This window comes from Nipponia nippon, unplaced genomic scaffold (assembly GCF_047370975.1).
Source record: "Nipponia nippon isolate SJK-2023a ecotype South Korea unplaced genomic scaffold, ASM4737097v1 scaffold_1, whole genome shotgun sequence".
NCBI classification, from domain to species: Eukaryota; Metazoa; Chordata; class Aves; order Pelecaniformes; family Threskiornithidae; genus Nipponia; species Nipponia nippon.
The window spans coordinates 160,926,092-160,998,180 of record NW_028262290.1 but is presented as its reverse complement, the minus strand read 5'-3'; the positions used below and the strand labels follow the sequence as shown (position 1 = coordinate 160,998,180).

Below are 72,089 nucleotides of genomic sequence, written 5' to 3'. Positions count from 1 at the left end.
AGTTCAGTACTTCAGAGCTTGCAGGCTGTGGGTCATGTGTGGGTCAACACAGACTGCCCCGAGCCTCAGCCATGCATCCTCCAACAGAGGTAAAATTGGGGGAAGACGGGCACCAACTGGAATTGTCATTATCGTAACTGAATGAGCAGACACAGCCCTCTGAAGAGGCTGGAAAGCATTGATTTTTACCTGATTTATTGTTATTTATGCACATGCCTAGCCTGTCTCCCGGAAATGGATGCACGGGCTTCAGCTGATCTACTCGTGAGTAGAGTTAAGTACTTCAGAGCTTGCAGGCTTTGGGCCTAAATCCATAAGAGAATGCATCTTGCCACATTCCCTGAATTTATCTAGACCAGAAACCCTTATTTCAGCTTGAAGCTTCCCAGACCCTCTGCCTGTGCTTTCATAAGAGGATGACCTTAAGCCCTCGACATATTCTGTTGAAATGTGATTTAAAGTTCTGGCAGAAAGGCAAAACTATTTTTTTTTTAAAGAAAAACACAATAAACAAACATAAGCTGCTGCCTTTCTCCAGGTCTTTACTTCTTCTAGTAGATGGATTCCTCGAGCAGACAGGTAAGACACAATTGAATTTGTGAGCCTAATGCATATCAGTTCATGCACCCTAGACTAGCTCCCAAAACTGCACATCGCACCATCTGTCATGCATAGGTGGAGGGTAAATGGTAAAAAAAAATCTGCCTTGGTACACAGAAGAAAATCATTAGCACTGGAAAGGGTGCTGTTACCTGAAAAAAAGGCAACATGTGCCTCAGGGAACAAAAGCTCATTAGAGTGCTAGTCTCATTTCCTTTATTGTTAACCATCCTGAGTAAACATAAGCCAAAATGTCTATTTAAAGGATTGCAATGCTCAGTCACACATAATTTTCAAGCACTTTCTAGATGTCTGTTCTTGCCAAGAGCTGTTCTTTCTTTCCTTCACAGCATTTGGGCTTTCCCTCCATATTTCTTCACATCTCAGCCTGTGGAACACTGTAACAACATCTCTGTCTTTCATACTTCAGTTTCTCAATCCGCCTCCTCAGAAACCATCACCAAAAGCCATCATCTTGCTCCCAGCACCAGTCTTCACGGTGGTGCAGCCAGACCCTGTGCTGCCAATGCAATGCAAGGAACAGCCCAGGCTTTACTGAGCAGGTTTTGGGGAAGTCAGTGTTACCAAAGGTCCAAATTATGTCGGTCATGCATTTGTTAGAGATCACCTTATTCCACAAATATTTCCACCAATTCCAACTTGACTCAAACAGTTGAGTAATGGGTTGTGCATCCAGATATTCAGTGAGGTTAGGACTATGCTCCTTCTATACAGGACAGGGGTGCTGCAGTACCAAAATCTCCAGCTGCCTTCCAAACGAGACAGCTCCAATGGGGATTACATTTTTTTGCATTTTGTTGTCAGTCATCAGACTAGAGGATGACAGCATCCCCTTTTCGTTTAAATGATTTATTTACGAACTTCTCCAGCACTCTCTCTGTAATGAATGCAGTGATCAGAAATACTTTAGACCTTGCTCGTCCTAGATATAATTGAATCTTTGTTCTATAACTTGAAACTGCTATCAATACTTATTGAAGCACAGAACATACACTTGTCCGGTGAGTGCTTAAAAGTGACTTAGGTTATTATGTTGTGGTTGATTTACAACAAAACCATCTGAATTATGAACTGCGTGAAGAAGAGGTAATTAAATTTGAGATGTTAAGGCTGCTGGTGCTTCGGATTGTGATAAAAACAAAGTCAAAAAATTCTTCCCCAGGGATGCTGGCATCAAGAGATGCTCAACTGCTCCATAGGCATATGCTTTATAGTAGGACAAGTCTTTTATTGGCAAAATGGGATTTATCTTTTTAGGGATGGTTATTTCACAAGTTAAACCAGGATGAGCTGCTACACGTTACAATGGGAAGGTTGCTGAATGGCGAGAGAATTAAAAAAACAATCAAAGCCTGCATCAGATTGATTTTCTTTCCTTACATTTTAGCTCTTAGATTTATGGAGGCATTTTTAAAGTGCCTAGCAGCAACTTAACTCAAAACCTTAGATGCCAAGTGCTCTTTCATAGTAAGTAAGTTTGCTGCCATTGTTACTGCTCAGCAAAGGCTAAACTTTCAAACTACATTATTAATTGAACCTAATAAATAGTCAGTGGAAAGGGATAAATTCCTCTAGAGTCTGATTCATCCCATCTATCTGAGATATCTAATTTAAGAGGGGATGAATTGTCCTTTGCAAGGCACCTATGTCTCACCACAGGCTGCAAATGGACCTTTCAGCACCTCACTTTGCGAGAAATAATATTAAAAGAAATCCCACCTGGAAAGACTAACTGTGAGAAGCGATAACCTCTTGTTCAGTTTGCGTGATTGGTCATTGCTCCTGTCTTCCATGCTGCACACGTGTATCTTTCTCCTAGTGATAAGACCTGGGCATATATTGCCTGGTCCATCAATACAGGTAGTGGAAAAAATACAGAGGCACACGATGTGCAAGATTAATATCCTTCCAACTTCAGACATCTGCCATGCAGGCTCCTGCAACTCAGCTGGCATAGCTTTCACAGTCAGGGCAGAGAAATAGGCACTCTGAGGACACCATTCATCTGACCTGCTCTAGAGGACAAGGTGAATCGTGCCTCCAACACCATGGAATTCTTCCAACTCCCAAACACCATGATCTATAAAAAAAGCAAGTGAATAGTTCAGAAATTGACGTTGTCAGTGATGTAAGATGTTTAATCAGGTGTAACCCACTTTTATAGTCATTGCAACTGGTGACGAGGATCGATCCAAATCACAGACCCGAGCAGGAAAGCGTTGGGCTGCTGCTCTTTGAGCAAGAGAGCTATTGAAATATCCAGAATGAGGAAGCATAACTGTTTGATTAATGCACTTGATGTCACATATTTACTTTAAAGGTCCACATTACAGAACATACCTTCTGAAAATATCCTCATGAGGTTGCTTCAGAGTCAATACACTTCAGTCCCCTCTCGAACAGGTGATGGATGAGATACTTTCTTTCACTCATTTATTCTGTGTCTCTTTCTTACACCAAAAACAAGACAGCTTTTAGGGGAAGGGAGGCTTTTGCTCTGATTCTGACTCCCAGAAGCCCTACGCTTGGGAAAGATGAATTTTCAAGGTTTCTTTCAGCTCCATTTTTTTATGAATAGCTGATTTCTAATTTCTGTGAAAAGTCACATTTGTCATAGACTTATCCTGCACAGTTGTCAAGATTACAAGATCTGTTCCTACTGCTTTTGGTGTTAGCAAAAAAATTCGTAACTCCAGAAGAGTCACTGTTATTTGTGGACAGCTTTAAAGGATGCTTTTGTATTTCTTCCTGAATTAAAAGCTGCAGACATGGAAGCACAGAAAAATTTGAGTCCTTAAAAAAACTTGCTTCTGCAAATACATAAACCAGATGTTCTTGTGATTTCTAAGCTGACATATATTCACTTCAGTGGAGTTAAAGGGATTTCCTGGATGGATAAGGACTTAAGCCATTAACCCTGGTCATTCCCTCCTTCCAGCTTCCCAAAGTATCAGTTGTCCTCAGCGGCTGTCTCCTCAAACCCGTCTGTGTTGCACCCTCTTTACCTCTGATCTTGTGACCAGTTTTTCCAGCTAGATATTTTGATGACTCTTACTGTAATACTTGTGCAGACAACAAAATATATCATAAATAATTTATTCCCCAAGAACCCCATCATAAGTATTTTCGTGTGCCTGGGGATGGGTTTGTCATGCAGTGTTTCTGCCTTGCCTGGCAATAAAAAAACCTGCTGAGCTTGCTGCACATGGGATGACAGATGTCTTTTTCTTTTGAAACACCCATACTACACTTCTGATGTGGGGCCCCCTTCGACTGTGAACCAACGCAGGGGCGCGTGCCCATGTCTGCAGCCTGCACCAGCATCAAAAGTGGGATTTCACTCACTCTTGTTAATCACATTGGGATACTGGCATTAAAATCTGGTGATGGGACAACATTAACCATTTCATGCGCGATCCCACCAGTGAATAGAAAAGGTTCAGACTGAGAAAGAAGTCCAGGATGTAGAAATCTGGTCTCTGCTGCAGGAAAGCAAATACAGACAAAAGAGCAGGATCAGATGGGGGAAAAAAAGCGAGAAGAAAGAGAAGGGAGAATAAAAAAGGTAAGAAATTGCAGTATCCTAAAACAAAGCAGCATTAAAGCATTGAACACATATCTCATCACACAACTTCTGCTGAAGAAAATATCGTCCCACTGCTACAAACCACCTGCTGCTACTGGTGATCATTCTCTCCACACTGTGGGACGAAGAGACCTGCTTTTATACTTGGCCTACAAACTGTTAAATATAAAATCTGATCTTCCTCCACAGGTGAATGGGATGCTCCTTGACCAGACAATGTTAGAAATAGTTTACCTTAATTTTCTAGCCTAAAATGCATCTATACTCTTTGGATATTCTTGCAAATTCAACCTCCTCCCATCCTCCCCCCAAGTTTCTAGTTCCTGTCTAAATCAACTGCACAAATGGAGGTTTTTCTCTGCTGTGTGCCCATGTGCAGTTCGGAGCCAAGTTTTGCAATAAGGCTGACAGGAGAGTAGACCTCTATTAAGAGAGGTGGCAGCAAAGAACAACACAGTGATTAAATGCAAAATTGAAATCATAATGAAAATTGGGGCACTGAAAAGAGATTTTAATTAAGTAAGCAACTGCAAATCAAACAAATGTATTCATTATTTAATCAACTAGTGAGTGCAAAAATCTCAACTAATCAGGAAAGTCTCAGGGAGCAGATAAAGAAACAAATCAAGGAACCAATTTAAAAGCCATAAGAAAATAGCACACATCCACACTATAAAAGAGCATTTTTCTGAGAAACAGAAGGTGAGCTTCTTTTTTTTTCCCCAAACATCATCTTTCTTATCTTTGTAAGGCTGTATGGTTTTTTTGTAAAAAACAAAAAATCTTACGCTGGGATTTGGGGTGCTGTGTCTTCTTGCAGATTTGCTTTTAATCTGTTCAGTCACAGAAAGAGTAACTGCAAAGCCATGTTTCTCTTTGCGTACTTCCACCTGTTTTTCACCTGCTGCATGGACGCCCTTGAGGTATCACGATAACTGATTTGTTTCATAGGGAGGTAAAACTTTGGGTGCCCCCAGCTACTGCTCAGCTCCGTGCACGACACAGCACATCTGGAGTGGAGAGAATTTGGGACAGGTGGCTGAATCCACCTGGGCTGTTTCACACACGTGAGTAGGGCCAGCAGAGGAATATGATTCATTATTAACTAGAGCTATGCCACAAATCTGCCAGTTTGCTCCTGCTTAAGGGAAAGATGGGGACTGAGCACCTCATCTGTCTGATGAAGACCTGCATAAGACTGTGCTCTTAGGCATGTTTCACCCCAAATTTTTTCTGCCCATGTGAGTATGGGAGTGAGTATGCACCGTTCACTTCAATGAACTCCTTGCAAAGTCAGCAAACATCTCAGCATGAGCACAGAGAGCCCTTTCAAGCCTTGGAGCTACTTCAGGGTAACAAAATGAGTCACAAGCAGCCAAGTAATTACTTTTCCAGGCTTCCTTACTTATGAATTTGGATCTGTGTACAAAAGCATGAATCCAGAGAGAACTGGCCATCATACCTTCCGAGCATAGACTTGTTTGCACTCGAAGCAGTTGGATAAGGGCAGGAGATAAGTTAAAGCATAGTACAAACAAGTCATTTACTGCACAGTCTTGTAAGTATAGCCTGTCTAGAGCCTGATAAAAATCACATATTTAATTAGTGGCTTCATTCAGCATTGTGTGAACAGTGATTCACTACGCCAAGCAAGAGGAGATGGATAGCAAATAGACCTTGTACAAGGTATCTGAGAAAAAAAGATATTTTATGCAAAGAGTAAAGATCAGCTGCATAACAAAGACCTGTGTGAAAACATGGTGGTGTTTTTAAAACACAAGTGTAGCAAACTCTTCTGTAGAATAAATGGCAATTGAGTACATCTTTGCACCAACGGGAAAGGAGTCTGATTTTATATCCAGAGTAGGGAACCGGGACACCAGATATCTGGTTTCGTATTCTTTCTCTGTCACTGGAACACAGCACAAACACTTTTCCTTTTCTATTTCTGCTTGTCTACTTTATTTAGTTGCTCCTACTGCCACAACGGCCAAGCACTTCACGCACGTAGCATTTTTCACCTGATCACACCTGTTTTGCAGATGGAAGTGCACAGCCCTCCCTCCACACAGGGGTCCCAATTGCCTAAACACTGCTTGGGGCTCCAAGGTGAAAAACTCTTGTTCTGCAGAGGCAGAGCTCAGGAGGCCCTTGAAGTTCAGAGCTGCTAATGTCTTTTCACATTAACATTTTCAGGTTGTTAAAGGTCTTCCGATAGCACTCCCCCACATGCCCCAGTCTTCAGAAGACCAAATATCCCAGCTGTTCCTCAGGCTTATTGTATTGCACAATTAGGAGCTACCTGGTGGAGTTCGGGCTGCAAACATACTCCAAGCATGCTTGCAAGACCAGGCTTCGCCGCCTCTAAAATTAAATGGTTCTCTGCTCTTCTCCTGTAGATCCACAGCTGAGGAAGCTGGTTCATTTGTGGAAGATCAAAATATAGTTCTGTCTCCACCTATGGGGATTTGAACCCCTTTTCTGGGCACCGTGGCCACAAAAGCATAGGGGATGCTGGAGCGGTGATGTGTGCTTCATTCCCTGATGTAGGTGCTATTCCAGTCTCTTGAAATAATTAAATGGTAATTGGGCTGGGCTGGAAAGAAGGGAGAAGTGTGACTCTATAGTTTCATGACTGGGGTGCTCCCCTAGGAGGGGGGTAACTAGCTTCCAGTCCATTTAATGTTTTACTGCTTAATATTAAAGAAAAGGCTTTGCTCTGTGCTATTCCCTGAGTGCTTCCAGAGATACACAGATCTTCCACCTCAACCCTTTTGTCCAGCTTTGCTGTCAGTTCATGTTCCAGCATGGAAGAGCAGAAGCATTGCAAGCCCAGCTGGGTGCTGACTTGCACAGTGCCGACCACTCCTGTCTCTGGGGGGTGCATGGAAGCATCTGCCCATCACGAGTCCATGGGCAGCCCCAGGTAAACCCAGTTCAAGTTTCATATGTATTTTGCTGACTCAGGGTTGACTTGTCTTAAATTGCGGAAACTGCAACACAAGGCTAAGTTTAGATGGGTGTCCTGCTGCGTCCTGCTCAAAGCAGTCTCAACGTAGGACATTTTATGCTTCAGTGATCCAATTCATTCCAATTTTATGATCGGGATATAGCATCCCTCTGCCTTGCAAGTAGCAATCATCCCCAAAGCCCACGGTTCGCACACGTGCTCTGGTGCTGGCTTCACTACTACCAGCCAACATCCCAGAGCATCTCCTGCTCCCTCCTAACCACATTAGCAGGAGGTAATGACGTTGTTCAGATCGAAAGGAAACAGTAAATTCGATTGTGACTTACTAGCAGGATTGGCGTGCTGTCAGCAAGTACACGCACACGTGTACATGCACATGCCCACAGAGCGACCTATCCTTACATACACACTAGGGTTTGTCTCTGGAAACACACTTTCTATTAATTAGCAGAGATCAGAAACAAGCCTCTTTTAGTCTACTATGGGAGATAATGTCATTCTGGGCTAAGAATAAATCTATCAGCTGGAAACTGGATGAATAAGACTGATTTTAAGGAGGATGAGGTCATTTTTAGGTTACATCATGCAGCCATGTTGCATCCCAATTTATATACTACGTGAGCATACAACAATTTCAGCTTTGCTATGGGAGCATATTTGAGTAAGCAACCTCAGGAAAGAGGCGAGAAATCTTTCTATGCACAGAAAGCGGCTTTATGAACTTCTCCATCCTATAGCAAAGGAAGCATTATTATCTCCAGAAAATCCATCTCCTCAAAATCCCTGGTTATATCTGGAGCAGGAGGTTAGAACTGTGCTTGCTAAAGGGAAATCCCACTCAGCACACATCTAATTATGTTTCTGTCTTCCAGATCCCACAGAGCAGTCCCTGATAAAAGAATAGACAGGAAAGAGGAATCAGTTGCAGTCCGGTTTATGATTTTACATTATTAAGCCATTGGGGACTGCCAGACAATCTGAGAGCTTAGTGAACTGAACTCTCTAAGACCTGTTAAGCACTCAGGAGGCACTATGCAAACCCACAAAATAGGAGCATTAATCGTCAGGCAGACTTGTCAAGATACTCAATACATGAGTGACAGATGAGAACAGAGTGGAAAAGAGAATAGAGAAGGGCAGAAAATAAGAATTAGGAGGTTTGCATGAATGTCTCCTCAAAGTCTCATAATCATTCTTCAAAACTTTTTTCTTTTTTTTGAGTGAGACTTTGCTTTTCATTTCATAGGGGTAAATCCATGCTTTAGCACTGATTTCACTGGAATTACTCCAGATTTACTGCAGTGTAGCTGTACAGCATTGGCTCTTTATAATAATATGCCTCATTAGTGGCTACTTACGGTGTAACTGAATTATAGGACGTCTAGTTCTGGGCAGTTGCTGCAAAATGGAGCACTGACGTGACACCTAATAAAGTACTTGTAAATGCCTTCTGGGAGCTATAATGCTATATTATTTATGAAGTGCCATTGTGTTGTAAAGACAGAAGACCAGATGTTAAAATCTGTTTTATTTACACAATGTCACCGAGGATTAAATATATTGTCTTTACTGAGCATACCCCATTATGCAACAATGCACATGTTGGTATGGAGCATCCCTGAAGGCACGGAGGTCAGACACCCCAGGGCACACCAACACCATCTATGGAGACAGAATGGTTCAAAATGGATGTGTCCTGGTTTGAGCACTGAGCCAGATGTCAAAAACGTGTGCAAAAATAAGTAGGGAATGATATTCTTCCCAGATATGACTTCTCATGAAGCTAGAAGCATTAGGCTTTTCTGTGATAACTTATGCAGCACTGCTGCTAGGTGAAGTGTCCTCGGGGAGAGTGGGACACCTCCTAAATAAAAAATAGCCCCCTATCATGACTTTTGGGAACAAGTGGGTTCCTACCAGGAATTTCTTCCTAGGAAGCAAATCTTCTTTTTATACAAGCTCTGAATGTGTATTAAAGAGACTTCTGATGTGAGAAACGAAATGCAGCATAAACTCGAACCCCTACAGCAGTAACATGCCATAACCCCACTTGCTGGGTTTGCTGTTCGGTGCCTGAGGGCAGCACGTTGCCCAGGTCCTGGAGCACGTAGGCAGAGGTGTCTCCTGCCACGTAGGAAGTTTAGTCTGGTCCTACCCTGAGGCGCTGCCACCAGGCGACTGCAGCTCCAAACCAGCTGTCACATCAGCAGTGTTCACTGGGGTTTGTGTGCTGCTTTGCAGTGCTGCAAAGATCTCTCTCTGTCCAGTGTCCCATGAAGGAGAGCCATGCAGAGCTTACATCGGAGCCCTGACAGTGGAGTAGAAGCCTCTTTTAGGGGGAAAAAAAAAAAAAAAATAAAAATAGTAGATTTGGGAGCTTTGAGGACATTATGCTCCTTGAACCAAAGAGGAACCAGACCTTCGCTGAAACCCACGCATTGCCTAACCAACTCTCTTGCTAGGCTGATGCCCTAAGTGCTGCTGAGGCACTGCTGGGCAGGCAGCTCTTGCAAGCTCCCACGCACTCCGCAGCAAAGGGGCCCATTACTCCCTTGGGCTCCTCTCCAGTTCTGAATATCAGATTCGGTGAAGTCATTCTAGTGAAGATCTTTTCCCTTTTTTTCACCTACAGATAGGAGCATTTCTCAAAGTACTTCCCTTAGGTGAGCTGAGCATTCATGGTCCCCTCCCAGCAGGTATGTCCAATTGTTGCAAACATGGTGAGATGCTGTAAGCAACCACAGCAGCCCAGCACCACCAACACTATGCAAGGATGTCGCGTTACAAAGCTTAGGTCCTTAGTCCCCCAGAATTACCCTGTCTGAAGCTTTGCTGAAGTTTTGAAGGACACCTAAAATAGAGAGCATGACTGACCACAAATGTTGACCTACTTTAAGTAAGCACTTCCCTAGGGAGGTAAACTGCTTGGTTTGGGCATATGAGAGGAGTCTGGGATGAGTGGTCTTGTTCTTTGCTTGCCTCCTGCCTGGACGGTCCTCTACTGGCATCAAGGGACAGGAAAGGGGTATAAGGCAGCATAGGCAGCTCTGTTCACCACCATCATCTTCTGTCCTCTTCTCTCCTACTTCTATTCAGGAGGGACCTATAATACCAGTGGAGAGGGACCAATCAGTCCCTGTCTGCTCTCAAGTCCCCCAAAGCCTCTAAGATCTCCAGTCTCCATTCCCATCTCCCTTCTTCCAATGCCAATCTCAAGCCTCCCACTGGTGTGGTGCTTACCCAAATGCTGCTTTTGCCCCATGAAAGTGACACTGATCCTTTCCTCAACCTGCAGCAAAGCCTCCCAAGGCTCTCTCAGCCATCACCACTCTCCAAATTCTCTCTGAGGTCTCCAGGGATTTTAAAAGCTAGAAGATTGCTAAAATAATTCTATAGGTAGGGGATTCTAGTTCATTTTCTATAGGGAACTAGTTAAAATTGTGAAATGTTTAAAACCCAAGACTGCTTTTGCTTCCACAACACTGGAAGAAGGAAAACTAGAAATCCTAAGATGGATAAACTGTGGGGAGAGAGACTGTCCAGTGCTGCCTGAAAAAGTTAATTGCTGTACAGGAGGTCATGGGGCTCAGGTCAGCCTTCCAAGTTATCCCTACGGATCACCCAAAGAGGTGTGAAGGGGACAGGGTTTGGACAGGATTTCACAGTGGAAACCTCCAAAACTGAGAATACAATTATGACAGCAAAGGCTGGGGCAGGTGTGAGGGCAATGAGCTTCCTCTCCAACAAAAAGGCCAGAGGTCCAGGCAGCCATCACCCTGCAGCAGTGGCCTTGTGCAGAGAGGTCTCCTGGCCAGCTGGGATGGACATAGAGTGGCATAGGAGCTCTGAGGAGCTTTGGATAGGACTAAAATCAGCCTGTGTTGTCAAAATGTCCCCCTAGAAACACACTACAAAAATTGTTTTTCTATAATTTTTCAAAGCTTTTTAACAAAACTAATCCCATTTGGGGTGAATCTAAGAGTGCATTGCCCTCTCACCAGGGAGACCCCCGGGTGTTTAATAGGTTTGAGACGTGGTCCCAATATATGCCATGTAGGTGGCATGGTCATTCTTTATCCAGGATAGATGGAGGTGGTAAATAAGCTTTTTGCAATGAAAATAGCTGAAGTTGCAAGACTGATCGGAAGAACATGTGAGGCTGATCAGAATTAAACCGTGTAAGAAGAGCCTGGCCTTGGGACTGGATGCCAGAGCAGAAACCTGTGCACTGCTGCTGGCAGAGTACTCTCTGTGTGTTGTGTTTGCCTAGATGTGGCCAGCAGAAAAGGAGCAAGCAGGGTCTGAAGACATTTACAGGATGTCCCCTAGAAAAAATAACAGAGAAAAGTTGAGGTGCCAAGTGGAGGAGAGAGCCTGGAAGAGGAGATATGTGCTCTTGTTTGGTTCCTGCAGCACTGAGGGACCAAAAGTGCATCAGAGACTGCATCAAAGAAATACCTGGTTATAACCCGTTCCCATCCCTACTGGAAACAACCTGAGGATCCCTCAGCATTCAATAGCTGCTAGGCTCAAAATAGGAAACAGTAAATCCCACGCTTCAATGAGAGCAGTGCCACATCTCTGATGAGTATAAAATGCTATCTCAGAGCTAACTTTGCATTTCTTAGGCATATGGTTTAACAACTAGTTACACATGGCTGTGTTATACATCTCTTTAAATACCACCTGCTGCAGCAGTCTCCTTCTAGAGCCTGCTCAGGTCAGAGCCAGGACTTTCTAATAGCTGTTTGGGTGTACCGCTGGCACGCAGAGTATTTCTTTTCTTCCATAAACTCATGAGGACCTCATAAACTATGTGGGATAAACTAATCCTTGACTCAGCTCCAGTGGCACAATGAAGCTGAAGTAAGGATGAATTTAATCATGAGACAGTTAGTATCGAGTAGCCGAAGAATCTCCCTTTGCCACCTTTACCATGATGTGAAATGCAGCTGCTGCTGGAGAGGGGAAGCTGCCTCTTGCAATGCAGGTTGCAGGTGACATCAAAAAGATGCTAGGGAAAATGTTATGTACTCCCTGTTCAAATAAATACAAACTGCAATGGGCTCCATAGGCACACACTAACTGTTTCTGTAGGAACAGGGCTTCAGAGCCGCAATATTTTTCCCCTGAGGGTACCGCAGGAAAGTGTGAAATTTATTAGTTTTCTAAAGCAACCCCGTTTGTAAACACAAACTGAGTTTGGCTTGGAAAAAGTTTTCATTCCATTTTTCAACATGTTTACCTTTAGAGACTCTTTTGCCATAGGGGGCATCCAGATGAGGCAGATCTTTTCCGAGCTGGGCTATGACCCTGGGAAAGCTCATCCCTGGAGGAGATGAGCAGGGGGGCACGGGAAGCGGAGCGGGTATTGATTTCAGATCTACAGACGCCTGCCAAAGGGTTGGCTCCAAGGCTGCAAAGCGCCCTGTGTTGCGCTATTAGCTGGTGTCATTTCCCAGAAGCAAGACTCTCCCGTAGTCTCCCCTTGCTAATCCGCGAGGCACATTGCAGCGCTGTAGGTTTGTTTTGAGGTGCTGTGGGGGTGGGGGGGAGGCAGGGAGGAGACTGAATTAGCCTCCTAGGCATTTACACAGCGAGGAGGTGCACATGGGCACATTGCCCCTCTCCTGCCTTATCAGGCAGGGCTGTAAAACCAGCTGCCCCCATACAGCTAATATTAAGAGAGCCGTATTATGTGCAACAAGCAAGATAGGGCAGTGGGCACCTTCTCCCTCTCTCTAGACCCATGGGTGCCCGAGGGATAGGACCAAAAAGTCCAACCTGTGAACAGCTGCCTCCTGTGAAGCCTATAACATTTGTGACCTGGCTTCTGACCTTGCTTGGTGCAGGGCAATTTCCCCAGTTGGGGAAAAAAAACATTGGGGCTCCCTGCTGCAGGTCTCCTCCCTGTCTCAAGGGGCTCACATGGGGACTTGTGGCAGTTTTTGAGAAGAGGTGAGCACCACAACCACTCCCACAAGGTTCTCCAAACACATCTGAGCCTAAACATGTCCAGGAATAAATCTGTCTCTCCTCTCACCGAAACCCAGTGGGCCACTACCGTCACCCTAAAGAGGAGAACATCAGGGACCAACTTGACTTGCTCATGCTTGTAATTACTATGTGTGTGTAAACACTGCCCTCTGCCTCCTGCAGAAAGGCTTTGTTGTTGTGTTGGGGATCTGTTGGGGTTTTTATTTTCCTCTCCTGCGAAGCAGGATGATAAAATAGCATTCTCCAGGCTGGCCACACGCCAGCACACAAGGTGCTGCGAGTGAAACGCCTGCATGCCTGGCTCAGCACTGGTAGTGCCAGCCCAAATATTCAGAGCCATGGGGTGAGTGGGCTGTAAAAGTCTTCAGCCCTACAATAAGAAAAATTGGGGATTTTCTTATATGTCTTATGAAAGGATGGAGTTTGGGCTTGTTTTGCCCCGTAGGCTCACATTTTCAAGCATTTTTATCCCAGGTTAAAGGTTAGGAACATTTTTTTTGGTTTTGACTATGTTGAACCTCTTAAGGGAAGGGGAAGATAAAATGGCATCAGACTTTATACCCAACCTGAGACACCTGGCCAGGCTGCTTCAGCAGGGCTGATTCCTAGCGTGTCCCTGGAGGGCTGGCAGTGCAGATATGCAGAGCAAAGCCAAAGGTGAGCGAGGAGACTTAGGAGCAGAACAATGAAATGACCTTTCCCAAAGTGACAGCCAGCCTGGGGCATGGCCAGAAGTAAAATGTGTGCTTCTGTCCAGCCAGGACAGCAGAATGAAGTCCCAAAGCCTGCTGGCCTTGCAGGTGGGGTCTCCCCAGCCCGGCCCCAGGAGGGTAAACCCGAGCTGTGCCCAATTGCCGATGCCCCTGGACAACTCTTTTGAGGGGTGTCCATCACCCAAACACCAGCGCTTCCCTTTGCCCCATGACTCCCAAAGGGCAGCACGGACGCTGGCTCCCAAGGACTTTCAACAGGAGGGAGGTGCTGAGCTGCTGTTCACACCTTGGAAAATCCCCTTGGCCTTTTATCTGCATTGGGCCATATATAGTCTGTGATGGCTGCAGTGTCAGGGTCGAAGAGGCACGGACGGCAGGGAGGCAGCGAGCCAAATTGTGGGAAGAGAAGAAAAGGCATGAAGGTTGCAGACAAGCTATGGATGAGCCCCTAGGAGCAAGCTGGGTCTCCCAGGCATGACCTGCCCTTCTCCAGACTTTGGTTTCCCCACTGAGGTGGCAGCTCTGCTCCTGTTTCATGCTGTTTTGGCAAAAAGGATATCACGGGGAACACTATTCTAAAGAAATGCATCCTTTTTTTTTCTTTCTGGTCAATAAAGCTGCAGTTTGACTTTAGGGTGAAGATTTGGATCAATTCTCATTTTCTACAAAATGATTCGCTCTTATACACCAAGGAATAGAATTGAAAATGTAATCTATCTTGTTGAGAGGTATAGTCAGGGTCATGAAAATTAACCCCCATGTGCCATTTAGTGTGTCTTTTCACATGCCAGCAAATAGCAGGGAACGTCTTTGGATTTCTAAACAGTAATTTAGAAAAAAAGAAAATCAGTTTTGTCCAGACATCTGAAGGCATCCTGCCACCAAGTCACTTTTTCTCCGCAACGCAAAATAACTCAGAACAACCGTTTTCAGCAATGATTCACTATCAGATACTATTGCCAGATGAAAATTGGGATCTGTGTGACTTTGTCTCACGGCATTATCTTTTAATATTTGGCTATATAAATTGAAGCAGAACTGGGCTCCTTTGTATTAAACAATTTCACCTCTGAATCCACAGGATAAAAAGAAAAATAAGGAATAAAAATGTAATGAGCTCTCTCATGTAAGGTCAGGAAAATGTGACACTTTAAAATGACCCGAACTGATGAAGAAAATGATCAAGTGTAGCTGGCCCAGTGCAGAAAGCTTTGTGGAGGTACTACCCAGATGTTGCCTTTATACTTATACTTTAGACTTCATACTGCAAGCAGGGGTATTGGAAGCAGACCTTTAATCCAGCGTGCCATTTGTACAGTTGTTACTGGTGATCACCAGAGAAGATGCTTGTAAAGGAGGCCCAGGCTGGATAAACATGCATGGTGATCCACCAAGGTCTGCGAGGACCACTGTCTTTTGTGGGTCTTTCCTCTAAAAGCCATGGGAGCTAAAGGAGATGCTGGGAGGAAAGTGCAGTGGGTGACATGGAAAGAGTACCAAAAAATGCAGTGGGTGGAAGGATGATGTTGAAATGGGTCAGAGACCTGGGAAGACCGCCTCCTGGTGCAAAGGATTTGTGTCAGTACTAAGAATCGCCATTGGAACAGTTCTGCAAAGAGCAGCTTGAATATTGCCCGTGTGTCAGGCTGGTCAGGTATCTTCTGTGAAATTCTTTCAGCAACTGAGTGTTGGGGTTTTGATCAAACACTTCTTTTTTTTAAGCCAAAGAGTATCTGCTTTCCATTGCTATATCCTTTCCATTTGGACTGATTATTTAAAGCAAGGAAAAAAAAGTCTTTCAGAAGTTTTCTGGGGGTGCATGGCTGGAGTCGATACACTGTGAATTGGGCTCAGTCGCATCTCAACATACTGCTTCCAGGATCTGCTTTTTTGCATGATAACACAGCAAGAGGGAAAACTGTGATGCACCACAGAGGTGTTTCAGGGTGTGGGCAGGGAAATGTTTCAGGTTAAAAATTCAAGGCTTCAATTCTTTGCCAAAAGAAAAAAAAAAGAAAAAAAAAAAAAAGGAGAATTTCACAGTGGCATTGCAAACAGACCAGCTGAGCTGATGAAGAACAAGAGTCTTCAGGTTTCATTCATCTGACGCATAAACCAGAGAGCTTTAAAAGAAACTCAACCAATTTTTATCCTCAGCATTGAACTAGAAAGAAGTGGCCAACTCTATATTACTATTCTTTTATTCATCACCTGAGTTCCTACAGCACTCAAGAGAGTCCAAGCTGTGGACCAGGATATATTTGTTCTGAGTACTGTAAAAATGCCGAATAAAAAGCCCTCCTAGGAGTTTCAGCCTAAAGAAAAGATAACATTTAATAACAGTTGCAATAGATATTACTGGGAAATGATGAAGTGGTATCTGTCAGCATGGTGGCTGTGATACTCGTCCATCAGTGACTCAATCGCTACCGAGAGTTCTCCTGCAGCAAAGGCAAGTTCAAAGGAGGGCAATGAGGACAATTTGCAGGTAGTTTCTAGGTGTCCACAGGAAAACACAAAGGTGCTTGTTTGAAAATCATGTGAGTGAGAAGCAGAGGCTGATGTGGGGCAGGTTAGACCTGGGAGTTAGAGGCAACAGGCGACAGGCCACAGAGGTCTTGAAAATACAATCAGATTGCTGTGCCTGATGTAAAAGGCAAGGCAAACCAGTGGAAAGATAAAAGCAGAAGTGTGTGCCAGCCAGAGCAAAGGGATGGGGAATTGTTGTGAAAAGGTATGTGCCCAGTAGGACTGTGCTTGCCAAGGCTAGGGAAAAGGTTGCCACAAATTTGGGTAATGGAAACTTGGAGGAAACTTTTGGCTTTTAGCTCTGTGGGAGCATAGGAAAGATTGTATCTTGTGGATGGTAGGAAGAACAAATCAGACAGAACAAGAAATAACCTGTGTGGGGAGAGGCTGGAGAAGAAGATGACTCTCATTAAGGGCAGCGATAGGAACCCAGTTCATGTTGTCCACAGAGGCTCGCCAGGGATGGAGTCAGCAGCTTAGTTTGGATACCCAAAATGCCAGTGAGATATCTAAGCCCCACAAAACAAAGGAACGTGTTTGAAGCCTTCCCTGGCTTTTGCTGCTGTCTTCATGCTCAGCAAGTGCATCTCTGCTAGAGCAAAAGCTGTCAGAGCCATAAACATGCCCAGGGCAGAGGCACAAGTGGATGGGAGATGTATGCACAAAGCCACCCACCGACAGTCACAGCTGTGACACCCATGGGTGACAAGGAAAGATGCCATTCAGCACAAACCTGTCATCCTCCCCACGTCCCTGGTGGCCATTTCCCAAAGCAGCGTTGGTGTCAGCTTTTCCGCTCTCACAACAGCCACTAAAGTGCTGCTCTAGTACTTCAAAAGGGTCTGTTCAAGTATTGCTATGGCTGTCACCAAACAAGCCATTGCTATCTATCTTCAGGGATAAGATAAAACATCAAAGTGATTGATTCCCGGCTCTCCACGTCAGAGCCGAACATGGGGGCCAGCAGCAGCCCACGCATCCCCCCATCCCGCAGGACTGTGGCTGCACGTGGGAAGGACTGTCAGATTCCCAGTGGCTTTTTTTTTTCCTTCAGTCAACTTTATCTCCTTCCTGTTGGCAAGCAAGCTTAATTTGTGCTTTTGAAATTATTTTCTTACCTTTAAATAACAATAAGAAACACCCACAGAAAAATGTCTTGGTGCCCTGACAAGAGGATTTACAATGGGAAATGGTGACCACCCAGCAGCAAAAAATGATAATTATAGGCACATAATCCATTCTATCAGTTCACCAATAACCACAGCATGAAATGACCCCATTAACACCCCCAAGACCTAATCATTCACAATCCTCCAATGCCTTGTCAAATAAACAGCTCATGGAAATGCTTGTTATTTTGTTGGATGCAAAAGCCGGCCTGCTAGCCAGTGGAAAAATGAGGGAAAGTTGTAAATATGAGAATTCTTCCCTGATTTATTTTAAAATTTCTAGCAGATAGTTCTCAATGGTCTACTTGAGAAGCAGCTGTCAAGCTCTTTTGCCCTCCCTCTCTACTCTCCTCGTTGCCTAACACACATATCATCCCTCCTCAGCAGGACTGGGAGGAATATGTATGTCACACTGCAAACCCGAAGAAAATAAGAACATCTCCTATCTGAGCTGAGCTACCCTGAGAAGGTGCTGGCTGATGGGAGATAGGAAGAGGCTTGCTTGAGGGACCTCTGAAAGCTCCTTATGGCCTGTTGTGAGCTATCCAGATACAGGCTGCAACAGGGTGATCCATCCTTAATATATGAATTGCAAAGTTTTTAACAGCAGAAGGAAAGGTAAATGCGTTGGCTCTACTTCCCCCCAGAGTGTGCCCTGGGCTGCCACAAGGGCCCAGGTTGATGGTTCTCCTGGTTGATGGTTATTCCCACCAGGGAGGACCCGAGATGTTGTGTTGATATGGCATTTTGAGGGACTCTTGCAATTTGTGCTGCGTGAGCGAAGGTGCCCGGCCAACATTTCTTTCATATCTTTTCATTCTGAAGCCCCAGTTTCTGGATCCCACTGGTAGACACATAGGAAACCACACAATCAGGAAACAACTTTGGAAAATGCAAGTCTTTGTGCAAAACAGCGGACAGACGTGAATGGAGCTGGCCTGGAAAGCCAGAGCTGCATAAAAGCCACTTGTTATTCATTGAAGAAAGACATTGTGCTGGGACAATATCAAACTCCCTAATGCATGGTCTGGAGGAACAAGTATGTGCTGCCTACTATCCTAAAATCAGCTCCTGCTGCACAACAGCAAATAACTAAAAGTGAGAAATCAAGTCCTGAGGCTGATGGACTGGCAGAGGAAAAAAAAAAGAAGAAAGAAATGTTACAATCAATTAAGCAACAGAATTATTTTCCAAGGAGGCAGTCAATAAGGCAGAAACACCGGCGATACAAATAGCCTGGAGGAACACGCTGGCGGCTTTAGTGCAGCCGGCTCTTTTCCATTAGCAGAGAGGGATTGCTTAGCCGGACACACGGGGTCACTTTCCGCTTCGGTTCCTCCCAATCAACAGCTAAACTAACAGGTGCAACCTGGTGTTTAAATTTGAATACGGATAATGGAGAGCTGCCGGCACAGCGACAAGAAAAACGGCGTGTCGGATGCCGATTGAGATGAAAGTGGGGATACCGGCACAGGGGTCCGGGGCTGAGCGGCGAGGAGGAGAGGTTCAGCCTGTCCCCAGCGCCACGGCTGCTGGATATCCTGTGTAACCTGAGCAGGGAATCTGAACACAATTACAAGAGGTCAAGTGTCCACATCAGAAAGCTATGAAAATCACGGGAAGTGATTATTAATAGCCATAGCAGAGAGGCTGAGGACTTAGCAGGTGGTCCTTTCATAAGAGGGATGTACCTGTTTTGTAGGGGAAGGCATGCTCTCACCCCTTGGTGCTGTCAATCAGACCCTCTCTCTCCGACAGCAAAAGTCTCAGTCACAGGAAAAATACGATGGGAGTGGGTAAGAGGGGGAGGTTGGATGGGTTTCCTGCTCTGCCCCAGCCTTCCTGTGTAATCGTGGGCAAAGCCACCCCACGCCCTACAGTTTCCCATCCCTGATAAGCAAATAATAATTGTCTTTCCTTATCTAGTGGCCAAATGTTGGCCTGGGCAGGCATGTGGGAATCATGAGCTGAGATGGTTATTGAGGTCCCCAGAAGCACTGGGTCATGCTTAATCCACTGTCTCATGACTTGTCAGCTGTGTGGGCAAAATCCAATTTTCTTATCCCCAAAAATGCAGGGCTGGGACAGCAGGGACCTGCTGGGTAGAATTCTAGAATTCTAGAATTGGTCTGCCCTGAAGAACTGGACTTCCACTGTCCCCAGCAGACAGGAGGTCCAGCAGCAACTGCTACTTTGGACGGGGTCTCCCACATCACAGGAGCTACCATGCTGTCAGCCAGCATTTTCGTCACTAGTATCAGCAGGTTTCAGAGCTTTTGCCCAGACAAAGCAGTCAGGAGCACGGTGATTTTCTCTCTCCTAGTGGGTGGCTGTCCTGTGCAACCGCCTTGTTTCTGCAAATCCTGTCTTTGGTTTGCTCCCTTAACTTGGGCTCCTGTATTTAACCTAGAATCCAGATACCTAAGATACTCAATTTTACAATAACTAACTCTCCTGAAAGCCAACAGAATGTAAGGAAGACTTGAGCATAGTCCTTCTCAGTAATACCCAATTAATTTTCAAAATGGTTTAGCTTTTTGGGGAAAGAGGACATGGGGCCAGACTCCACTCAGGAGCAACCCCAAGGATGATGCCAGATTTGGGGCAGGTTGATTCTCTGGTTAGAAAAATTCTCTCTCTTTGGGTGGAAGGGGGAGAAGATGTGGTACATGCTTTTTTGAGGAGTTTGGATGGCAGATGCAATCCCTGATGCTTTGCTTGAAATAACTCTTACTTCTTTGTGGAAGAAGAGCTCATGATATTTGCATTTCCAGTGTACCTTATTTCTTTTGTAAGCTGCAGCCCATAACTGCTAACTTCGTGCACAATAAAATATGTAGACATAAAATGGTCAGAAAATTCCCCATTTCCTAAGCAACAAATATGATCAGTGCTTCTTTGTTCACTCTGAGAGTCTGCAAAAAAAGGCCTAAAAATTTGAAAATGTAGAGTACTAGCAAACCTTAAAGGTCATCTTGACACACAAGGCATTTAATGAATTCCTGGATTGATCTTTGTCTTAGTTCTTCTGGAATTGGATTATAATGATCGTATTTGCAGTCTTATATTTTTGGAAATAAAGTGTTTGGTTTCATTAAATAAACTAGGGGTTTTGCTTCAGAAAGAGTGACTTGCTTTATGAAACTGGCTTAACTGCAACTAAAATACGGGCGTATGTGCTGCACTAATCATCCAGCTCCATGATTGTTTCAGTAATTCAAACAGTCTGACATACAAGAAAGGAAAGTAAATTTAGCTTCAAATTGAAGGCTATGTATGGTTGGCATATTTGACTTCAGGGGATATTTATAAGCAGATTATTCTTGGGGAACTTCAGCAGGTATGACTAGGACTGCATTTTTTACAGAGATTCTCTACAGGCACCAAAATAAATGGTCAGTGCTTATAACAGTCCAGCCTGGAGATCCTCTGATAACGTAGGTCCAAGCACTTGAAAACAGTCTGATCCAGGGCTTCCTTATGCAGAGGGCATGACGTTTTTATAAATGGCTAAATCCACACAAGAATTACTGCTAATTCCAACTTCAGAGAGATATATTGAAACCGTGGTTATTTAAAATTGCTATTCAGCAGTTCCTTAATTATAGTTTACAAAGCCTGAGTGCATGGGAGCACCCGCTGGAAGGCCCGTAATTCTTGCAAAGGGCAGAATTGAGGACGTGGTGCTTTTTCCCCGCTCCCTCTGAGCCAGCCTAGGGAGCTCTCTGCCCATCAGCTTTCTTGGTTCCACACTAAGGCATCAAACCTCTCCGGTTTCTGCGTGCAGCTCCCTAGTGCCCGGCTCAAGGCTGCAGGGTCCATGAGATGTCAGGGAAATAAAGAGTCAGGCTGAATATTGTAGTGTTTAATCCAAGTAAGCCAGATTTCCAGGAGGATTTATGTCCTAGCGCAAACTTCAGCAGTTAGTCTGGTAACACATGTGAAGCTTCTGAAGCCTTATCTTCTCTTTATCAGTTGAATAATACAGACTCCTGCTTAGCCAGACTAAATGGGATTTTAATTGAATGTTTCCTTTAAAAAATCAATGGCAGGAAAATGACGGGGTCAATATTGCACGAGCATGTACTCAATCCCCCCAAATGATGACACATACACCCCCAAGCGCATCCATGTAGGCAATACAGCTCTAGTGTGATAATTGTAATTATAGCATTATTCTTCTGAAATCTGCTTTCAGCTCGTGTTTCCTTGGGCTCTGGGTAGACATGCACTTGGGGAGGGGGCACGTAATTATAAATATTATTGCTGGTGCCCATCACCTCACCCCAAGAGCCTGGGATGGCTGCAGGAATCACTCCGCACATTCTCATGACTTTCCTACAGTGTGCAGAAAGGCAAATCAGATGATCACCGTGGTCTCTTCTTGTCCCTGTTCTTGCTAAAGTAAAAGTCACCCTGCTCCTCACCCTGCAGTTGGTTCCCGAAGGCAAGCGCCTGCTCTCACATGGCATCTTAAAAAGCCCATGCATTGCAATTTGGATGTGGGCTTTTGCCTGTCCTGATCTGATTGCAGAAGACAGCCATCTGTGGAGCTGCATGGGATAGGGTTGTTTTTAAGGGCTGGCCTGGTCTTTGGTCTAAACAGAGAAAAAAACATCACTCAAAATGAGTCTGAGGGGATGGGACTCATTGTAAGCCCTTGGCTGATTTGGTGCAAGCTTCACCCATGCACATACACAACTGTGCCTCGGTCTTGGTTTCAGGCACCCTTTCTCTGCCAGCGACAGCCCTCCCCTAAAGGGAGAGCATTAGTTATGGCGACCTGAACAGTAGCTTCATGATGGTGTACTCCTGGGGCAACTCAGATGACCCACCAGAATTACTTCTGCTCCATCTTAGCTCCATGGATGGGACGGGTATCTCCAGCTCAGCTTCTGCAGGTGTTTCACAGCAGGCATCTGCAGCCACGGGTCTCTGCTGCCGCATCGCTGGGCCCCCTCTCGTGACCACATCCTCACCCACCCCTCTCAGTAATTCCCTGTGCGCTGCCTTGGGCCACGGGGCTGATTCTGAGCCCACTGATGCTCACCAAAAGCTGAGCTCAGAAAAACATGTCGTGTGCTGTAATTCCTGCTGGTTTTCCTTCCTGTGCCCCAAAAGGCATACATCATGCGTTGTTCCCCCAGCCACAGTGAATTTGCTTCGCCACACATGCTTTCAGCTTTTCACTGGGTTTTCTTGTCCCTCCGCTGTGCACTCTGTCTCTGCAAATCTGTCCCCTCTGCATTTCCCACATCATTCCCTTCACTGTGTCCAGTTTACCAGATTTTGAAGCTCTGGCTCCAACAGGGAAATTTTTTAGCTGTATGATCCCTCTAGGGTTAAATCCCTCTGCAGACTTTTCTTTCCTTTTTTTTTTTTTTAACCCAAAATAAGGATGCCTTTTTCTGGCTTAGCTTATACTGCTTGCAGCCTGCTTTGCTCCCGGCTACATCTGAGCCACTTCTCAGCAGTAACAGAGAGAAAAGTATGCTGAGTGGCACGAGCAGAAGACACAAAAGCTGTTGTGCAGCAGCATCTGCTTCTGGGACCACTCCATGTCTCTCTTACCCCTTCTCACCTGAGTGGAGATGTGCATGGATGACTGAGAGCAAAAAAAAGAAGCGTGCCCAGTACAATCTGCACAGCAGGAATCTAACCCTGTGGTTGCAGAGCTGGAAACCTAAGGAATTTGTACTAAAATCAAGATGCAGTTATCCCTTTCAGATTTACTGCCAATTCAGTGAGGATAAATATCAGTCGTCTTCCAGGTCATTAGCAGCCTTCTCCAAGCTTTGCTTTCCAAACCTGAGGTGTTTTCAAAATATTGCAGCAACACATTTGCAACTTCTGGGACACAGAGCCCAGTCTTAACCTACATAAAGAAGAAAACCTTTAAAAAGTCAGTGTTTTGGCTGAAAACTCTGCTTTTCTCTTTAAAAGAGCAGTAACTATTAAAACCAGATATTCCGTAGCCCTCATCGCTCTAGGATGTTCTATTATTGCCCTATCCATGTTACAACGCATCGATGTCAGCGGCATCAAGGCATATTCTCTCCTTTTCACCCTCAGGCTTATTTTACTCCTGAGCTGATGGAAGGAAACGCAAAAGCTGGTGTTTAACTTTGGGGTGAGCTTTTTGGGGGACCATGTGCTATCTGCTTTGCCACTGAGCAAGGCAAAGCTGCCGCCCTACATCCCCTCCAGTGTATTTGGCTGACTTGGTACCCGCGATAACCTCACCTCACCAGCTGCCCAGGCTCCTTCCAGCTGCAGCATCCATCCCCTCAGCTCTCCAGGGGAAAGGGCTGTTAGAGAGAACACGCTTCCCTTCAACTTCACCCCGCTCGCTCAGGCTTGGAAAGCCTCCATTCACAGCTGGCTGTAGCAAAGGTCGGGGATTTCTATAAGGCTTTTTTCTTTGGCCTGGAAGAAAGCAGCAGAACCACAGGTGATGCAATTCGATTAGAAGCTCCCGAGGCTTAAATTAAACAGAATTATTTATCAAATCTTTGGGCCATTAGCCCCGTCTCTAACAACAGCCGTGCCATAACCTCCCCCTCGCTCCTCCCACATACATTTCCCTTCTTTAACAAAGGCTCAGCAAGATCCAATAAAATAAAATAAATAAATAAAAAACCCCTTCCATTAAAAAGAAGAAAGTGGAAATGACAATAACAAACAAACAAGTGACCATGGCGCTGGGTGCCGGATGCTTTGCGTGCTGCTACATGACTCATGCTGTGCTGCAGCCCTGGGGGGGCAGTGGTGGCCCCCCGTGTTGCGAGGATGATGGTGCTGCACGCTGCCATTGACCTTTCCCTCATCCTCATCCTCAGCCTGCACAAGCCAGCTAAGCCTTCATCTGTGTAGATAAATCAGAGTCCCGGGGGGAGGTACGTCTGCTGCCAGATACATTTGGGATGATGCATGCTGCACCTAGCACTCGTGCATCCCCCTGATGCTCTTCCCAGGGCCGATGCCCCAACCCCACTGCCAACACCAGCCTCCCCATCCCACCCCTCCAAACCTCACCGAGGAGGACCCTGAAGAACAAAGATCTCATTGCTGAGCCTGTGTGCATGTCATTTTTTTCTTTTCTAATTAATTTTCAGTTCTTTGTTCCCTAGTTGATGAGAATTTAGGTTTCAGGAGAGCTGGACTTTCTCATACTTTCACCTCAGCCGCAGCAGCTGGGCTTTGTCTGGGCTGAGACCTTGTAATGAAAGCCAAACTCCGCTCTGTCTTGTCGTTGGTACTGGGAACACCAAGTCAAGCATCAAGTTATTTTGCAACGTACAGTAAATCCGTAGTAGCTGGCAATGTGGCAAATGAGCTACATGTTGCTGAAAGGAAATCAATAGACTGGTTGAGCCTGGAAAATTTTACTTCTCTGGTTTTGATATTTTACCCCATAGGTTCTGTCTGTCTGATTGTTTGGTTTTTTTTTTTTTCTCTGGGACAAAATCAGCCTGACAGACATGAAATCTCTGTTTATGCTGAGAAACTTTGTTCCTTTCTGTTTTCCTGCTTAAAGAAATAAAACATTTTAAATTTTAGTTGTCTCCAGCATGCCTGCCCTGCAGGAATGTTACTGGTGCTATTTGCAGAGAGATGATGCTGAATAAAAGAGCAGAACTTGTCCCTCAGTATTTTACACTTCCCTTGGCTGATTATCAAAGATTTCAGTTCTATCTTAGTACTTCCTTCCAGCTTTGTCCAAATTATTTGTCTTGAACATTTCTTGGCTTGAAAGTAGGTTGAGTTCAGTTTCCCCCATGGGAATCCCAGGACTTCTACTCCAGCCAGAAAATACTGCGAGCACAGCCTGCTCCGGAGCAAATAAATCAGTTTCCACAAGGAAAACAGGCAGGAGAGACTCCAGAAATATTGTTCACCTCCTGCGCCAAAGTTTAGAACTGCTGCTGTTTTTAATCTGCTCCAGTTTATCAGTTCCCAAATGAAATCATAACAGAGTTAGATATAGTCCAGATCAGTCAGAAAAGGTAGAAAATGAGGCAGTAAGAAATGTATATAGCTTTGATGAAACCCTCTATTGTTATTTATATATATAAAGACAAACTTTACATATATAAAGAAGATATGATTTTATCATCTTTAAGGAAGCTGGGGGTGTGTTTCATTCAATATTTAATCACAAATGTTACCCATTAAAGTTCTTCTAAACCCTTGTTTACTAATTGGAGGCCTATCATGATGCCCAGAAATAGTATTCAAAGTGAACCAGTGTTCAAATAAATAAAGTAATATACATAATTAAGAAAAGTATAGCAATTGCCTAATTAGGTATACAAGTAATATAATAAATCTTATTTGAAAGTATTTTCTGACTGCTTCCTGAGTTGTGAGACAATTAAAAAAATAAAAAAGAATGAAGAATCCACCCAAAACGTAGCAGGCCAGAACTTTCTTTTTGACAAAGGGCAAACAAAGCTCCCAAGGTTTAGCGGTCCGTTCTAAAGATAGAAAGAACTCAGGCTTTCCGAGTGGACTCTGCTTTTGACAAAGCAAGTCATCCAATTTCTGCATTAAATCATAATCTGAAAATAAAGGGCATTTCAAATGTCACTTGATGGAGCGCTCTGACATGGCTAATCTTCAGCTAGATTTCTCTTAAAAGTTTGTACAGGACTCAGCATCCATTTGACGTTCTGCCGCAAGCACCACAGAGACAACCTGAATTCTGGCATATCCACACTTGTGTGAGCTCGGCTGCGTAACCTTAAGATCTTTGTCTGTATGTGGCAAATCCAGATCCTATTTCTCTTTTTCCTTACATTTGCTCGAGTCATTCACGTCCATGCAAAGCAGGTGCAAAACATCATGACTGTGCTCACACAAAGGATGCAAAGGTCAGTCAATGCCAGTAATGATACCCCAAAGTTAATTACCCCCTACTTTGAGTGGAGGGGAGGGTAAAATTATGAATATAATCCTGAATTTAACAAACATAAAAGAGCATTTAATTATTCTAGTTATACTGTTATCCCCAGACACTTTCTCATTTTTGACAGGATCTGCTCCTCTAGGGCAGGAGGTAATTGCTTATTTCCTCGTACACTTCAGTGATTGTTCTGGTTTTCAGTGATCGTTAATGATTTATTAGGAAAGCTGGAAGTGTTCAGCCTCACTGCAAGTCAGGCAGCAGTGCTGTGTCCAGCACCTTTGATGTTGACAACAAAAAATTCAACAGCCTGGAATCAGGGCCACTAATCAGGAGTGCTGCCAGATGGTGACACGGTGATGATACAGGCTCTTTGCAGAGATTCCCTTCCTGAGAGATACCTGCGATGAGTCAGACTCTGGGAAGAAAAGATAATTCTGGCGTAGCGATGTCTCTCCCACCCCGTGTTTACCTGCTGCGAAACCTCCTCCAAGCCAGCGGAAGCACAGCTGCATTAGCACAAAGCCTGTGGTCTGGCTGGAACTCTCTCCAGACTTTCAGGTTGTCAAATTAACATTTGCATCAATTTAATTTTCACATGACTCATCATTAAGTGATTCAGTCTCTCTCCGAACAGCCTTCAAATAGAACTGACCTTTCTTTCAAAGCTTGACCTCAGGTAGGGATTTAGAGGAGGAACGGGAGTGATTCAAACGCAGATGCCAGGGTCAGGCAGCTTCAGCTTTTCAGGGTGTAGCTCACCAAGGAAGGGAGCTGTCACGGCACAGGAGACGTTCGCAATACATGCTTTCCTGACGCCTGGTATCGATTTGCAAAAAGGACAGCATGCATAGACGTATGGCGGGAAACCAATTGCAAGACAACAAAAAGCATGTATATAGGACCCTCATACTGAGATTGAAATGTATCTTTGAAGTAAGACCTATGAGTTGTATGAGACTTACCCCAGTCCTGTATAGTCTCTTTGGACTGGGGTGTCTTTTTTGCCTGGAGCAAGTTGGGACCCACCAGTGTTAAATATCAGTAGATGAGACCTCGGAGAAGTATCTGGGGGGGGGACACTTACTTTTCTGAAAGCATAAAGGCCTATCCCTTTTCAGCCTGTCTGTTAGCCTCTGCAGCTACATGTTTTGCCTCCAGACACCTCTCTAGCGCACATAAATAGTGATTTAGCAATCACCCAAGCAGTCAGGCAGGTGAGTTTGAAGATTGGTCCCTGTGAAGGTTGCTTGTAAAAGCACTGTGCGCCCACCATTCCTAGGGAAGCACGAGGGGCTGCAGTGCATGGTTTGACGAGGAGCGCAGAAGCCAAACGTGCTGCTAATATTTGTGCTTTGATAGAGGGGGAAGGCAAAGCTCCGAAGGGAGACAAACTCCAGAGCAGGAATCTGCCTATGCCTGGGTAAGAAGAGCCACCCTTCTGGAGGCATCCACTGCTCTTCCAAAACTTGGAAAGGAGCAAACATCTAAAGTAGGTTAGTAGTGGTCTGAACTCTTTGCATTGTCAATACCTGTCCCAAAGTGCCTAAATTTGGCTGGACAAACTTGGGCTCAGTCTGGCTGTCACCTCCTGAGTGCAGCATGCCAGACTTACCCCCCCAGCATCAGCTAATGGGCCACCAAACGGCAGCTGCTTAAGGATCACCTGGCAAAAGACCTGTGTACAGGTCTACATTCAAAGGTGGCCCACAGTGATCAGCCTCCCCATCTCCCTTCCTTGTCCTTGTCATATATTCTGTATCCACAAAGGTGCAGTATTAACGGTTGCTCCTAAGCACCTACTTCTTCATACCATCCCTATAGGTTCAGAGGAAAACTCAGGTGGGAAGGGACCTCAGGAGGTCATCTGCTCAGGTCCTCCTGTGCTCTCCCTCTCTGCTTCTTGGAGGGGACTAACAGGCTTACAAGGAGTAAGGAATACCTGCTGGTTTTAGGAAGCTCCCAGAAAAAATGACTACCTTGGGCCCACCTCACCAAGCAAAGTGAGGCCTCCTTTTCTCCAAAGGTGGGGTGTCAGTCCCCATTCTCAACACAGCACCTTTCTCCCCTTCATTTTGTGCATCACCACTCTTCAACGTCTTCCCCCACCGAGAAATACTGCTTGTCTGTATCCTTGCCTGTATCCTTGATCCCTGATCCTTGCTCATCTCAGGTCTTTGGCTTATGCCAGTTTTGGGAGCCACCAGCAGCCGCCCAAGCTCCCTGCCCTGCTACAGTCAAGAGGGGCACAAGCCTGATGTGGAACGCCCTGGCTTCTCCTGAAGGCTTGTTTTTTTAGTAACTCTCCATTTTCAGAGGTTATTGGCTTGCTCTTATCATGAAAGCTGCCCCTGGCAATACTCGTCCTTCCTTTGTAAGAAAAACATCCCGGGCCTGAAGTTATAGAAGTGTCACATGGGTTTAAGGCATTTTTTCCCCACTCACTCATAAGTGTCAGTTAGAGTTTCTTATCCACAGGCTGGGAGTCCAGGAGCAGTTTGTGTGTCTTTGGCTCCAGTATCTCATCACAGGGCACTTTTCACTTCAGAAATCTCTCTTCCCTTCTCAGGCTACTCCTCAAGTCAGGAGGAAGACTGTCAACTGATGTCTGAAGGGGGGTCGGCCCAGCAAGTAGCTTGTTTTGTCTCTCTCCACAAAGCTGGGAGTCGGAGGGCATTTATAAGACGGAAAGACACAGGGTGCTGACCCTTTCATCTCACATTTCATTGTGAGGGATTTGAACTGCTAATTTTCCAGTGCACCATCAAAAGGGCTGCCAAGAAAAGTCCCAATTGCTAAAAACCTCATAGCAAGCTGTGAGAGTCCCCTTGCTTGTGAAACAACAGAACCATATTCAAAAGCATATAGATAAGCATGAAAAATGTTGGGAAACAGATAGGAAAAGCAGGAGAAAGAAAAAGACTACCAGGCTGCCTCCATGCTAGAGCACTGAGCCAGCCATCAGCAGCACATGCAGACCCAAGCTGGAAAAGCCCAGCGAGTCTTTGTCCTTCTCTCTGTTGTGGGCACATTGCTCCAAACACGTTGCCAGAATTTCCTAGAGGCCATGGCCAAAGCCACGGGTAACAGCAGGTAAAGATGTTCCCTTTCTCCTCCAGACATAAGGATATCTGCTTTGGTTTGGACCGGAGCCATGTGAGACTCTCACAGAGCTGGAGGAAACCTCTCCATCCCAACTGCTTCCCCTGGACAGCTTTGTGGGAAGAGACCGCAGTGAAGTGTCCATGTCTGGAGCCCTGAGTCTTTCAAGTTTTGTGAATCTCTGCTAATGTATTAGCTTCCTCCATTAATGGCTCTTGATTTATAACATGAATGTTGAAACTACTCTGCTGCACTGTTTGCCTGAACACATCAGACCCAGAAACCTTAAGATCTCTTAAGCAGACACCATATGAGAGACTTCATCATTTAGCTTGCTGCTAAGATCTCTTTTTTAATACTCCATCAATATTAAAAATCCTTAAATTGGTCATAAATGAAACTTAGGCCTAGGAACAAGAAAAGGGGTGTAAAGTCGTGTTGGTTCCCCACAACAAGCACAGGACAACTATAAACAAGAGTTAGGCTCAAATTTCTCACAAACTGTACAAAACAAATAAGATGGGAAGATGTCCTCCCATTTTTTCCTGATCAGAAATAACTAAATTTATAATGGCTGCAAGCAAGACGCTTTTAGAGGGAAGCATGGTATTTAGATGAATGTCTCTCGTACCTCTGAAATTTGTCTTGCTGATCTATAAACTGTTCCCATGACTCAGCCACAAATTCCAGCTACGATTTCATGTAGCTTTCTTTTTCCTCATGTTACATGTGCCTGATTCATCTCTTTTCCACCCATAAAATTCAGCTAAATACATGCAGTATCACAGAAACACAGTTGTTGCCATACAAGAAAATACTTCCCAGAGCTGAGGTTTGTGCTCTTGTTCTCCCTTTCTCTGACGTACTTATGGTGTATGGTTGGCAGGAGAGTTTAGTATCTAAAATAAGAGTCCCACTGTGGACACTGTGATGTTAATGATTCAGCCAATGCACTTATTCCTTACAGCAGGGTGTAATGCATTACCTGGCTTTAGTTGAAAGAAATTTGGGGTTTTTTCCTGCTTCTTGGATCTTTTACAACAGCTTTACAGCCCACCACCAGGCTCTTTTGATGTGAACTGTCGCTGATCAGCGCTGATAATACAGCAAAAGAGGGACTTGATGGGCTTCTTCACATCTCAGTCATCCATACGCTGATGAGGACAGTTCCAGATCAATTGTGTTGCTGTGCATGAAACCATCTAAAATACAATATTTTGCTATATAGATTTTTTTTAATAGGCTAGATCAATATATCTTGTTCAATACAAACTCAAAAAGAGGGGATAAATGTAGACCAAAAGAACCTTAGACCCTTGGGGCACCTACAGATTAGACAGCAGCTGAGTTATGGCTTTGAGAACTTTGGTTATGTTGAAATCTATGTCTTTAAGGTTTTGAATCATAGAATCATAGAATACCAGGTTGGAAGGGACCTCAAGGATCATCTGGTCCAACCTTTCTAGGCAAGAGCACAGTCTAGACGAGATGGCCCAGCACCCTCTCCAGCTAAGTCTTAAAAGTGTCCAGTGTAGCGGCGTCAACCACTTCCCTGGGGAGATTATTCCGATGGTTGACTGTTCTCATTGTGAAAAATTTTCCTCTTGTGTCCAATCGGAATCTCCTTAAGAGTAACCTGTACCTATATTATTTTGCTTTTAGGTTTTTGGTTAAAGTTTCAAGAGATTGAAATTCCCAATTAATTTTATTTCTTTAGATGTTCACGGATCATTAATATTTGCAGTTTATTAAGCAGGCAATAATAGCATTACAACAGGAAAAGAAGGAAAAAAAATCAGTGCAATAATTTAATCAAGTGGCTAAGCCTGCACAATGGGGCCAGGACTTCTGAGTTTCATTGGCTCCGTGTTTGACCTTGAGACGGTTGTGTCTATCTGTTCATTTGTCTTCAAAATTATAACCTGCATTACAAGTGTGCTGCAAACTTGCAGTCCTGCCTACGAAGTCCACGAAGAGCACCTGGTGAGCGGTACCTCCCTGCACATCACAAATAGAGTTTGTAGCATTGCTTATAGAGAAATCTTGTCACCAGAGACAGAGGAGCATAAAATGCTACTCATCCCACCCTAAAATGGGTGCGTAAAGGATTAGACGCACACACATCTCTCCATTGATTATAAATTGAGTTCAGTGCAGCTCGCTTAGCAGATGTCAGGGTTTCTTCCCTCCCTGGAAGAGCTTGCAGAGGACCCAGGCTAGATAGCCCCCCAGGACACCCTCACGCTGTGATACGCAGCCCGCTCTCTCCCAGGTGGTCCATGCACCAAGCAGCTTTGGGCGAGGCAGCTCTGCAGCAGAGGCAGGGTAAGCGGGTAACCGGAGAGCTAAGCCTGAGCTTTGATTTTCTCTCTCTCAGGGCTTCATTAGCATGCAGCAATGCCTGTTAAACCCAACGAGCACCTGGTTCAGACCCCGCTGTTCCTTCATTTCCATTTTTTAGGAAACTTGTATCATCACCATCAATTGTTCTGTTAATATGGGGCAGTAGCTGACGAGCACTTGATCAATTACCTGGCCAGGTACCATGCTCCATCACCTACCTAACTGCATCCCTGAAAGAACTGGTACTCAGCCCTGTAATGCTCTACTTAAAAGTAATACAGTTGTTCTGGAAAGCTGTTAATCGTGCTGTGCCGCATTTTGAAACAACACAGCTGTTAAAAACTCATTTGGGAGGAAGGTACTGATGGTAGGCATTGAAAGAAGAAGTGATGTCAATCCTCTGTGTTTGTTGTTCTAATTGTTTAATGCACAAAAGCTCTCCAAAGCTTGTCGGTTATGTCTTTGTTTTAAAGACAGGGCCAGTAATGAGAGGGAAGACATGGGAAGACGGGGCCGACTGCCGCTGGCATGGGCTGGCACGGGCTGGCACGGGCCCGACAGGGTCACCAGAGTTTGGGCAGCTTTTACATCAGCAGCAAATCTGGCTCTGCTATTATACGTCTTCCAAGGAGATAATTGCATGTTTCATAGCAGGCCTTGACTCGTCTTTGGTGCTGATTCCTAAACAAAAGTGCATCTCGAAGAAGTCTGACTCAGGAGGCTGCAAGCACAATTTGGATGACCTGCTTAGGTCATTAACGTGCACAGTGACAGCAAAAATACTACATGTCTTGCTCTGTCAGGATGATCCAGACTGCCTAAATCAGGGACCTCCTTGTGTCTTCAACGCGAGGAGATGTACCTCTGAAGGATGAAGCCAGAGAGCTGGGGGGGAGCCGGCAGGAGTCATGAGCTGGTACGAGGCACCAAGCAGAGATCTGTACCTGAATTCCTACCTCTCCTGGAGCTTGGATCTCCCATCGGAAATCTTCAGCCACTTTGCACTCTCTTGTCATCAAAGTAGAGCTCCTGCTCTCCAAAACACCACCAGTGAGTGAGCCACAAGCCAGCCCATGTAGGATGGGTATATTTGGGCACTGGGTACCCTGCGGGGTTGACAGATGGGAGACTGAGTTTCTAAGCAGCAAGAAAAGGCTCCAACCAACAGCTCCCTTATTCCAGCCCTCCTATAGGTTGTGGGTATGCCAAGAGTCAGACTTTCTCAGTATCCAGCTCTGGAGTTGGAGCTGGGGTGCCCAAGATGCACCACACCTAGGCCAGAGAGATGGAAAATAAGACCATCACCCTGTAGTGCTGGCCACACAGAGGAGGACACACCTGCACTCTGGTCTCTTCTCTCAGGACCATTCCTGAGTTTTTCAAAGACTGTCTCCTGTAACAGGAACAAGCCATGCTTGAAGCAGGGACCAGCACCCGGGAAGGCCATGAGAGAAGACTCAGCAGCACCCTAGGGTCACCTGGGCCAGAGGATCACCCATCACTTCATAGTTAGGATGGCATTCCCTGAAGGCTAGCTTTGATTTTCTTTGATGGCAAAATACGACAATTTCTTCCTGCTCTTCCCCCACAGACATTCCTCACTCTCCCAGATTAGAAATTCATAGCGCACACAATAGGACGATGATTGCTATTTTCCACATTCTGCTCATCATTTTCTTTAGTCACACCTCTGTGATGTTTAATAAGTCCTCACCGAATTTGACAGCAGTCATATGCCAGAACCACAGACATAGCATTAGTCATATTTCCTCTACTCTGGAGTAATCCAATAATGGCTAGGTAATTAAAGCATGCCCCTTACTAACATGTTGGGCTTCATGCTTTTTCTTTTGTATATTCAAAATCTAGTCGTTTTTCCCTGCAGATCAGCCCTGTCTGAATTGGACAAAAACTTGTGAGCTGCACAGCAAAGGCAGTGCCAGAACACCAAGGAACGAGGGAAAAACAAGTAAAATGAGACCTAAAGAGGAAAAAATAAATGAAAAACGATAAGGTAGAGGGAAAAGTGGGAGGGGGACTAACTGCAAGCCACAAGCATCCTGGGCCATTGCCCGGTGCCTTGTTTGAGACCTGTGCAAAGTCAGCCCAAAAGTGAAATGGCAACACACCCCCCCACGGTGCGAGGAAACCTAGTAGGACACACAGAACATATGTGGTAGGACACATGGACACACGTCAGGTAATGTGGAATAACAGTGATTTAGAAAAGATGCTAATCTGTACAGAAGGTATTATGTGGAATAACAGTGATTTAGAAAAGATGCTAATCTGTACAGAAGGTATTTTCTTTTAAGTTTTGAGCTTCCTTCCTGTACTCTGAAGTGAAGTGGCTATAAGGCAAGAGAGTTACAATTGCTGGTAGACCCAGGATATCTGCAGCCTTTATCATGAGTCCTCCTCACAAACTTCCTTTCTCATGTTCTTCTTCTTCCTCTTTTTCTTTGACTGTCTTTTGAAAACCAAGGGCAAGCTTATATGTCAGTGCTTAAAATTAGGTTGCAAGCACATTTTAAAATAAATAAAGGTCAATAGCAGAACCACTTCAGTCTCCATTATCACTAAGACCAATGACAAACTAATGCAGTCCTCATAAGGTGGCTTCTAATTACTTTGTGTCTGAGGTAGGAGAGTGAGGACCTGATCTCCCAGAGTGCCTCCTGAAAGTTAGATAAAATGGGATATTTATCTCAGTGTACCTTAAGACTTCTGGGAAGGCTTTAAATTTTGGCTTTTACTGAGCTGGGGATCACTGATGCAGCACCGTCCTCAGGCCATGTGCAGCGGCAGCACGGACACTCCTACAGCAACTGCACCTCTTCTGGTCTGGCCCAGCATCTAACCTGAGCACAGAATAGGTTTTCGCTGTACATGGTTCCTGACCTTTATGATGCAGCTGATGGTATGGAAAGGCCACAGACGAACAGAGTAATTGCCAAATTATTCCCAAGAACAGGCTGGTTAGGCAACCCTGCAATGTATGACACAACAGAAGAAGACGAAGATGTTTTATCAGCAAGGCATCATTTTGACATTAGGTGTTTGATGATGAGAGCTCTGGGGACTCAAACATCAGGATGACATCCCAAGCTGGGGCTCCGTGTGTTGATCCTGCTCTGTTCCTACATTCCTGTTTTGTAGTGCCTGCTAAAGCCAGCACTACCAGGGGCCAAAACCAGGACGGTGCTAGCAGCTGAAAACCAGCTTGGGAGAGATGTAGACCATTGGCCGGAGACAGAGACAAAAACCATGAAGAAGGTAAGGTGTGCCAAGGAACCAGCACAATTGATCGTGAGCGCAGATCTACTTTACCCTGTAAAAAGTGCTTAAATGTGCAAACGCCCAAAGAACAACAGCAGCCTGCAGTACAGAAACTGTAAAAACAAGAGCACTTTCTTAGACCTCCTTTTCACAGAATACTGAACTTTCAGCCCAAATAATGTCCTGAAGGTCAACAATCCCTTTAAATATCTAAAGTTAGGCATCTCCTTCTGTATCCTGATGCCTCAGGGCTTTTTGCATCCCAAATATAGCTGAAGACATCTAATATTAGGGCTCTAATTTTGAAAGTCTTGGCCGCCAAGCCCAATATATTACTGCTTATATTGTTAAATGTATACTCTAAATTACATAGGTGGTGCACCGTGACTGACTCAATGTTTGCATTTTCTACCTTCCCAACTCTAAAGAGGCAAATTACCCTTTTATGAAGAGCGCCCTTTCAAGTAACTGAGACTACTTGTGTGAGTAAGTGTTTGTAGGATCATACCTGACAACTCTTAAGTCATTTGGGTAGGAACCTCATCTCATGCGTACACAAGATGCAGGATGCAAACACGTAATCCTGTGAAATTACACATCATAGTCAAGGCCTCTGTTCTGCCATGTTGGCTCATTTGCAGCTATACTCTGCTCCATTATAAAGAGTGGGTCTACTTGATAGCTAATAGAACTGAAAAATTCATCCTACATTTGCAGATACATTCAAATCAGAATCAGAGGGACTTCATCTTTTATGACCTTCAAGGCATGTTTAGATATGTCTGTAGTAATAAATTAAATAGTGTGAGGCCTGGTTATTACAAACAATACAAAGTGGCTTGCAGTAATGTTTCTCTTTCCCCCCAAAACTGGCTGCTTTTATCCAGGTTTCTCAAGGAGAAATGTCCTGGGCCCATGCCATCACCCTACCCATGTCCAGACACCGTACAGAAGAGTGCTAGATGGCATGGACCAAGTCTGTGATAGAAACTGTGCCAAACCTTGCATAGCCCAGATGCTGCCAGCCCCATATCCAAGTCCTATCCTTGGACCGTGCATTTTCCTAGCATGCTTTCTGCTGCCTTGGCGTCCCCAGAAGCAGGTTCTCCAGCCCCCTGCCCATCTCAGGCAGCCACACGGTCTGGGCTCAACCCCCTCCAGCAAAGGGATGCTCATCACCCTCAGAGCAGGGCACAGAGCTGGTGTATTACCATGGAGTATTTCACCTGTGGCATGTGCCCTTTGGCATCTCTTGCCCTATCTCCACCAAAAAGTGGTGGGCCTTTGCTGCCAGCTGCCTGGAGGTGGTCTCAGGAGGCTGGGTCCCAGCAGGCTGGCGTTGGCAAACCCTGCAAGGGCAAGAGCAGCTCCTTCTGGGAACTGAGCATGCTGAAACCACCTCTCTCCTGTGCCCCAGCTTAAAAACAAGATCACGCTTTCTTTTATAAGCCCACTCCTTCTTTCAAGTTCCCAGGGATCCCTGAAAGGTCGTGAAAGCTGCAATAACAGTCTTCAGTAATAGTAAAATGTTTCTTTTCAAGTATTTGTGTTATGTGTTGGATGTTGCTTACTAAAACATTCACCTGGAGGGAATGAAAACACCCCCTCAGACACACACACACACACACACACACACACCCCGCGGATAAAAGCTCCTTCTAATTGCAGCAGGAAATGTGACATTTCAAACTGGACGGACGAAGGCACCAATCATCCCCGGTGAGGAACGATCCCGCGGGGACTGGGAGTGGGCAACCGAGCTGCTCCCTTCCAGCTCAGTGCCAATATGCCGTGAAACACATTTTCTTAATTTAATAAAGAGCCCTTCCCTCCCCCACACTACCCACTTCTCATGGAGCAAAGACGAAGTGGAGAGAGCCTGTGTCGCAGCAAAGGTGGGAAGTTGGTATCGGCTGTGACAAAGATTTTCCACTTGTTTGCACCATGTGCAAATTTTCTTCTACTTCCCAGGGCTGTTGAAAAGTCAGGTGGTTCATTGCCATTGACAGACCTCTAGTTAGCTTTTAATTTTTTTTTCTCAAAAGGGAGGAAATAAATTTTACATATATTTGAATGCAAACGTACATCTTAAATATAGTGTACATAAAGCCGCTTTACTGCCTGTTGTTGTCCACTCCCCCAGGCTGTCACAGTCCCTCCAGGAAACCAAAAAAAATGGTGATAAATTCAGACCTTCAACTCAGTGTATGACCACCTATAAAGCAATGCCGTACCACTTGTTGAAAGACGCTTCAAATGACACGTAGACGCATTGACATGCCAGCACACAGTCAATACATTATCCGTCTCTAATTAAAAAAAATCCCATCTCCCTTTTCCCCACCACCAGCCACTCCTTCTCAGGCACACATCTGCTGCAGCATTTACATGGATTATTTTTTATATTATTATTCCTTTTCCTACCTCCTTACACAGACACAGCCCCCTACCATGGGGTGGGAGCTGCTTAGAGTGAGGCTCAGTCCAGATGTGCCCACTGCTGGGTGCCCAATGCCTGGAGACCCAGCCCAGCACCCAATGCGCACGATGGGCACCGATGAGGTGGGCACAAGGTCCATGAAAGGCCACCAGGAAGGGCTGATTGCTGTGTGCTTAAATCTCACTCCTCCCTGAGGCTTGAACACGCTGAAATTGGGACAGTATTGCCATCACTGGAGTCACAACCAGACACCTGCAGGTAGATGCTTAAGATGTTATTTTAGAAACTGTGGCAGGGTGGTGCACCTCCTGACCCTCCTTTGGGCAACCCAAGAAATGGGAGATTCATCTTGGACTCATCCTGGAAGATGCACCCTTCCCTGCCAAGCCCTCGCCGTGGGATGGAAGGGAGCGGGCAGCTCTCCCCGTGCAGAAGAGCATCAGCAGTGTTTTGGATGAGCAAGCTAGTGCAGGATCAGGCACTGGGGACAGACGGGTCTCCAAGTGTCATTGGGATGCTCATGTGGAAAACAGGACACCCCATTCCATGGACTGAATAAAAACTGTGCATTTCCTTCAGGGACCATTCAGCGTGAAGTGGTTTTAACAGCCGGGACTAGAAAACACTGCATGGCTGGCACTGGCAGGCACGTAGCTCCGGGGCTTTCCTTGCCCCAGAGGCATCAGTGGCCATCGGGGCGGAGGGGAGGGTGGCAGGAGGGACACAGGCTCTCCTCTCACCCCAAGCAGGGGCACAGTGGTGGGTACCGGGATATTTGCCCACAGGAGTTGCTCCTTGCCTACCCACGGCACCGGCAAACCTTGCCGGAGGCCTGACTTGGTGGAAAAAAGGGATCTGGGTGTTAAGTGGGCAGTATCACCGTGGGAGTGGGTGCCAGGCTTTGGGCTCATGGGAGATGCACGTCTGTGCACCAGAGGTGCACAGGGGATGGCTCATGGCAGGGTGTCACCACTGCCGGGTGCTTCCCTGAGCCCTCTCCATCTTCCCCTCGCTGGCGTCTTGCTTTTCTTGAGCTTCTCGTCTCAGTGTCCAGCTGTATTCAAGGTAAAAATTTGTTGTCTTGGGGGAAAAAAAAAAGTAATTTACTGTGAAGCACTGGCTGAAAATAATTTTCTGAACCACTGCACAATTTTAATCAGACGACCATACTGTATCCAATCAAGGGAGGATTTGTGAGGGGGGGCAGGGGGGCCTTTCGCTGTGGCCTTCCCCAGAGGACAGTAAATCCAAGCTCTGCTCAGGAAGACGAGATGTCTCGGGCTTCGCAGCCTGCCCAAACCTAATTTGCACTAGAATTACATGGCCATTACTAATGTATACAGTGACTCAAATTGATTACTTTGCTATTAGAAAGAGCAACACACTCACTTTGGTGATGGCAGCTTCCAGCAGAGGAGGAGTACAAAGGGGGGAGAACAAAGCAAAGTGGCTGCTTTGAAAGAGTACGTGGGGATGAGGAGGGCTGTGGGGGTGAGGAGGACCATGGGGGTGAGGAAGGTCATGCTCAGGGGAGAGTTCGGCATGCAAAAGAGCATGGGAATGGCTGGACTTGGTATTTTATGTGCTTCGCACATTTTGCATTAAAAAAAAATATCACCTGGCTTAATCTTCAAGTCCCTGAAGTCTTCTTACACGTAATGGGAGTGACTCTGGTTTTAATTCAGGACTCCTAAGGCCATGGGAAACCCTAGACCTCCCTGGGGCTCCCGTTCATGCTTGCAGTCCTGGGGGTGCTGCTCCGTGGGAGCCCCCAAACATGGTCCTGTGCAGTCTCACCCGCTTCTTCACAGCACTTACAGCCTCCGCGGGGCACAGACTCACACCTTGCACCACCGATAAGCTCTGCAGTGAGGACTGCATCCTCCCTCGTTGGCCCAATGACAGCCAAAGCTTCTGAGCAATCTAGGGACAGTAGAAACACTTCAGCAGGAGAGTTCATGTCCCACTTCTTCCTACACCCCCATGGCAAATGTGTCCCCCCTGGCAGTGAGAACCTGGAGTTCAAATCCCAGGTGCAAATCGGGTGCAGGGGTGTTTGAATATTGGCCTCCAGCGTTTCCAATATATGTCTTTCATATACATGGCTTGGGCAAGAAGGACGTGGCCTGCCTTGGACACCTAACTCCTGGCAAGGGCTCAGGACAGGCAAGCCCGGAGATGGTGAGGGTGCCGCTCTGCTACCAATGAGCCTTATCCTGATGGCAGGAACATCGATTTCTTTCCTGAAATCTCCTACTCGCTACAGCACAAATTTAATGTAATAAAAACATAAGCCTGGAGCCAAACTCCTCTCCCACACAGCCACACACCGATCCTAACTCCACGTGAACATACATTTTGCATTCCCACTCACGGGAATCTCCTCACACATTAAAACACCTGAAGACTGGAGCTGGGACAGAGGAGGGTAGGGAAATTTCGCCACAACCTTTCACTGCTCCTGCACAGCTTCTCCCTGCTCAGTTTTTCCCTGTTACACTTGCTTGACATTACAGGTTGCCTGTGACAAAGACAAAAAGGAAAGATTAAGACGTTGTCACCCAGGCTAAGACACACTAAGCAATCACTCTGTTTGTTCTTTAACCCTGGCAGGTATTTGCAGGGCTCCAAAGTCCCTCCGGGCAGCGGGTAGCAGTGGGGAAAGGCAGCCCTGCCGCCAGCACGTCTCCTGCTGTGAGGTCCTGAGCTCTAAGTGAGCACTACTGGATCCTCTGATTAGATTTCCCTCAACTGAAAAGGACAGTCAGTCTGATATGCTAATAATATAACAATACAGTTACTATAGCAAGAGGAAGAGCAATACAGTTGTCTTCAAGATGCAGCTAAATCAAGTTAGGTGAACCCCAGCACCTTTTTCTGGAGCTCCAGCTGCTCCACATCACAGCTTGAGGTGAGCTCAGTTAGGTGCATCTTTATGTCCCAAATAAATAAGCAGGACAGTGGTTACGTTCTCTCCCCTTCCCTTCACCACAGGAATGGGAGAGGAGTGGTGTCTCCTTGCAGATGATGAAATTCAGCCTGTGGAGGTGTAGGAAAAGATAAAGACAGGCGAAGGCTGAAGTCTCCATACTGGAGGAGACTGAAAAATGATGTCACATGTGACAAAAAGAAACAGACTGTGTGTATCACAGATGCAGTGCTTGCAGCAAGCCTTATATTTCTTGCCCATCTCCTTTTGGGACCAGCATATATATCTACATGCAGAGGCACAGGGTGATAGCCCTACCTGTCCACCTCGCAGAGGGGTACCACAGGGCTGATGTTCTGCAGAAGGTCCTGCAGCTGCCACTGAAGCAGCTCAGGTTCAACCCAAGGGACCCACTGATGGCTAAGAGACACGATTTGGCATCCCCCCCTCCAGCACTGCCATCGGTTAGGTCCGCTTTCTCGCATTGCTTTAACACCCTTTAGTTTCACCTTACCTTGCATCTTGCAACACTCCGGCAATCCAAGCTCAAGCCCACTGTTACAGCCAGGCTGTCTAATCCAGCTATGGTCTCATGTCACCACACTTTGTGTCCCATCATGGCTCCCAAGGGGCTTGGGCATGGCCACCCCATTTTTGAAGGCACTGCAGCACCAAAAAGCATCGGCTGGGTCACAAAAGAGCTGTCGGGGGAAGAACACATATTTTTTGTAACGCATGGGAATAAAATGAGGTTGGCAGGGAGACGGGCTGGTCTTCCTCCAGATGGACGCATCTACATAAAGATGGGACAGGACTTAAGGCTGTTGAGCGCTGGCAGCTCGGCGGGTGCTCCCATTCCCTCCCTAGCTCCATCCTCCCTCCATGGCGAGCCCTGCCCCATCAGTGTCTGAGAGCTGCTAGGGAAAGTCTTTATTTGTTGTCTAGGGAAATATTTATAAAGTCTTCATTTGTTGTCTAGGGAAATATTTATTCTTGACACAAACCAAATTTACTTCTGTGATCTGCTAAATACCTCCACACTGTTTCTTAAGCAGAGTTGGAAGCACTTCATTCCAGACCTGTTTTCTGCATCTCTCCCCACCCACCGAACATGCCGGCAGGGAAGCCGGGATCCCGGCCATCGTACCTCTCAAACCAACATCAAAAGCCTCGCGTTCAGCTCTTGGAAGTGAGTATTTTGGGAACATTATGTTGCCACAGATGTTAATTTTTCACACAGCAGGTGGGAAACCCGCCCTGTTTAAAGGACATGATGGAAAAGGCCAGTTGCTATGTAATATTTTACAACACGGGTAAGTGGGGGTTGTTTGTAGCCAGCGCTGTGTATCCATCCCGGAGCATCCACACAGACACTGCAGATATTTTAAGCAAACACTCAAAGTTCTTGTTCGGTCTTTTCCTCCAAGCTATGGCAAAAGCAGACAAGCCATTAATTGCACAGGCAGATGGCTATTAGGAAGCGTGTGAGAACTGGCCACACCACCACTGTGTAGGTGGAGCTGATGAGATGGACCTGAATCAAAAAAAAAAAAAAAAAAAAGAAAAAGGAACATTTCCTACATTTCCTTTGCTGCATGGTGCGAAAAGCTTTTCCCACATGACTGCAGGAGAACAAAATTGCTCCCGACTTCCCCGCTGAGCCAGGTTACTAGCAAGAGCGCTTTGGGGTTTATATACAATTCCTCCACAGCTTCACTGCTGGGCAACAAACACACGGGACCAGGACGGGCACAGGAGGGTGTGGGTTTTTCTTCACACAGGCTGGCATGGGTTAAACACGTAAAGAGAGCCAGGCACTACAGTACCAGAGGTTCCCACTTCTCTGCAAGTTGCCACCAAAAAAACCCCTCCCTGTTCCTCTGCCATCCCATCTTTAAGCAGCTCTGGTTGACCCACCTGCCTGGCCCGACCTGGGACGCATCTTTGGAGCTCCTTCACCGTGGAGACCTCCCACCAAAACCAGCCGAAGCAACGCTGCCCTATTTCAACAGCCCATTGCACCCACCGGCACGAATGACGAGGGTGCCTGGCAGGCAGGAGACCTTCTTCAAATCCTCCAGGGCTGATGTGGCTGCTTCTCTGGTGAGCAGCCCCAGGGACAGCACGGCCCTAGCTGGCCGGTTTGGTAGGGTTTGTACAAACTGGAAGTTTCCACTAAAAAGATCGGTGGCTTCAAATCCATGAACCAAATCAAAGCAGGCTGTGACAGCATGTCTGCTTGGACATCTCGCTGAACCAGGTGGTGTACTCGCAGAAGGATCTCTATTTAATGGTTTTCCAGGACAGAGGTTTAGCTTGTCTAGCCAATTGCAAAAAAGGGCTCATGACTGAAAACGCCCAGAAAAACCCAATGCCCATCTCCTCCAGCAATCTGCTGGCCAGATTAGCGGCTTCTGCACATCCTGGGGTTTGTTACCTACTTGCCTCCATTTATTTTAGAGGACACCCACATGTCTCTGTCAGGGAGATGATTCCAGTGACGGAAAGGACACTCAAAGTTGGGTGTTGCAGCACCTCTGAAGCCCTTTGATGAAAGAAATCCTCACATTTCTGGGTGTGTAGCTTCTCCCCTTCCCATTGTTGCCTGCCATATCCAATACGTGTTACTTTTTCAGGACAGGGGCTGTTTCTCCACAAATTAGTGCAGCACTTAGCACAACTAGCTAATGTGACCCATCTTTACTACAACAGGACAAACTGAAAATTGCAAAACCATGCTCTAAAGTGAACCAACCACACAAAAATAAAAAGCAGAACTTTACCTCCCTCCCCCCCCCCCCCGATTGTGTTTACAGATGGAAACAACAGCATCACAAGACATCAGCACAGGGTTAAATCCTCACCTAGAACGAGATTCATGAAGAAGCTGAAGTCAAAATTGTCTTCGGAGAAGATACACAACTTGGGTGGTCAATTTAAAGGCACTTCCAAACATTAGTGTCAAAACCCTTATCTAGGAAAAATCATTAGCTTCATTCTGCACTGCTGTCAATATAATGCTAGAAACAACAATTCATTTTAAACAGGTATCGTCTTACTATCACAAGCAGAAAGACAGTTACTATGGGCCAGAGACATTTGATTCATATTCCCCATCATTTTTGGCCACCAAGGCTGACACTGTGGAAACAGTCTGCCCTCAAAAGGCCAAATACCAAAAGTGCACCGAGCGGAGCCGGGGGGCTGCAGCCCAAAACAGCACCCGGCCCAAAGCAGGGTGAAGGCAGCTGCCGAGAGCCCTTGAGCACAGCGGCAGCTCTCCCCCGCATCCCCCTCTGCCTCCTATTTACCATCACTTACACCCTGAGTCAAGGCTAGCAGTAACAATCAAGAGCAGACAGTCAAGGGAATATCAGAAAATCACTGTATCGGGCTGTGGACAGCCTAGCCATCACCTTCCCTCGTGATTCGGTTATTTAGCTTTAAAAACAAATGTTAGACCAGTGGAGGGACAAAGGATAGACTTCTGCATTTCCAGGACTCCTGCTGCTTAGCTGCAGGACAGAGGTCCGTATTGTCAGTCCAGATGCACGCAGGGAAGCGATGAAGTGTGCAACAGGAATGACAGACGGGCACGGACACGAGCACAGTTCTCATGAAGGATCTTGAGGCAATTACTTACGGAGATGGCTTAAACAAGCGTGTAAAGCCTCACCCCCTTGCTATTATTTGTTTTATATTTCCTATTGTAAAGAAAGCACTTTTTTTTTTGCTATATGCTAGACTCCACAGTTACTTCAGATGAGGAAACCAGCAGAAGACGAGCAGGTGAATGTACTCATCGGCACAGCCCAGCGCTGGAAGTGGTTTCACCGTTCACCACCTGCTGCCACCCTCCAAGGGGAGCTGAGGAACACCAACCATGCTCAAACAGAGCTGAAAATTATATCGGGAGTCTAGTCTATGCGGTAAGCCACTAGGCATGAAAATTATGGTAATTGGGGCTTGCAGGAATTCAAGGGGGCACGTAAGGCCCGAGGAGGTACCGAGTAGGGAGCAGCTGGTCTCCATAGCGAGCCTCCGCAGGAGAGTCACGCTCAGCACTTCTGCTGTTGTCGTAGTGGCAAGCTGTCAGCAGAAAGGGAAGATACCCGGAGTTCCTCGCATGCAACTGGTGCTGTCCCAACACGGGGTTTTTGCCAGACGGACGGGTACCTGTAGCACTGCGATCCGTTTCAGCCATCCGTAAAAGGTGTGAGCACTGCAGGAGAGATCGGTGACCTCTCAGCTGAAAGGATCAAGCGGGAAAGGAAGGTGGAAGGCTGAATGGAAAAAACATGAAGAATTCCAATAATGGGGAAAAGAGAAAGACAATGCAAAGAGGAAAGACCGGGTACCTTTTCCAAAGGGTGACACCATCGCAGTGCCACAAGACTGCCTGGACTCCAGCGAAGCAGACACAAGACCATCAGGAGGCACGTGAAGTATCTGGCACTTCGTTATTCCAGGCAACACACGCTGACGGCTCCCACGTTCTGCAAAGGGAGAGGTGGCTGCTTGTTTTGCGAATCACTGGTTTTGTTACATTTGGTAGGATTAACAACCAAAATTCTAGGCTAAAATTGAAATGAGCAAACGTTTTGTCAGGATTTCACCCAATTTCTCTCTAATTTATGTGGGCAGTAAGCTTTTATGACGGCTTTAGCTAGTCACATTTCTCTGGTTTTAAATGTCTGGATTTTGTAAATACGTTCTTGGCAAACACAAAAGTGTCATAGGAACCGTAACTGCTTTATAAAGTGATCTGCTTTTGGATACTGCAACTGAACTGAGATGAAGGAAACTATACAGTTTCTAGAACATCCAGCTGATGATTCACAACTTCCAAATAATGCTCCTGATTCATCCTTCAGGAAAACAGCCCCATTCAGCCTGGCACTACCTGACCCTTCTCAGAAACTATTATAAACTCTCACATTAAAACCACTGAAGGTGTTTTTATGGCTCAACTCCAAATTTATATAGATTCTTACCATTAAAAAAAAATCTAAATATTTCCAGTGTTTCTTCTTTCTTTCCAGATGAAAAGTCTCAGAGGATACAAGTCACACTAACTTACGTCTGAAGCTCAAGATGTATACACAAATGAAGTACAAAACTCATGAAAAAAAAATAATTTCCTTACATCTCCCAAGCAGATGTAAATCTGAGCAACTTCGGTTGCTGCTGAAACAGAACTGGAAATCCATTTTTAGTCAATCTTCTGCTTTCACGTAGAAGTTTTGGTGTGAAGTTTATAGACCAAAGACCGATGCTGGGAAAAAAGCCAGTGAGCGACTACCACAAACAAAAAGCAAGCGGTGCTCACCTCTCAAATCAAACAATACGCAAGAAACCACATTTATCCAAACTTAGAGGTGAAAGCGAAATAGCAAGCTTACATTAATTTACGAAGACCCAATCTACACTGGTAGCAACTTGTGTAAACTCTGCTTCTATTGTTTTTTTTTAAAAAATTGCAGAATTATACATGGATGGAAGAAGTCCGCTGCAAAAGACAACAGCTGACAGCTACTGACATGCTGAAGTATCCAAAGCACACAGGGTCAGGAGAGGTAAGAGGCAATCTGGTTTGGTTAACCCAACTAAGTAAAGACTGTAAGGGATTCAGATTACGTCTTACAGGTCTCTAATAAACGAGTGTTAAATGAAATATTTCTAAATTAATTTAATTTTTAAAAATCCCAGAAAGTACCATTGCTTCTACAGCATCATACCGAAAGACATTTGCAGGGGAATTATGTTGAAACATGTTCCAGTTATACTCCCAAGGTGTCTACTGTCTATTTTTATAATATTCCTAGAAGGGATTCCATACAAACCCCAAGTCTGACGTCTCGCTTGGAAAATAGCACAAAGCCTTTTCTGGAGGTCCAGTCATCTATTCATGCCAGAAAGGGGTCATTTTCATTTCCCATATCTAAGTACTGCGGCAAACCATGTGCGTGCATCACGTTACACGAGAATGAACGTTATTCCAAACCCATCAGCTTCCAAATGTTTCTTTATTGTTTTCACAATTCAAAAAAGGATAATTCGCAGAACCCTTGCCTTTGTGTTTGCCTTCAGCTCCCCTTTCAAAGTACAAAACCCCACACATCTTCCCAAACAAGTACTCAGCCAGCTTTCCCCTCTCTAGCTGCTACTTGTTTTTCCTGCAGTTCTTCTTCCTTCTTCTTGTGAAGCTTTCGAAGATATTCATCAGGCTCAATTCCTGCCTCCTTTAACTCCGACATGGCTTTCTCCAGCCGGTGCAATGTACGGGCACTCTGCACTTTTCGAGCAGTGATGTACAATGTAAATTCCTTGAAGCCCATCAGTTTACAGGTATCCACCTCACAAATATTTTTAACATCTTTGGTTTTGTCCACCTGGGGGAAGAAAACTAAACCTGACATTTTTTCCAGATCTTCAATATTTACTTGGAACTCAGTCAGCTGGTGACTGAAGCCTATGGGATCGTTTGGCACCACAAAAGCCCCCAGTACCAAGGGCTCTGTAGACGTTCTGCTCCGTCTGGCAAGGATCACCTTGTATAGGTGGGATGGCACAGCTACGTCATCCTTTCCGATTACCTGTCAAAAGGAAAGTTATGTTACAGATACAGATCTTATCAGTTGAGGGGAAAAAAAAACGTTGAGACTAATCCTACTACCTCTAAAAAGGAGCCACAGCACGTAAGTCCACGTCAAAATCATGTGCAATGTTATCAAACTAGAAGCTGAGGTGGAAAGCACCTGTACTGGGTCTGGCTGAGATGGAGTTAATTTTCCCCATAGCAGCCCTCACAGTGCTGTGCTTTGGATTGGTGGCTGGAAAGGCGCTGGTAACACACCAGTGGTTTGGCTGCTGCTGAGCAGTGCTCCCGCAGCACCAAGGCTGCCTCTCCAACATTCCCCCTTCGCCAGGAGGCTGAGGGTGGGCAAGATCTTGGGAGGGGACATAGCCAGGAGAGCTGACCCAAACCGACCAAAGGGATATCCCCTACCATATGATGGCTGCTCAGCAATAAAAGCTAAGAGAAAGGAGGAGGAGGGAGGGCATTTGTTATTACAACATCTGCGCTCCAGAGCAATCGCTACGTGTACCAAAGCCTTTCTTCCCGGGAAGTGGCTGGACATTGCCTGCTGATGGGAAGTAGAGAATAAATTGTTTGTTTTCCTTTGCTTCTGCATGTGGCCTTTGCTTTTGCTTTATTAAACTGCCTTTATCTTGACCCACAAGTTTTTTCTATCTTAGTTTCTCCCCCCCCCATCCCGTCCTGCTGGGGAGGGGAGTGATAGAGCAGCTTGGTGGGCACCCAGCACCCAGCCAAGATCAACCCACCACAGCACTATTTCATTGCAGCTCCTTGTATAGCTGGTCAGGAATGAGCTAGTTATTTGATGCCTGAATCTCTCTCTCAAACAGGAACAGCAGGGCAAGGAACACTTTACTGCAGGGTTGTTTGGCCACTGTTGGTAGGAGACTTCCCCATAAGGTTCTCTGCCTTTCTCCTGTAATGCTTTATATTATACTGTTAAGACCAATGATGCAGACAAAAGGTCGGAAGATTAGTCAGTAATTGCCTAAATATTTGTAAAGATATGTGACAAGGAGCTCCGGTAGAAGAACGAACTCAAATCTCCCAAGTGGATGCAACTTCAGTTATGGCTGAAACTGAACTGGAACCAAACATTTGGAAAGAGGGAGTCAGCCAAGACCCCAGCTCCCTTATCCTGGTGCAGATCTGATCTGTAAGTGTAGCTGACTTGAAGGGATGGCAGAGCTCCTTTCTCATACTGCATCGCATTGTTCACACTTGGAAAGCTGTTTTCAGTAACAGTGGCTCTACACTGAGTTCCTGACCTGACAGTTCCAAATCATCTGGTTTTTAATATGCATTTCAAATCAACTCTAACTTACCTTCTGTCAGGTATTTTTTCTCTCTCTATTACCCATACACAAGCTGTATTTAAAAGCTACATTACCTAAGTAAGCATTTTTTTGAGGGGAGCTGGATATAAAGAAGTACGTTCAGTGACTCAGTATCTTGGAAGAGAAGTCTCTCCAAAGAAAATGCACCTATTTCTTCCATAAATTCACTATGATTCAACTTAAGAGCTTGTACATGTTGGGTTTTCTGCTGTGTCAGACCAGGATCCAGGAATTTAACTGAAACACCAGAAGGGGAGGATCAGGACTCTGAATTCACATGAAATCTGTTAAAAGCTCACACACATATGTATAGAGCAGACACCCCACCCTGTGTCAGGAATAAGTCCAAGGAATATACCTACTGATGATAAATGTAATCTCGCCAGTATTCAAAACGTGATGCTCATGCATGCACTGTATTAGGCTTTTGTTTCTTCAATTTGTCTGAACTGAACCCGCCGTGTCAACAAAGCATAACAGGCTCACACATGGAAAAATCTGAGTTTTACATAACCCTTCTGTATAACTACACTTCTAAAATTTGTACTTCTACTCTAATGGCAGCAGAAGAAAAAGATGCAGACGCCCTACAAAAACTACAAAGGCATCTTATTTTATACCTCAAATCCAGTAATTTGGTCCTATTTCCAGTATTTGTAATACCTGCAAAAGCAAAGACTGCTTATTTTGGGTTTTTGACAGCTTTTGTTAGATAGAGTTAAAATACAATTTCAGAGAAAGCAGGTATTTATTTCACTGCCACAACGGATCACATTAATTCAAAGTATTTTACAAACTAATCCAGTACATCAGTTCAGACATGCTTTATCCACTCATATATTCAGTATAACTCAATCACAAAAGAAACATTTCCTATGTATGCTGTATTCGGAGAGTATTCAGCACTTCTGCAAAAGAAAATATGCTTTTAAAACTAAACTTTGCCTGTGGCTAATGAACCAAGGTTCACATCAGTCTATTCCAATAGTTAACTAATTTCAGTTATGAATTCTTTCAGTGCTTGAAGTGTTTCTTCTACCTCTGTTGCCAGTTTCTTAAGTGACCAGTCTTTTCTGGTTAGACCAAAACCAGAGAAAGTACCTTTTGGAGGAAGGGAAACTTCTGATAAAGCTTTTTCATGCTTTGTACAATCATGTAGTAGTAACGTTACTACTGTCTCTGGCAAACACGTGCTCTTAGATTTCTTTACTCTGTTACAGAGTATTTTCCTCCCCTTCCCTATACTAGGCTTTTCTGTACTTTAAACTTTTTTTGTTGTGATTTGTTTTTTTTTTTTTTTTAGAAAAATGATCTTGCTTATGCCACCAACCTTCTCCTAAATAAAGCTCTGCCTAGACATCTAACAGTCACTGAAACTGGTAAGCAATAAATAAATGCCTTATGCCAAATCTGCTTTCCCTTTCAACGACAACAGATGTCTTGATAGGGAAATTAGAGCTCCTGTGTGTCAAAGCACTTTGCATTCAGCATTCAGTGTGGGTGAAACCAGAGTTACAGCTCCTCAGTATCAACTGCGTAAATAATCAAAACTGACTGATGCACAGGTAATTTTAAAATATACTAAAAACTACGCATCAACACACATATCTGGTGGGTTAAAATTGAATTGCAACATGAATGGTGTTAGGAGTTTAACCTGTTTGAGATAGGTGGCGCTTGAACCAGGGAGTACCTGCAGTGTATTGGTGGCGAAGGAGGAAGCCAAGAAGCATGAAAAGCCCTGAGGGGGAGAGGAGGGGGTTCACATTTCCACATTTACCCAAGCGCAGGCAGTGACTGACACTGCTGAAGGCAGAAGGCTGGAGTTCCTTCTCCCCCCTGGAGCAGGGAGCTTGCAGAGCCTGCACTGCCATCCTGCACACTCCTAGGGCAGGGTGGAAGAGAAGGAAGAGGCTGTGCACAGCTGCACTGCACCCCGAAGCTGCTGTAGCCTCCTGAGAGAAGACAGTAGTGAGACTAAACCCTGCTCCCCAGATTCTCCCTGGGCCAATGATCTCCTGACCTGCAGCGTTCCTGTGCAGTATGGCCTGCACTGCCTTTTCCAGGCCTCTTCACATACTTTTTCCCCCACTATAAATACATGTATACATATTAGGTCCTCCTTAGCTCGGCTCCTTCCCCTTCTCACCACCACCCACACACATACACATACCAGCATCCTTGTTGTATAAAAGACTAGAGGAAGGGTGAACACGCAGATGGAGCTGCTACAAGTATGTTCAATTAGGGGGTATATGGCATATATAAACCAAACAGGTGAATACGTGTTGTGTGAGCTAGCGGAGGGAACAGGGGACTGAGTCTAAGGACTGAGTGGGTGGATAGAAAGGCTGGGGAATGAATAGAGCTGCACATAGAATAGTTAGGTATGAAACGGAAATGCTGAATGCCTGAAGTGGGTGTTAAGGAAAACAGACACTGTGCTTATGTAATATTATGCAAATATATACATTCTATGCAAAATAACGCATGTTTATGCATAGTATATGCCCCTATGAAGGAGGAAAGGAAAAAAGGAAAAAGAGGACTAGTTCAAAATTAAGGAAGGGTTGGCCTTTTGAGAAATGTAGTTCTAAATACAACTCAACTCGAAGCAAGCAATGGCCATACATGTAATTTATGTACCACTTCAGTTCCACATAAGCTCTCTTTTGAGGATTTAAATAAAACTTAGAATAGTGCTCAGGCTTTATACTAGTCCTCTGAATAGCAGTAAACTACTTCTGTAATTACTTCACTGAGTTCTAATATTGTTACACTGATTAAAACAAACTTCAGCTTGCCAAACGGCCAGAATCCACAACTGTCCTTTCCTTAGCGGCACAGAAGTTCTATACCCAGCTCATTCTGCTGGAGAATACCATCAAAGGAGGGTGCCCGATTTCTCTGACAGAGCAAATATGCATGACAAAGAATATATATGTTTTTTTCTGCAGTTTAACGCTTACGTGAACCATGCACCAATAATTTATGGAGCCAGTGTGACCCAATGATTTCTGTTAAAAAAGGAAATGCAATTCTGGAGCATGACATAGTATTTCCATCATTATGCTCTGTAACATACCACAATTTGCTTTTTTATGGGAGTAGATACAGAAGCTGCAGATAAACGTTTCCGTAGAGTTGCCCCCCACGCACAGTTCAACAGCCAGAGAAAGAAGTAAAGCGTGATTCTGCAAAAGTGAAGTTTGCAACAGAAGCAATAGGTAGGAAAAACAACAGAAGCAATAGGCAGGAAAAACAAACTCAACAATTCATTTCCTATTGCCACCTAGAGGATTCTCCTACCTAACTACAGCAATCTGAATCACTCCTCTGATCTGCACCATCCCATTTATCTCAATGCACGCCTAACCGAGGCAGATAGCATATGCTCCTATTGTAACAGAACAGAAAATGGGTTAAGATTATCCACGCACAGATGTTAACTTTGATTTGTGCTAGTCTATCCACAGGCAGCAGATGATCTTTCAGCAATCAATGCTTGAAACAGCTATCTGTCCCAGCTGGAAAAGAGCAACATTTTTTAATAGTATCTGTGATTCAAAATAGATCTCGTGCGCTAATACAAGCAAGAAAATACAGCAATGGCCTATGGAAAATCACTGCTGTCCCACGTGCTTTCACACCATGTTGATAACAGGCCACAAGGTAAAATTTGGTGTCATCCTTTGAGAACTTCCATTTTGCTATTCCTATAAAATTCGGCTTAATCTTTCAAATTTTCAACAGCCTCATAATAGAAAAAAAAAAAAAAAAAGCACTCAAGCTAAAAGCCTTCTTTTTATAGCATTAAAAATATTCCTTTCCCATCATTATTTGGGAAACCAATGTGAAATTTCAGGTACTATTTCTCTCTGCTGTCTGTCTCAGTTCAACATAAAAACGTTCATTGCCCTAACTTTTTGCAGCTGCTTATTCCTTTCACTTTTGCTTTGCTCTTGTTTTCTTTGGTGATCTGGTGCTGGCTGAAGCCCTACGACTGATCTGGTGTTGTCTAATAATGCAACATTATGATAATATCATTTTCAGCATAGTGTTTACTGTTTCCTATTATTATTGACATTGTTATTGACATTCCACAAGTGTGTATAAATTTGTAACACTTCTCAATGCCCAATTAAACGTGGACAGCTGTCATGAGGACGGGCTATTAAAATGTGTGCAATTCCTGACATTTAGAGATGTTTACATATTGCTAAAACAACAAACGTGTTGGTAAGCAGTTATACAAACTTAAAGAGCTCACAGGGACAGATAAAGATAAGGGCAGAAGCATTATGATTTCTTAAAACAGAGAAAACTCAGTGAGCTTTGATAAATTCGGTCTCATAGCTAAGCCACCGGATGGTGATTTGTCTTAAGCTTGGCTTGCCTCATGATTTTGGCCAAATCATTAAACTGTTCTAGGCTGTAGTTTTTAAAACTGGAGGAAGGACAAATTTGATAATATTTGTGGAGTGCTTAAGTGTCACAATAAATAATGAAGACATTTGCTAATGGCATCTAGGGCAAATTTAAGCATATGGCATTAACTGATGTCACCTTCATGGTGGTAGTCAGATAAATACAGGGCAAAGCAGTCCCTAAAAATGACAGTTTGGAGTTAATGAGAAAGAAAACTCCATTCTTACATAAACAGGAGAAAAGGAATATATAAGGAACACTTGAGATGATACTAGAAGAAAAGAGAAGTCTTACTAGAAATTTTAAAACATACACAAATGTTACCATATTTCCATTTTATACTGGACTTGTTGCAGCTTCCCAAGGTGGTAAGAAAATTATCTTCTTCTGAAAGGGTAGGAATAATTTTTAAAAGAAAGGACTCATGAATCTAAAAGTAGTATTTTGCCACCTAGTGACTAGAAAATGAAAATCAACTGCGAAGAGAATTAGCAGAAATGAACAGCCTTTCATCAGCGAGAGCCAGCTCTGGATTGGCAATTATCTGAGATTCTCTTAAAACCTGGTAAACAGAAATCACATTCAATCATGACTTAACTGCCAGCGCACACTGAAGAGTCCTTGCATCAGAGGGTACCATTATGAAATACGTTAAAGCGATAGCTCCAGAAATACCCTCTACACTCCAGTAACCATTTCTTCCCTGTCTGTCTTTGTATAATAACCAGAGTTTAGAACAAAGCCATACTGCAAACCAGAACTGACCAAAACGAAGCATACACACAATTCTTTATGTAACAAGACTTCCATCTGCGTCTGGCGATAACAAAATTAAGACTTCTGCCACACTTCTTGATGGACAGAATTCAAGGACATCACTCCTGTCACCCAAAATAAGACTGTAGCTTTCTCTGAATAGGCATTTGTTTTGTTTTAGCTGTAACTTGAGGCATGACACTGACCAGGCCCATCAGATATTTTACTGTAGATAGTATCATTCCTGCTGATATGACCCCAGGTTTGACAATACAGACCTTTATTATAATTTGATACTAAATTCTGTATAGAAACAGACTTTCTGGCAGTATAAAAAATTCCCTTTGCTATCGGTATAATTTTATTTATTTGATCATTGTGACAGCATTAACTGCCTTCACTCCAGTTCCTTCCAGATTTGTGTTAGGCAGCACTGATTCTGTTGATAGTGTTTTTTCCCCAACTATTTGAGAGAACTCTGTCAGATGGCATTGAGAAGAACTGAGGGGTGTGAAGGCAGACCTAGCAATACAGAAAACAGAAAATGCTACAGATAAAATCATAGTAACAATCTGCAACAACACTGCACAGCCAAGCACTCCAAAATGCAAATGTATGTACTTCAGGAAAAATTTAATTTGTTATGGCTGGTCTGACTGCTATTGCCAAATCATTTGGCAATCCTAAAAAAGAAAGAAAAGAAAAAAAAAAAGAAAAGATGGTAAAAAAAAAAAGCTGTGCCTGAATACATAGTTATGGCATTCGAAGACAGACATCCCAACCCCCCTTTTTTTTTAATAAAGAGGGTGTGTATACGCATTATGATACTGCATTTACATGATGACAGACTACTACTTCCACAGAATCCATTTAGGTTACTTAACACTGAATCCACCACAGTCCCTATCACCACTCTTCCTATAATAAAAGAACCTTTGGGATGGGCACAGTGCTAAATAAAAGCAACCCCATAAATCTATCCTGCACCTTTGGTGCCTCTTCTCCTCCAATCTTAAACCAGTGCCTATTATTTTCGTTTGTACATCATGTCTAAATTTAGGGCTGACAGAGCTCTAGTCGTTTACACCAGCTGATCTAAGATCTAGCCCTTTGAACCTAAGTTTTATGGGACATGTATAATCGACCTAGATCCATTAGTTGCCTGTGTAGCCTTGAGACCATTTGGAGCAGTCAACAAACAGTAACAGTCTCCAGGTTTATTCCCTCCTTTAGCAAGGTTTCCTTTCCCCATAGTATCTTGGCTAGGAGAAAACCTCTACTACTACTGAAAATAGGGAAAAACCATAAAGCACCATCTTATATTTGAGAGGTGCAATTTGTTTCCCGGGTACTTATTTGCCATGGAACTAGATGACAAGTAAGTATATCTTCTGGTACAGTTATTGTGCATGTCTGGCCCAGCCTAGTCATTCAGTTTTGAAAATTAAACAGCAGACATGATTCCAGGATGAACCCAGTATATCACTACAAGGTCAGAAAAATGTCTTCTTCAAACAACAAACAAAATGTTATCTAAACTGTAGTTTCATTCGCCAACCATAGCCAATTCTTCTTAAATTAGTATTTACTACGATGGCATTGGGAATAAGAAGGGTGGAGCATTGAGCATGACGCAGTAGAATTATTGCAAAATTTGTATTTCAAACTCCAAATCTGCTGACAGAGGAAAACCACTAAAGTGACAGTCACTGGAGAACAGTAATGTATAAAACAAGACAATGTCATTTTGATTTGATCTGGACAAAGATGAAAAATTTGCATCTGCCTCTCCAATGACACAGGACAGATTTTTCCTGTTGGCATTCTATTTTACATATATTCTCAAAATACGTTTTTCAGATACCAAGCACAGTCATCAATCTACTCTTTGCAATAAAAGCCTCTGCTGGAGACAGATGAAATGACAGAACATATCTGAGGATACAACAAGTTCAGCCAATAGATAGAACAATGCTGGCATCTAAGGAGTTCAAGGTTAATTCCCTTTCTGGAATTAAACAGCAAATGGTACCAGAGTCCAAGCATGAACTGGGAACAATGCCATGACCGATGCTCTGTTTTTCCTCTATAGTGATCTAAAAATAACCTTTTTGGACGTCTGATGAGAAAAACACCAGCCTGTAAAGCCACGAATACATATTTCACTACTCCTTTAGCCAAAAACAAGGAAGCTGAGATTGAAGAGAGGATCTGCAACAAATCAATGCAGCCATATTCACTGTAGTACTTCTGTGTTTTCTTTTTTTCCACAGTTCTAGTCTCAGAGGAGAAGAAAAACATTAGAAAGGAGCTCAGCCTTAACAGTCACATTGTCAGATTACAGGTTGCGAGTTTCAGCACTATTGTGTATACTACAGCACTTCTTAAACAGCACATACAAAGAAAAAGGACACTTCACATCAGCTTCATAAGCGCAAACAATGAGGACTAAAAGCCTTTCATTTCTAAGCCACTTGTTTGAACCTAGCGGAGTTCACTCCGAAAGACAGCTAAGAGGTACCTTCCCTTCTCATTCAGCTGCCAACACTTAGCGTTCTTCGTTTAGGGGCAGAATCCCAGACTGCAAAAATCAATGGCAATGACTGCAATTATATCCAAGGTATCGGTTTGAAAAGAACTTCTCTCCAGTGCTTTGACAGGTTGTGTTCCCTCTTCTAAGTGTACGTGTTGAAGTAAGAAGAAAAAAAAACCAATATACCATTCTACTCTGAAGTCTCTCTCCCCAAAGGACAACTTCAATGGCAAGCACAAGAACTTATGCCATAAAGAGATTTCAAAATTACAAAACACTTCTCAGCCTGTATTTATTTACTCTTAGGAGTGTACCCAAAGAGGCCCCAAATCAAATAATTTAGTATTTAAAACAAAACAAAAAAACCCGCCAAAATCAACATTTAACTTTCCCCACCTGTAGACAGCACTATCTGTACTTAACTACAGCTGAAATACAAATCAATTTACATAACGAATCTCATCCTAGGAAGCTAAGGGATTCACGAATGTGGCCAAATGGTGAAATGAAAACATCAATACCATCATTCCACCATTTTCAGTCTCACACTGAACTTCACTTCATAGTTTATATTAAGACCAAAACTGATAAAACATTCATAAAAGACCAGAGTTGTCATCAAACCCAAAGATGATGAAGACATCTTGGCACCAGACAAGAACAGAACGATATGATAATCAAAGCAGCATGGACACTTTGTGCCACTATTATTCCATCACCGTATCCTGGTATCAAGTTACTTGAATAAAAGCAGTAAGATGCAGCGCCTGCTCTTATTTTTACCTGTGGAAGACTAAAATTTACATTTCAAAACCAAAATGGAGAGCCAAAATAATTTTTCAGAAAATGTAATCTTTCTCTTCTAAGTAAACACTTTCTCTAGAGAAAAACTAGAAAAATATGACCAAGATTAAAGTGAAGCAGTTGAAAGATGCAGTTGATAGATGATTCAACTGCTTCCTGGAAAATAATTTTCAGTTATAAAGTGTTCAAGTCAGCTCACGATTTTTAATTCTTTGCAATGTAAGACAAATATATATTCTTAGGGATAAAAAATAAATGCAGTATCCTGACAGCTACAAGGAGGCAAACTCCAGAAAGCTATGTGCAAGCCTGGAGAACTCTCAGGGTACCATTCTGCACGACAGTAAGCCAAACGCTCAGCTCGACACTACTGAAAGGGAACGTTTCCCTCCTGCTCCCAGCTACGTGCTTTTGGACGTATCTCATGCTGCCACCAGGAAGCGCTGGACTCCTCTGTGTGCTGCTCTATCTTTCTACGGCAGTAAAAAAGAAGCCCAGTAAGCAAATAGAGAGTCCAGCATGGATGGTTTTCTATTGCACTGGGTAATTAAGCATCTTGTGGAAGGATCCGACAGTCATCCGTGCTGGCAGACAAGGGAAAGGACTGGGAAGTATAATGAGCAACAGTGAAGTCAGCACTCTCCCTTTGGGTGGCAAGGAACCACTGCCAGTCTAAAGCTGGCTTTGCCACTAACTTATCATGTGGCATCGGTCATATCCCTTAACCACGGCTTACTAATCCCCTTGAAAATGAGCTCAGTTGTCACCTTCCTCACAAAGATGTGTGAGAGCTGAAGTTTGGAACTGCCACTGAACATGAAAAAGATAAATTATTATTACTGCATTCTCATATGCATAATATATGACTGTCTGGAAAAAAAGAACAACAAACCCAAACCCAAAGCTGTAATTTTGTCACAGTCAAGGTTACAGACATGTGCGGGTGGGGACACAAGGGACGGTTTTTAAAGAAGTAAAAAAGTAAAAGCCAACAGGAAAAAATTACATTCTATCGTGACTGAGTGCCAAGTTCAATCAAATGGAAATCAGCTGTGTATTTATAATGGAGAAATAGTGCCTAAATCTTACCACTGAACAAGCACTGAAAGCTGAACATCTCTCTCTTTTGTGTCTCTCATATCCCTCTGAAACAGAGGCTTGTTTATAGCAAGCTCATTCATTGCTCCTCAGAGAACTAGTTGGACAGCTGAATCACTCACGAGCTGAAGCTGCAGTTGATCCAAGTACTTATTTTCAAGGAAAAGTGTTTTTTCAAGAGGTGCAAAATACAGCATTTATTATTTGCATTATGCTAGCGTTCATCTAGCAACTGAAAACAGCAATAATATCTCATTACAGTAAGGGCAGAAGGTAACACTCCCTCCCTTGAATATCTTACTACACTCGGATCCTACAGATGTCTAAACACATGCTTACAAAGAGGAAGTCAGGATAAGCAATCATAAATTCACCTCTCAACTTGATAGCCTTTCCTATCTGTCTGTCTATCAGTGACGGTTTCTAGAGACGGTGCAGGATCAATCTTAAATCTTCAGAGTATATTAAGCAGATAACAAAAATGGGGGACCAAAAGAAGAAGAGGGGGTACCGGTACCATGGACCAGTGATTACACTGCATTCACCTAAAACCTACTGAACTTGAATGAATTCTGTCAATTGACTTTGGTATGCTCAGAATCTCAGGTGAAGGCCTCATCTAGGTGATGCATACGGGATACCAGCAAACTGCTTTTGAAATTAATGGAGCACAGGCATTCCGATACCCCACATAGTTTTGAGAAGCCCACATTACCTTTGTATTGCACTGTTTCTAAAATATATCAATAAATGATTGAATAGATGCCTACACATCAGCAAAACCCACTAACTCTCTGCTTAGATACTGTCATGTGTTACAGAAGACAGAAAACAGTGTTACTGCAGAATGTGAACAGACATTTAATAGATTTCTGTTTGTAAATAAAACAAATTGTTTTAAAATTATACTACTTCATGTGTAGGCAAGACATAACATCTCTACTGAACTTGTCCCAGCTAGTATTGGACATTTCATACATTTTGCATGTACTAGCATGTTTAACTTTGTTTATCAAGCTACAGTATCAATTTTAAATAAATAAATAAAGTATTACCGCTGCACTGTTAACCCAGCAACATATATACATACCTGATAAGTAACACTCTTCTTTCCATCATCATTTGTTTGAGGCAAGGTCAAAGGTCCAGAAACTATCCAAACATCCTCAAATCTCTCAGTCAATTCCCGACAATACATTTCCATTCTGGAACATATTTGTCAGACAGGGTAAAGTCAGCTGGGAAAACTTAACATAATCTTTGAAACATACTGCGAAGGGCAAGATGAACTACTGACAGTTTGGGAGCGTTTTTCCAAACTCATGTGACTGACTCCCAAGCCATAGAAGGTAAAACACAGGCCCAAGTCATACTCCCCACTGGTCCCAGGTTCACTTATTTACAGATAGGCACGTGCTAGTGCACACATTTGAAAATGGTTTCTGTAGCCTTACCACCTGTCCTGAAAATCTGAGTTCTCTACTTACTCCCACACTTGACACTAGAAAGATACTGTTGATGGTCACTTGGGATTAGTAAAATACTTGTTTTAAACAGCGAGTTGTGGCATTTTTACTTCTAAAGGTTTTACCACATTACTGGATTTGTATGTTCCTCCCCAAGGAATCAATGTCCTGCAACGGACAGCTCTTGCCGTAGCTCAAAGTACTTAGGAAAGTTTCTACATGCCATTCCCACTAAGTCTACTTATTGGTTTTTTATATAAAACTGTTTAAAGTAGTAACTCCAGAAATACTAACATTATTTTTGCTTTTTAACCTAATTGATTCAGTTTACAGCATAAAACATTTCTCCAAATAAGAAGGTTTCAGGATCATGCCTATTTTACAAAAAACAAAAGATTACAGCCAGTCTTTGATCTAACACCCTAAGTGTTACAGAAATCCCATACAGTGAGGACCCAACGGTCCTTCACTAAAGTCAGAGCTGCACTTCACTCAAATGGACAAACAGACTAGAACATGAGACAGAGGAGCCCAGCTAATCTGGCTGCCTCTGAAAGGGGGAGGTTTCACCCCCTTCTCTGTCTCACCCCTCTTCCTCATACCTCTCCCTTGGGCCACCTTTAGCACCCTTCATCTGCCAATAACCCTGAACAAAACCAGTCTTTTTTTTTGTGCTGGGTTAGTGAGTTAAATCAGCTCACATAAATCAGATTTAGCAGGAATGAACCCCGTGAATCAGAATTAGGAGGAATGACCCCGTTCTTCTTTAGTAATAGTGAGCTGCCATGTGATACGCCAAAGCATTGACCACAAGTTAATTTTTTTCCTGCTGTTGTCAGCTTTGCTTCGAAGCAGCTCAGCTCCTCAGGCTGTCTGGAGGCATGGCAATACAAACACCACCTGGCATAAGGAAACAATGGGAGTAAATGCAGCTAGGGAGCAAACTGCTTTAGGCAGCAGCAAGGGCAGAGATCAGATTACAGTGACCACGAAATCGCACTCAAAACAAGACAAAAAACGACAGTTAAACATCAGGAAAGAAAGAAGCATGCATGTTGGTGGGAAGAGAATGAGGAATAAATACTAAGGTGCAGTTAGAGCACACCACTGAACCAATCTAATAGCTTACTATCTAATAGCTTGCTGAAAGATGCAGTCCTGCTCTCCCCTTTCCTACTGCTCCCCTTGTCTGCCCCAGCTGAACAGTCCTACTCCATCTTCCATCTTCGCTCTGGCACTCATCTCACCAGTTGATCCAATTTTCTAATCTGGCAGAAACATAACCAAGCAAAACAAAATGTGAATCAGTTTAACTGGGTTAGCAAATGGAACTGACTCGCCGCAGTCAGGCTAGTACCAGAGCTGGAACTGGGAAAGCAGCAAAAACACATGGCTGGAGGGCGAACACCACTTCAAAAAACAACAGATTGTTAAACTGACTAAGCTGTATTGTCTACCTCACCAAAGATGACAATTCAAGAAGCAAGCAGTTAAAAAAAGAGAAAGGAAGAGAGTACTGAAGCCAGGAAGGAATACAACACACATGAAACATGGTATGCTTAAAACTATTTATCATTAAACAAGTGACTGACAAAACAAGTGGCACAAATACCTTGTTCATGTATTTAAGCTGTAGGGATAGGGTGCTGGGGTTGGGAGAAAGTGATAAGAGCTGCTTAAATTCCGGGGCTGATAGTGCCAGGGGAAATTTTCAAACACTCCCCATGATTTCCTGATTAGGCAGAGTTCCTGCTCAAGGGAAATAAAGAGGGTTTCCAACCTTTGATTGGTACAAATGCTTAGCTTTGGTATAAGGAAATTTTATGCTCAAGTACTTGAGGTACTAAAACAATAAAAAAAAAATCTCTTAAAACGTTATAGCATTTTATTTGTCTATAAAACTGTATAACCTTACTGAATGGCTCATATGATTTTATATGCAGTCTTGTAAAACTGGAAAGCAGTGTGTAGTTGAATGATGATGCGTTTTTGATAGACTTAGTACAATACTGTACATAATTTTGCTAACCTTCCCTTGAGGGAACCTTGTGATATTCATCATTTGCCCCTCCTGTTTCTGAGTCTTAACATTCTGTAAGTCCCATGCAAGAAGCACTGGATGAATGCTTTTATTAATGTTTTTCTCTGCTCAAAGGAAGGAAAGAATAAAAATCCTACGTAAAGAAAGTTTAAATTTATCAACCACTCACTTCACCTCAAAGCCAATCCAGCCAGTGTTCACAAGTGACAGAGAACCTACCTGACTGCTACTTGGAAGCCAGCACTTGAAGAAACACCTAAGACCTGAAGTAGTCACGACTCAGTGGGGAGCACTCAGTTCTCCAATTCAAAGTGAACCAATGTCCACATACAGAGACGTGAATACTCTCACACTGGAAGTGCTTTTTTGAGGAAGAGATGTTAGAGCAAGATCTAAACCCTTTCCTTGCTTCTACTGAATCTTCCTTAAAGACAGAGATGTTAAGCCTGGTACCTTTACCCAAATCAGCCAGAAGAAGTAATTTTATCTATTCTAAATAAATGTCCTCTACAGTTTGATTGAATAAAGAACTAAAGTAGTCGTTATACTGTTTTCGCACTGTGAGTACTGAGGTGCTTTTCATTTCAGAGAAAGTTGCTATGATCTCTACAGACAGCCTATAAAGTGCTCTAGAATACTTTGGTGTGAAGAGGTTTTACAAATATAGCATCTTTGATTTATGCCACTGCCTAATATTTTTCACTTAGTTTACGTACAAGTAATTTCTCACCTGTTCCAAAACCCAGCATTATTTTCATAATTCTGAGGCACGATGTTAGACAGATAAAACGTTTCGGCCATAGCTCTCTGCATAGAGAAAGAAAATAATGTAATTTCACTGAAGCATTTACAAGCTGAATACAAACTTTAGAAGTTTTTGGATCAGAATCCATTTCTAGTTTAGTCTTAACATTATCAACATGCAAGGTCAGACAAAACCTGAGTCAGAACATCTACAAAATGATTTTAGATTAAGAGTTGCATAACTGAGGTGCAAACCTGGCAAAATGTATCTTTTTTTTTTTTTTTGACAGAAACATAGCACAAGAATGTCCAATTCCAGAGGCACAGGAATTACTGTGTCACCCAGTGTCAGTTTTGTAATGTCTTTGGAAGCAACTAGCTACTCTTCTTTTTGAATGGGAAGGATGCTTTCACCCATGCTTTTCAATTATTTGACTGCCTAATGGCTAGCTTCTTTTTTCCCTTACAAGAAAAGGTTTTATTAAAAATATTCATCAATATTTTACAAATATGTAACATGCAGGTGAGGAAATGATTTGTGAGACCATAATGGTCAAACACCTACTTATCTGCTTAATTTTATCTTTAGAAAGTGTCATAAACCTCTCTGAGCTGAAGCCCACATATCTCCAGATGTGAAGGACCTGGCGCAGAAAAACTATGCATATGCAGGGAAATATAGGAGAAAAAAATTCCAAGATTTAACCCAGAATCTTCATAGGTCCTGTACTTGTCAATATTTTTCATATACTACTTCTTCAAAGTGAAGGGGCTGACAGAACTCCTTAGGATATTGAGAAAACACTACCTGCACTAATTAAACTGTGAAATTAAATCATTATAGTCCTGTATTTGAAAGATTTTATCATCTCACTGCATTTCAAGCCAGGTCCAGGATCTCTCTGCACAGATAGCTCACCAGCAAAAAATCCCCAGATACCACCAATAACCACGAAGACACTTCCAGTAGAAATCCTATGGTTCCTTCATCCACCGCATGCCACTGCGCTGTCACTCTGCCCCACTGCATACTATTCTGCCTGGCAGAAATACAAATTCAAACTGCTTCTTAATTGACAAATTGCTGCATTAGGCACATTTCACAAGAGGATCCAATAAATCCAAGGCTGCTTTGTTAGTCAGCCAAGGCATTAGGGCATGCTTTTCTTACAGCTCAAATAAATGGCAGGTGAAGACATTTTATAGACTGAAAGAACTATGGCAAAAGAAGGTTCTAATTTACCTCATACACGTTGCCAGAAAGGAAAAAGCCTTTTAAATCATCCAGGCAATCCCCTTGCCAATACAGAACAGTACTTAACAGCATCTTTGCTCTGCCCGATCTAGCCTTAAACATCGCAGCACCTGTTGGCCAGAATGAAGTCATCGTTCCCTGTCTCCCTTTAACTGCGCTTCGGAAGACACTTTTGAGGTTTGTTTGGTGAAGGTTATCATCTCCTTTTTACAGGCTGACAATGTGACATACAAGAGGTTGAGAAGATTTGCGTAACACTATACAGCGCAAGACAGACTCACACCATCTCTGCCAAACAAGTTAATCCAGGTGTGATTTAATTAAGAGAGGTGTGTCACCAGAGGATGCGCCTGATTTAGATGCCTGAAGCAGACTGTGAGAGCATCCTACAGTGCTCAGTCAGGAACAGACCTTGTAACTCCGATTCCAGGTCTGTGCATCAATAATGAGACCATGTTCCATCTCAAAACAAACTGCAAAAGGAATATTACACATTAGTTTTAAGGGTCTTTTGACCCTTTCTGACTGGTAAACACAAATTAAAAAGAAAGAAAAAAAATCCTACTGTTGAAAATTTGTTATCTCCTGCTGGTGCCATGTGTCCTCGTGACCATCCGCTGCCAAGGTAGTCTTCATTGACAGCACTAAACATTAGAGGGATGTTAGGATCTGGTTTGAATTTACAGTGCCTTCGGTCTGCATTGCCTGAGGAATAACACACTAAATTGTTAGGTTATCGTTAAACCATCACAACAAAAAGACAAAAAGAACTGATTCTGTCATATCTTGCCAAAGGACCCACGCTTAAGGATTCAACACATTAATCTCAATTGGGTATTTTTCTCCTCAACCATAAAAAAGAATAATCCTGCTTAAATATCTGTGCTCCAGTTCTAAATTCTTTCCCGACTATACGCTCAAAATTCTAACATGCTTACTGTTTTATAGAGAAAAAACAAAACCAAAATACTTCTGCCTTATCATAAATGCAGATTAATATTAAAGGCAAGATTACTGAAGATATAAAGCAGTACAGATTCACGTTTTAGGACAATGAAGATATACAGATCTTCACCAGCTGCAATTCCATTTTTTATGTTGGAGCCACTACAAGTATTTCTTCTTTTTCCAAGTCTAGCCTGGAAGTGGAATGGGTGTATCTTGATAAAGTTACACTTACTAAAATAATAAACCCATTCAAGAGAAAGTCTTAAGTCATTTGTTCTTCATGGGCACAGAAATAAATGCAGAGCTTTCGTGTTCCTTTCCAAGATTCCCCTTCTGCCTTTCCAGACATTTGGGAATTGTGCACAAAAATGACTAGGCCTAAAGTCTTATGGTAGACAAAAACATTTTGGGGGGAGGGTTGTGGGGGGAGCTAACTTAACTGTTGCAGGGATGGCAGCCCACTCTAAGCTGCTGTCTTTGCTGGAAGCCTGTGCCTTCTTCCCACATTTACTGGCCATACACTTGTATTTGCGTCCTTTCACTGTGTAAAGTCCCAGTCAGCTCCTTGAAAAAGAAATTACTCTGAGTGGGCTGCAACTTTGAGACCACTTCATCCCAAACACTGACTGCTTCCTTGGAAAAGTGATGGCCAGAAGAGACTTGCATGAATTATTCTGGCACTGACAACCTCCAATAAAACACCGTCTCTCTTAGGGAATGGCCTGGGACCCAAGAACATCCATAGTTAAGGAAGGCGCTCCAGAGAAGCAGCGGAGGCACATGCAAGGGCTGACTCAGCTGTGCCTGTGCAATGGGTCAACAGAGCTGGAAAATAAATGGCTTATAGCACCATCACTGTTGTTCACATTTTTTTTCCCAAATGACAATATAATTCAAAGTATCTACAGCATCCTGAATTTTCTTTATAAAATTCAGGGTGTCATCTCAGGCATAATTTCACAGATTGCAATACACAGGACCTGTGTATAGTCTCTTTTCATTTAAGCATGAATCAGGGCCTGTACACATCAGAGAGAATTTTCCTCAAACTTGGCACTTTATAAAGCACTTCCTGTTGCAGTACAACGTGAGGGGCAATTTTCAGTCGTGATCACTGCTAGCTGTTAAAATTATTCTTTCTTCTATAGCTGACTCTGCATACACACACACACTGCATGCACTCTGGCTTTTTTGTCACATCAATATTATCACTGAGCGCATATGCACCCTATGCTTCCTTGGGCTCCGTACCGACAACGGTGTGGTGCACACTCTCTACTTGGCAGCTCTCTGAAGAACCCAAGAACATGCAAGGACCACAAGGAAGAAGGGAAGGGGTGGAACATCAGCATGCATATGGATAATGCATCTCTTGCAAACCAGTGCCTGCAAGGAATTTCCTCTTCTTTGCTGACCAGCTGTGCATAGGTCCATAGAGATCATGTCAAAACAGAGAGGTGGTCAGAGCATCTTTATGCAGTGCAGGTAGAAGGAAGGAGCTTCACTTTTCTTTTCTTTTTTGGTAAAGCACGTGACATGATACTTTAACACAGGACTGATGCTTAGGAAGCAACACTGACAAGTTTATCAGCGTGCAAAACATCAGAATTCTTATTTTTAAAAAATCGTATTTGATCTCAGTATTTACGACAAAGTGTAATTTATCAATTAAACTTGAAAAATGGAAAATAGATCCTCATTTATTCTCTGTTCACTGCTTTGATAAAAACGGATAATTTCTTCTGTAATCAGATTTGTACATCTCATTTACGTGTAAAGCTAATTTCTTTCCACCATGTTTTTTAAACAAGTAAGTTCTTATCAATAAAATAATTTTTTTTTACATCACATGGTTTCAAAACTCCAATACATGAAAGGTCTTTATGACCTTCCCTGAACAACACAGTTCCGCCTCAAATCTCAATTAGAGTAGTTATCAGGCATAAATCAGAGCTGAATGCCTCAAGATGCTTAATTTCAACTCACAGGTTAGCTGTATCTCATCATTTGGAAAACATTTTAACAATTCAGCTGTTAAGACCCACTTGAAAGTAAGCTGGGAACTACTGCTTTCTTCTCAGAAAGAAGTGGAATCAACGATGCTACTTAAGGGTTGGTTATAAATATTTTCAGGATCACGCTTTTAATTTTGAAAGGTAATTTGAAGACAGTGATTAAGATATATTTCAAGGGCTACTGCGTTCATAAAACACTTTACAATTATACAGTTATCTCCATTACTAATAATTTGCCTTATAAAACTGAACTAATGCTACAAACTTAATTTACAATGACTGTATACCACTTATATTTCATTCACCACTGACAGCAGAAGAATCACTGAGCCTCTGTCTTGCATAAAGAACAGGGTATTAGATAATGCACATCAGAAAATACAACAGAACTACATTTAAGTAAATCATGGCTGCAGTGAGTAGGTATGCCCTATCTAGCTTTGAACAATTACAACTATTGATGCCCTTTGCTCCATTTTTATCTCAGAAATGGACATTCATCTTTTCTCCCCATTCTGAGCAAATCTCTTTAAGATCTGTAGGTGAAACAGTCTGGCCACTAAAGGCGCTGACTCCACAAGCATTCACACATATGGGGCAGTACGTAAACTGACATAAATTGGCCCACGGAACTAACTACACAAGCTAAGGAAGCAAGAGCAATTTTTATGCGCTTGAGCAATAACACCGAACTTTGCAGGTCTGAATCAGGTTAAGAAAAGTTTAATTTTCAGGTTTTCATCTTTTCTCCATTCATGTTTAAAAGAGGTAAGTTAAGCTTTCCTCCTGAAACAAGACTTCCAGTGTTTACACTGACACAGCTATATTGATCTGGTGCTTACAGACTCTTTCATATATTCATAACAGAAATTTCTCATGGACGGTAGCTCTAGTTCTTCTTCATTCCTCCCTTTCATACTCAGTCCTTGGGCCAAGCGTGTCTTGCAGGCCTCAGGATGTTGTATGCTCAGTACCAGGCTAGTCCCAACAAGAGAAAAAATACTAGAGAGGCCTGCCAACCTGCAGTGACAGATCTCTTTTAAATCACCCCCAACATCAGCCTTAGCACTGCCATGAAACTGACATCTACCCTGAGGCCTGCTGCCTCCAGTCGGATTGTGAATGGGTGGAAAAATCCATACCTGGAGATCACTACAGGATTTTTCTTCCTGACTGCTCCTGGGTCCACCTTCTGTGAACTGCAAAGCCCATTCTGGGTGCCATAAATGTAAGAAAATAAATACCTACATACCCAGTGTCTTCTGTTTTGAAATATGTTCAATCACCCATCTAGGCACGCGTTTTGCCTGGTCATAAGACAGTGCATGATTTGTGTAACATCTGGTCTCTGTTCCAGCTTCAGGGAATCCGTATTTTTCCAGCAGAGACTCTTCTACTGGTTCTAAGGAGAAAAATAAACAGAAAGCCATCCAAAGATGAAATGTGATCAGAAACAAGACAGTAAGAAAACCATCTCAGTGGATGTAAACATACTGTATAGGGAACTACTTGAGGTTACTGCCACAGTTAAGACCAAAAAAAATATTAAGAGAGCTATCCAGTGAAACTCCCTTCTACCAAAAAAGCTGTGCTTTTCATCATGTCCTCACATGAGGATCTCAACTCTAGGGCTAACTCATTCACTCAAATACCTACACACATCTACCTAGCAATTGCTCTGGGCCAGCCTTTAGAAGAAAAGCTATCGGATATTTAGGGACAGATAAGGCAACAAGGAGTTACAAACACAGGAGATTAACACACACATTTCACCTTTCAGAGCTGGAAACCACGCTCCTCCTCTCAAACTGAGATGTACGAGTTGAGCACAAGAGTGAGTCCTGCCCTCACCGGGAACACTTGTGCTCTGCTGAATGAATGAAAGCTTCACTTTCAGATTTTTTTTTTTTGCAAGGAACATTCTTCCTCATGGAGGAATATTTACAGCCGTCTTACTGACTTCCTCGCCCTCCAGGCATCTGTTCAACAGCAACTTACGTTTTTGGAGCCCCTCTTCCTGTGCTTTCCAATGCTTTTGATACTTTTAAAGCCTTCAGGCTGCAGAGAAAGCCATTCATTCCCACCAGGCCCTGGTGCCCCCCGACAGCCCCTTCCCCAGGCCTTGCACCCCTGCCAACAGCCACCCCTCGTGCCGGCCTCGTCTCCCCAGGGAAGCCCAGGGGAAGATACAGCTGAAATTTAGTTATGGCCTGACCTGAACCGTGTGTTTAAAAGTAAACATATGTATATAAGTATGTGCGTATATATTATATGGACGTTAACAGATCACGCAGGGCACCTGCTCCCCAGTGCAACACGGGACATTTGCAGCCACCGTGGTAGCCACAGGAAACCACTTTCCTCGCGTGTCACCGACATTTCGGTGTCGGCAGGTGCAGCAAGGGAAGCTGCGTTTTTAATGCAAGTTACAGCCCGGCATCCCCACACAACCTGCTCCCCCCTCAGCCCGGCGCAGGTACTCGGGGAACTCCCCGCCCTCCCGGCCCGCTGTGGGCACCCCAGTATGGAGGCAGCGGGGAGAAGGCTGCTCTGAGGGGAGCGAGCGGGTTTAGGGGCTACTGGGGGGGGGTCTGTGGGGATGGGGGCCGCGCTGAGGCGCCGCCGCTCCCGCCTCGCCGAGGCGCCGCCGCTCCCGCCCCGCGGAGCCACGGGGCCGCCGCGCCCGGCCTCCCCTCTGCCCGCGGCTCTTACCCTGCGGCAGGGCTCGCCCAGGCACCAGCTCCGGCTGGCTCTGGCTGCGGAGGAGCCGCCACGCAGCCCAGCAAGACGCGGCGGCGCCCGCCGCTGCCCCGCAGACGAAGCCGCCCAGAAAGCGGCGGTGGCGGGGGAAGGCCGCCATGGCGGCGGGGCGAGAGGAGAACCCCGGCGCCGCGCTGCGCCACGGCGCCCCCTGCCGGCCCGCCCGCGGCGGCGCGGGCGCCTGGCCGCCATGGCGGCATCGCCTCAGCGCGCCGCGGCGAAACGGCGGGCGGGGAATGACGGCAGCGGGATTTGCCCCATCGCTGCGGCAGAGACGCGGGGCTCGGCCTCACGGGGACTACAGGGACCGTCCGGAGAGGGGTGGCTAAACTAGTCCCCAGCCAGCGAGGCCAGAGGCGATGACCCCAGGCCCCAGCCTCAGGGGAAGGTGCGGGGTTGGGTTTAGTCACCATTTGGTGATTTGACATCAGGCGTTTTGTCAGGAAAACCACCAGCCCGGTTATTACTAATTGTCCCTCACAGGTGCCTGTTAATGTTCATGTTGGCCTCATGTGGGTGCACTGTAAGCATTTCCAACCCAGCACCAAGGGAGAGGCATTTTGCTGAAAAAGGACCAGTTTAGCAATGGAATACACCAAAACACGAGGGCTGTGTCGCCATGCCATCGAGAGGATGGTGGGGTGGACCCATGGAGAGGCCTGGCCATGCTTCAGTTTGTGGCTGTGGGCACCTTCTTGCCTCCTTGTGGGGATTACAGAGCTCACTGTGCTGCTACGAGTACAGGGAGCTCAAGCTTTTTATTTTTTTTTTTTAAATCATTTTCTAGGTCCAGACCCCCTGCCTCACTGAATCTTGTTCAGTGATCAGCTGAAGTGGGAAAAAACCCCCTGAAACCCACAACCCACGGTGTGTGGAAGCTGCATCTCAGCCCCAGGTCCGATGCCCGCCCTGACGGCAGGTACCTCACGCCGAAGCTGGTTCCCTGACTGGGAACCCCGCAGCACTTGTGCGTGCTGTGTGTTTGCTAACAGCCACCCTTGCCCGAGGAAATCTCAGCCGTCCTAACCAAGGAGCTGGCTGTGCATTTGCAGTGGGCTCACCGTGAACAGGAGCGTGCTGGTTCATACTCTTCACGGCTCTAGTAGCAGCTGTACGTTCAGGGTAACTTTGACCTTCTGCAACTGTTAAGTTTTTGCAAATCAGGCTGGAACCATTTAGGCAATCACTGTCCCTTGCCGTCTGCTCTGTTCCTCTGCTAGAGCTGGTGGAAGGGAAGAGCAGACACTTCATTGCAAGGTCCTGGGATTTAGCTTAAACCCCTCCATCACTGGCAGTTGCAGCTGCGTTGCTGGGCTTTGTATTGATCATAGAATCGTCAAGGTTGGAAAAGACCCTTAAGATCATCGAGTCCAACCATTAACCTAACACTGCCAAGTCCATCTATACCATGTCCTCGAGCACCACATCTATCCGTTCTTTAAATACCTCCAGGGATGGAGACTCAACCACTGCCCTGGGCAGCCTGTTCCAAGCTAACATGCACATAATGCTCTGTGAGCAGTTCTTTGCGAGGAATGGTAAGCAGTGTTACCACAGTGCTGCAAGAGGCAACATACTTAAAAGGATGCAGTGATTCGAACTAATTCCCTCTTCCCTTTGGAGGAGTTAGCAAATGATGGGTAGCAGAGGCCCCAGCTATGCCTCTGCAGGGATTCTGTTAGGGATTTTGGATAGCAGAGATGCCATTAAACCACCAAAACATTCTTCTATAAAAAAGGAAATACTCCAGCTAGATGCCAAAGACAACAAAATAACAATGATTTTGAACATCACACCAACAAGAGAAGCAATTATTTGTAATTTACTGTTTATTTTCATATACAAAAAGATAAACTTGAAATAGTTCTTTCTAGTTTTTTTCCTCCTATCTGTTGGGGTGTAGCTGCTTCACACAGGGCAAATACTACATTCATACTGGTTTATTCGGACACCCAGTGCAAAGCTGAAGCAGCAAAACTCCAACTTGGCAGATCTAATTTCAAACTTGAGACTCATTTCTAAAATACCACAGTAAAAAGGAACAAAGATCCACTGCAAATTCATGAACTATGATACAATGTTCTTTCCAAAATGTCTTCATTTCATAACTGCAATACAATGGATGTCTGCATTAGGCCATTTTATATATACATTTTATATATATATACTTCTGCAGAATATATATATATAATATACATATATAAAAAATCAGCACACTTCAATCCAAAAGGGGTTACAGCAACGAGCTTAACTCTCTGTATACTTTTTTCTTTAACAGGATACTTTAGTATAACTTTTGTTAACTCAGTAGTACAAGCTATCTCTGTTCTACATTTTTATAGCTACAAGAGTGAAATATAACCTACAACATTTACATTTCACATATCTTGGTATACAAACAGTACTTATTGAATTTGAGCCAAGGACCAAAAGACTCTTTAAAAATTATTTCACCATCTGATAGAGCTTCCTGTAATTTACACTCACTTTATTCTGCAATCTTCTAAATCATTTACTTAATCTCATAGTTTGAGTTTAAATCCATTCAAACTGGAAATCCTGGAGAAACAGGTTACTGCAAACTCTTATGTATACTCTATATATACAAGTTAAGTAACACAGCGTAATAAGACTTAGCTATTTATCCTAAAACTGATATACACATATTTCACTACGCTAGACAAGTCTTAGGATTTTTATTTTATTTCTTTAAATAAAG

General features: G+C 44.1%; 1 protein-coding gene across 3 annotated transcripts; it reads right to left on the bottom strand.

Annotated features, from left to right (window-relative positions):
• Nucleotides 1–46,591: 46,591 nt before the first annotated feature.
• Nucleotides 46,592–69,502, bottom strand: EXOG (exo/endonuclease G). Of its 3 annotated transcripts, XM_087730789.1 has the most exons (8): nucleotides 69,323–69,502; nucleotides 67,863–68,012; nucleotides 64,213–64,352; nucleotides 64,059–64,120; nucleotides 63,016–63,050; nucleotides 62,379–62,451; nucleotides 59,232–59,346; nucleotides 46,592–47,180 (listed from the first exon to the last, which is right to left on the bottom strand). In XM_087730789.1, exons 1-8 carry the CDS (start codon nucleotides 69,468–69,470, stop codon nucleotides 46,722–46,724), a joined length of 1,182 nt encoding a protein of 393 aa, XP_087586915.1. In that variant the 5' UTR covers nucleotides 69,471–69,502; the 3' UTR covers nucleotides 46,592–46,721. The 3 variants fall into 3 exon arrangements, with proteins under 3 accessions (XP_087586915.1, XP_087586899.1, XP_087586907.1); XM_087730773.1 differs by lacking the exons at nucleotides 63,016–63,050; nucleotides 64,059–64,120 and having other exon boundaries at nucleotides 62,379–62,455; XM_087730781.1 differs by lacking the exons at nucleotides 63,016–63,050; nucleotides 64,213–64,352 and having other exon boundaries at nucleotides 62,379–62,455.
• Nucleotides 69,503–72,089: the final 2,587 nt, after the last annotated feature.

Bases quoted from the DNA above. Each gene is read 5' to 3' on its own strand.
- EXOG (XM_087730789.1), bottom strand. From the start codon at position 69,470: ATGGCGGCCTTCCCCCGCCACCGCCGCTTTCTGGGCGGCTTCGTCTGC. The intron at 64,353-67,862 runs GTATGTAGGTAT...GTTATTCCTCAG, and splicing joins TTCAAAACAGAAGACACTGG to GCAATGCAGACCGAAGGCAC. The intron at 63,051-64,058 runs GTCTGTTCCTGA...GCATATGCATAG, and splicing joins CCTGGAATCGGAGTTACAAG to TTTTTCTGCGCCAGGTCCTT.